The following is a 72089-nucleotide window of genomic DNA, read 5'->3' on the forward strand; positions in this document are numbered from 1 at the left end:
AAGTATTAACGTCCTCAGATCCATAAGTGTACTTGACTTCCTGACTTTATATGTTGAGTGACTAGTTACCTTAAGGTTCAGCAATTCATTAAACTAGACTCTTACACTAGTACAATTTGTGAACTACATTGTAAAAATATAGTTTAGTGCAGTTTTTTTATATAAACAGTTTAGTTATTAATGGTTTAGGCCTTGTTTGGCAGAGAAAAAATTGGAAAGAAACAAGGTGAAGAGAGTGAAAATAAAATAGATTGTCTAGTTGAGAAGAAACAGAGTAGAGAAAAATTAAAAGGTGGTAGATCTCACCTTTTTATTTAGTTTTATCTTCTCTTTCTTATATATATTTTATTTTTTACATATTTCTCTTCACTTTTTATTTCTCTTTACTCTATTTCTCACTTGTTTTTTTCCTCTTCAGTAACACAAACTTAGTGTAATTCAGTCATAGTTAGATTCATAAACGTTACGATCCTGGATTTGCCGCCTAGGATAATTGTTGAAAAGTAATTACTATTCCGTCTATTCGGTGTATGTTTTTTAAAATCCTACACTGTTTTTCATACATCTATAGGTTATAACATTGGATAAAGAAAAAAGTAAATTATGACACTAATAATAACTCTTGATTTAATAACTAAAATTTTGAATCAAATCAGACCAATTAATCATTAAGTAAAAAATAGTATTTTATTTAAAAATCTCTAAAATATCATTAATTTTATGCTTAATAGTCATGAGAGTGTGTCTATTTACTATTTTTAAATGATAAAAATAAAACAGTTATTGTATTATCATTTGTTCATGTGCGGAAATGTATGAGTGTTAAACTCTAATTTGATGAATTTTGTTTTGACGAAATTGATGAGAAACAAAGTTCACATTGAAAACGTGCAGGCTCAGGCGAGGTAAGAACATGAAATAAAAAGTCTTCCCAACATTGATTGCAGCAGAAGATAGAGTTTCTGTGTTTCAATCTGAACTCCCAAGTGCCCAGCTATTTGCATCCCAGCCCACTGATGTCGGCAACCGATTAACTAAAAAACAACATGGTAATTAAGAGAGAGATGATAGACATTAAATATATTTGTTCTTATTTAATCTTTTACTATGATTGATGAGCATTTATCACAACAAAAACATCCAAATGGGATGAGAGAAACATCATCAGAATATGGAACGTTTGAAGGCCAGGGGGAGGGAATTCCACTTTGTTCATTTTTTATTTTTATTTTTTCTGATTTGATGATCATGGTTGTAACATCATTCACTTCACTTTGCCAGTGTACGTAATTGCTGCACCTGACCACCTTTCCAAATTCAAATCCCTTTCCCTTAATTTATCACCACCTTACTGTGTTTGAGTTTTGCTTATAGCACCACATTGTTGTCGATTCTCAATTTATAATTCCTAAAATAGTATTGCTTTTCAATTAGAATTACATTTTCCCTATAAAAGTTATGTCTAAATGTAAATATAGTTATTATGCACGTTATTATAGGGGAACTCTAATTTTAAACACAGAACAACAACAACAAAAACATTTAAAAACATATAGATTTTATCTAATTTTAAAGTAGAGAGAGTACTATAACCACATTTAAAATAGCTAATGAAATTTGATAATCCTAACGAAACATAACAGGAAGAATTCTTTTCCTGAAGTTCAATAATTCAAGAACTCTTAATCATGGAATGCAAAAGCACTGAACATGATTGGGACATGCAATTTATCCTTTTGTTTGTCATTGATATTGATTGATTTATTTTAATAATAAAATATTTTATGAGTACCGGAAGAGTATTGATTAAACAATCATTAAGTTCTTCGCTACAAAAACTTATAAATGATTTATCGGTACTTATATTATATCATATTTGTTAAAAATCATACATCTTTAATAAAAATAAATACAATTATTATGTGTTTAATTTATAAAAGAATTAGAATAAAATAAAAAAAGATGAAGAAGAATAGAACAAAAATCTTATATTTTATTATTCAATACATCATACAAGTACAAAATATTCATTATCATAATATTGTAATAACAATTCTTTCAATCTTACTGTCTAACATCACTAACACAACTACTTGCCACCAATGTAACTAATTAATTATTATTACTATCATCATTATTTAATATTATTTTATTTTTATTATTGTTGGTGTCACTATTACTACCAGTACCATTACCAATGTTATTGTCGTTATCATAATTTTAGTCACTATCATCCCTATTTAGATAATAATGATTCATTATAATAATTAATATTAAAAATGTTTTGTAATAAAATTTAACATTATTTTGTTTGTGTTATCTATTATTCACAAAAGGATGTACAAACCAAAAAGCATAACTTGAGCATTTGTCTAGTGTTATTCTTTTTGTTTGAACTTAATGTATATCAAATACGTCTTTAATATGTGTACCATAATGTAAATTTTATTTGACAGATTTATTAATGGCTTTTGAGTAGAGAGACTAAAATGATAACTTATATATATATATATGGGACAAAATTTCAAATTTAAAATTTAAAGGACAAAAGAAAATAGAAAGAGACTAAAACAATATTTTAAAATTACATAGATTAAAAATATATACTCAATATTTGAAAGACTAAAAATATAATTAAGTCATTCAATTCTCAAAATATTGAATACTAATTTTTTAATAAAAATATTAACTTAAATATGTTTTTAAATCTTATACGAAGAATAAATTTAAATTTTGGTCACAAATTTTTAATTTCTTCTTCATTTTCTCTAAATTTTGAAATCACTGATTTTTTTTCCTATAAACAAGAAATTTGTTTTATTCCCAATAGTATATGTTCTTACCGGAAATCTGCTGTAGAGCTGATCTGCCAGGTAAGATCGGTGAGCCTCCTTCGCGGGTACGCTGGTGCTCCAAGATGGGGGTGGTACCTGCAAAAGAGACTCTGAGGCTAAAGTTAGTGTTTGTGGGAGTATGAATCTCGTATAAGTAATGCACGTACCTTAGTATGAATTAGGGTTGCTTTGGGCCTTGGGCCTGAGATAAGATGTAATATGATTAGATAACAGACCTCGTTTGGGGCGAGATCCTCGGGAATCGGTTATGATTCACTTAAATGCCGAGCTGATGTCATGCGGTGCGCGTCCGAGGTCGGCTTGCGTTGTGGTGCCGAGCTCAGAGCTCGGTTACGCGGTACGGATAGTACACTAGCCCCCCGAGCTCTAAAGACCGTAGGTTGAGGAGTTAAGACCGAGCTCGCTGGGGGGAGGTGACCTCTCGCGTACGCTTGCTCGTTGTGGTGCCATGTGTCGCGACTGTTCCTTTCCCGGGAATGTGCAAGTGGCGCGTTATGGGAAATGACGGTTATGTAATGATGGTCTTGTAGTTAATTTTGTTGTCAGGCGTGTCCCCTGACCGACACGTGACGTGGTGGTTTTGAAATGTGGGAAGGAGCCCCTTTTCTCTTCCTTTCTCGCATCTCTTCCCATTCACTCCACTTTCTTCTACTTTTTGGCTTCTTGGGTACGGTAGCCCTCTGTGCCTTCTCGTTCCTGGCTTTCTTGCTTTCGTCTTCGTTTTTATAGTCTTTCTTCAAGTCTTCTTGATGGTTGGTGGTCGTGGCGTCGGTTCTTCTACGTCTGCCAGGGGCAAGGCGCGCGGCAAGGCGGTGGCTACTGGGAGGGGTGCCGCCGAGAGAAAAGACCCGCCCCCGTCTAAGGATCTGGAGTCGGGTGTTCCTGGTTACGACTGGGTCAAGTGCGAGATGGGGGGCATCCAAAGTGTGTTCAGGTCGCGCCTGGAGGTTGATGCGGTCTGGGAGACGCACCGGATTTGTGACCCCACCCTTTCCCGGAAGATTCGGCTCGAGCCCTGTCCGGCTGGTGAGGGTGTGTTCATAGGGAAGTCAACCGATCCCCCTCACTTGGTATTTTGTTGAGGTTTGTGTAATTCTTTTTTGCTGATGTGCCTTATTTTCTGTCTGTAGGCCTTATAGGAAAAGACTTGTGGCTTGAGCTGAAGCTTTCCTTTAACGTGACCGAGCTCAAGATTTCCGAGCCTCCGGAGGAGGAGGTTTCCCCTCTGAAAATCAACCGAAAACGAAAGAGGGGTGGGAGAGAGGTCGGGGGGACCTCTGCCCCTCATGAGATAGGGGAGGTGGCCTCCGAGGTTATTGAAACTGGGGAGGTGGACCTTGCTGGGATTCCGCCGCCGGAGGGGGTCGATCGTGTGGCTGCCGAAGAGGTGGCGTCGGCTGTTGAGCCAGTCGTCCAACCCGACAAGGCGCCGGCTCAAGTTGTTGAGCGGGTTCACTACAAGAAAATGACGATTTTGCGACGGTTATATGGCCTACATTGCGACGGTTAGAACTGCCGCAAAGACAACATTGCGACGGTTTGGGAACCGTCGCAGAATTGTCCGTCACCAGGCAATTTTGCGACGGTTATCAAAACCGTTGCACAAACCGTCGCAAAATTGGAATTGCGACCGTTTCATCAACTGTCGCACCAAATGCCTCTATATTAACATTGCGACCCTTTCATCAACTGTCGCACCAACTGCCTCTAAATTAATATTACAACCCTTTTTTTACCCGTCGAAAATTATAATTTTTTTTTATTTTAATAAATTTATTAATGTAACAATCCTCATATTTGGCCTTTCAAGGATTTTATTTCACGATATTTCACTGTTTAGCATGTTTTATCCTTACTTGTGCAATTTCTGGGAAACTTCCCAGAAGGTCACCCATCCTTGTACTACTCCAGGTCAAGCACGCTTAACTGTGAACTTCTGATGAGTAAGCTACCGAAATGTATATGTATGTTGTCAGTATAACTTGTACAAATTAATTCATTTAAGTCATCCTCAAATATACAATCTCATATTTGTACTATAATAATAATATATAATAATTTTATATGACAAATAATAATAATATATTTAGTTATTCTTTATTTATATGTACTTACTTTTATAATTAACATCTACTTATTTCGATTTAAAATTATAATTTAAATTATTTAAATTTTTTAATTTATAATGATAATATAATTTATAAAATTATAAATATTTATTTATTACATACTTATAAATTAAATTTTAATATTTTAAATAAATTATTAATTAATTTAATATATTTATTTACCTTAAATCAAACATATAAAATTCAAAAAAAAAATGTATTTATCCTTGTTTAATTTTCTAATTATCAACTATTAATAAAATACTAACTTAAAATCTTATCTAATTATATATAATATTCTCATATCAAATTTAAAACCAGATATTAGTTATACAAAAATATTAAGATCATATAGTAAATTGTCAATAAGATTTTAGTTAAATAATTTAAAATGATTAATGTTTCAATTATATTGTTAATTAGCAAATAATTTATTCCAAAACTAATTAATTTTTATATATTAATTATTAGTAAAATTTAATAATTTTTAAATTAACAATTAATTGGATCGATGAAATTTAATACACACGATGAGTTATTGAGCGGAATAACTTTACCAAGAGTTATTTTGTAAGTTATCTTAAATCAAACATATAAAATTCAAAAAATGTATTTATCCTTGTTTTATTTTTTAATTATCAACCATTAATAAAATACTTACTTAAAATCTTATCTAATTATATCATAATATTTTCATATCAAATTTAAAAACAGTTCTTACATTTTCGACAAATATAAATTTTTCTGAAATATTCCATCAATAATATAGCTTTTCCTACAAAAAAATTTTCATCGAAAATATAAATTTTCCGACAGATTTAATTTTGTTTTTATAAGAAATCATCTTCGATTAATATAACATTTTGTATATATGATTTAACAGTAAAAGATTTTCAATTTAACGGTTAAATTTACAAAATTCACATTTAATATAAAGTTATTGAGTGGTGTAACACTTAGTAAAATTTACACTGATGTAATTATAAACCCCCTCATATATATATATATATATATATATATATATATATATATATATATATATATATATATATATTAAATGTGACTTTTACTAAGTATTACACCGCTCAATAACTTTATATTAAATGTGAATTTGGTAAATTCAACTGTTAGATTGAAAGTTCATATCTCTCATAGATTATATATACAAAACTTTATATTAACCCAAGATGATTTGATACTTCATTTTTATAAAACAAAATTGATGTAATATATTCATTTCAAAATACACTAAAATATAAACAATTTGATTACCTTCTAGTTGTTGTTCAATTTTAACAAAATTTGATATACACTTATAAAGTGATATGAACTTTCAATTTAACGGTTAGATTTACAAAATACACATTTAATATAAAGTTATTGAGCAGCATAATACTTAATAAAAGTTACATTGGTATAATTATAACCCCCTATATTATATATATATATATATATATATATATATATATATATATATATATATACAGGGACGGATGCACGTTTGGAATAGTGGGCACTTGCCCCACTACTATTTGATATACATAATTTTTTATCTAAAAAAATAATATATTTTAAAAAATAAAAATTATATTCTAATAAAATAAAAATATAGATTCAGAAAAAATGTTTATTTATTTTATATCTGTCAAATTTTTTAAAGAAATTAATTCTCATGTAATAAAAAAATTTCTTAATAATGAATTAATTTTTAAAAAAAGTTTAATTATAATATATATATGTATATATATATATAATATATATATATGTCTTAATATTCACATATATAATGTAATATATTAAAATAAAAAGTTTTTTGATAAAATAAAATTTTTACCATGCATGTTTATCTTTTGTGTTTTTTATTTATTGTATACGTGGATTGAAAAAATCAAAATAGTAAAATTGTATATATTGATTAAAAAAATCAAAATAAGAAAAATCAGAAGATTTATGTTCCATTTAGAATTGTTATTATAAGATATATTTTAAAATAAATTATCATCTAAAAATATATATTAGATATTAAAAACATATTTATATAATAAATAAATTAAACTGGATTTTTATAAAATTTAACATATTTATTTTTATATTTTTAATAGTGTTAAAAAGATGGACATTTAAAATAAAATTTATAAAATTTAACATTGTAAATTATTCAATAATATGTGATGTGATAACTCAAAAATTAAGTTATAAAATGATAATTATATTTATTTATATACTCTAACACATCTTACATACAAGATAAATTCATAAGTTTGTTGAAAGATAAATTTATATTCTAGTAACGATTTAGAAATTATATAAAGAAAAAAAAATCGTGTACCTCATGTTAAAGAAAGTATATATAAAATTGTTAATAAAATATAAGTTCATTAAGATAATATACATAATACTTCAAAAAAACTTTTAAATTCTAATAAAAAAAAATGCTGAAAATTTTGCGACGGTTTATGACTAACTGTCGCAATGTTAAATTTGCGACGGTTTATGATTAACTGTCGCAATGTTGAACAATTTTGCGACGGTTTATCATAAACCGTCGCAATGTTAAACAAATTTTGCGACGGTTTACGATAAACCGTCGCAATGTTGAACAATTTTGCGACGGTTTTGAAAAACTGTCGTATGAAGGGTCGCAATATCAAAGCGACGACGGTTTCTAGATAACCGTCGCAATTTGTCCGTCGCAATTTATCATTTTTCTTGTAGTGGTTGCCGTGGTGAGTAATTTTCTTCTCTTAGTCCTGTTTCTATTTTTTGGCGTTTTGACTTGAGGTTGTTTTCTATAGGCGGTGGATGCTGCCGAGGAAGTGGTCCTTGTTGCCGGGCGGGCCATCTCAGCCGCCGAGGAAGTGGTCCGGGGTGCAGTACCTGCTGCCCCGGTTGGTGAGGTGAGTCGCTGGCCCTTCTGTGGTATTCAGCGTTTTACCCTTCTGGTTACTTTTATTTTTAGGGGAGTGTCCTTGTTTTTTGCAGGCAGGAAGCGACACTAGGGTATCTGCGCCTACTTCTGCCGAGGTCCGTAGGGAGGTGTCGAGCTCCGGGCTCCCTACCCCTGGTCCGGTGCCGAAGCCGAAGCGGCCGTACCTTGCGTATCGCTATGCGCAAGAGGGCGCGCCCATGTGGCTGGAGCACTTGAGTGCGTCGGAGGAGGTCGACTCTCTGTGGAGCGCCGCGGTGACTCCGGAGAAGTTTTTCCCGAAGGGGTCGTTGAGTACGGCTGATCAGGCGATGATCGAGTCGGCCAGGCCAATGGGAAGTTTTGATGCCGCCCAGATCTTCCTTCAGCGAGGAACGACCATTATGGATTACTGGAAACACAAGTGGTCGAGGCAGCAGGAGGACATGGCGAAGTTGAGGAGCCTTATTCAGCCTCTGAAGGATGAGAATAAAGTCCTGAAGGAGGAGAACGGGGTTCTGACCGCCGCCCTTGGTGAAGCGAAGATCCAGGGGGCCGAGCTCCAGACGGCGAGGGGGGGCCTCGCCAGGGCCCAGAAGTCCTTGGAGATCGCCCTTCGCTCCAACGAAGAGTATGCTTCTCGGGTGGGTGAGTTGCAGGGGCTGGTTACCTCGACCCGGGGCGAGGTGATGTCTTCTCGGGAACAGGTTCGCTCTCTGGAAGATGAAGTTGCATTTTTGAAGGGCGAGCTGGTGTCGGTGACCGAGGAGCGTCTCCGCGATGAGGTCATTATTGGTAGCAAAGAGCAGGAGATTGTTGCCCAAAGAGTAGACCTTTCGTCGCTGGAGGCCGACAAGGCGGCGTTGCAGAGGAGACTTGAGGATGTTGAGCGCTCCATCGTGGTGGAGCATAAGAGGGGCTTCCTCAAGGTTGCTCGTCAGGCCAGGCTTCTTGCGCCAGGGTTTGACTTCTCCGGCATGCATGCGGAGAAGGTCGTTCGCTTTGGGAAGCTGAGGATGACGACGTTGAGGATAGCTCCAGCGATAATGCCTCTGTGTAGGCTGATTTTGTAATCGTAATTTATTTCTGTTTTGGATTCAAGTGTTGAATCCTGAGAACTTTGCTTGTATATATATATGTGTATATATCTTTTACGTGAAGGTTTAAATTTTGCCGTAATAAAGCCGAGGTTCGAACTCGACTTTAGCTTTTCGTGAGGGTTCAAACTGGGCCGTAGATTGAGGATTCAAATTTGACCTTAATCCTGCCGATGTTCGAATTTGACCTCGGACTTGGAGTGATACATTTCATTAAGGTTCGAACTTGACCTCGGATAAATGGGCGGATTCGACCTTAATTTTACGTGAAGGTTCAAACTTGACCTTTTATTTTTGTGAAGGTTCAAACTTGACCTTAATGAACCGAGGTTCGAACTCGACCTTAAATTTACGTGGAGGTTCAAACTTGACCTTAAATTTTTGTGAAGGTTCAAACTTGACCTTGATGAACCGAGGTTCGAACTCGACCTTAACTTTACGTGAAGGTTCAAACTTAACCTTAGGTTTTTGTGAAGGTTCACTCTTGACCTTAATGAACCGAGGTTCGAACTCGACCTTAAATTTACGTGAAGGTTCAAACTTGACCCTAAATTTTTGTGAAGGTTCAAACTTGACCTTAATGAACAGAGGTTTGAACTCGACCTTAAGTTTACGTGAAGGTTCAAACTTGACCTTAGGTTTTTGTGAAGGTTCAAACTTGACCTTAATGAACCGAGGTTCGAACTCGACCTTAAATTTTCGTGAGGGATTTTCGTGAGGGTTCAAACTTGACCTTTTTTTTTCGTGAAGGTTCAAACTTGACCTTAGCCAACCGAGGTTCGAATTCGACCTCCATTTGAGGTTAAACGTAAAGTTATGCGAACAGGATGTCAGTTGGACGGAATGAGTCATTTTATTGATTATGTAAATGTGCCTCGTTAAAAACTCTCTCAGCCAAAACCCATCTTTCTATTTTTTGGGGTAAAAGACTGAGGCGGGAAAAGAGTGTACGGCTCATTCATACAAAGTTTAACTAAAATAAAACTTGAGATGCGTAGCATTCCAAGTTCGCGGTATGGGTTTGCCGCTGAGTTCCTCCAGTCTGTATGCTCCATTTTCCAAGTCTTCTGTAACTCGGAAAAGGCCACCCCAAGTGGGTGCGAGTTTCCCATCTGACGTGTCCTTTCTCGCTTCGCCTAGTAATCGCCATACCAAGTCACCTACTCGGAACGAGCGAGGTTTTACTCGGGTGTTGTATCTTCGGGAAGCTCGGAGCATGTAGGCTTCTTCGTAGATTTGAGCTTCGTCTCTAAGCTCGTCTACTAAGTCGAGGTCGGCTGCCAGTTCTTGGGCATTCTGTTCGCCGTTGAAGACTTGGCGTCTGTGGGATGCTTCGCCGACTTCTACTGGGATCATTGCGTCAGCTCCGTAGGTTAGCCTATAAGGCGTCTCTTGTGTGGTTGACTGGGGGGTGCAATGATACGCCCATTGGATGCTGGGGAGTTCATCGGGCCACTGCCCTTTGGCGCTTCCTAGTCGCTTTTTGAGTTCCCGGAGGATGACCTTGTTGGCAGCTTCGGCCTGGCCGTTGGTTTGAGGGTGTTCCACCGAGGTCGAAAGGTGTTTGATTCCGAGTTCGCGGAGGAAGTCCTCGAATTCCTGTGCGATGAACTGTCGGTCGTTGTCAGTGATGAGGGCGTGAGGGATTCCGAACCCGCAGACGATGTTCTTCCAGGTGAACTTCCGCACGTTCTCGGTGGTGATTTTGGCGAGTGGACATGCTTCGATCCCCTTGGTGAAGTAGTCGATTGCTACTAGGAGGAATTTTAGTTGGCCTTTCGCAGGGGGGAATGGCCCGAGGATGTCCATTCCCCACTGGGAGAAAGGCCACGCTGACATCATGTGGTGGAGGGTTTCGGGTGGTTGTCGGTGTGCGTTGCCGAACTGCTGACATTCTTTGCATTTTTGGATGTGGCTTTGGTAATCCGACTTCAGAGTGGGCCAGTAATAGCCAGCTCGGAGTATCTTGGTTGCCATTGAACGCGTCCCGGAATGCATGCCGCATATCCCTTGATGAATTTCCTTGATGACATAGGCTGCCTGGGACGCCGTCAGGCATTTGAGCAGCGGAGAGGAGACGCCACGCTTGAATAATTCATTTCCGACGATGACGAACTTGGTCGATCTCATCCTTATCTTCCGAGCTTTGTCTTTATCCTTGGGCAGGATTCCCTCTTTCAAGTAGCCCCAGATGCCTACCATCCATCCCAGGTCTTCATTGTCATTGACGTTGAAGACCTTGTCGTCTAGGCTGGGTGAGTGCAAGGTTTCCTGTATGATGGTTCGGTGTTGTTCGGGCCTTTTGGTGCTGGCGAGCTTCGATAGGAAGTCGGCTCGGGCGTTTTGTTCTCGCGGCACATGCTTTATGATGAATTCATCAAAAGACGAGATTTGGTGGGACGCAGCGTGAAAGTACCGTTGTAGCAGAGTATCCTTTGCCTGGTACGTCCCGCTGAGCTGCTCCACCATGAGTTTTGAGTCACTGTTGCAACTCACTCTTCGAGCCCCGAGGTCGTGGGCCAGCCTCAGTCCTGCTAGAAGTGCCTCGTACTCCGCCTGGTTATTAGTCACCTTGAAGCCAAACTTGAGGGATTGCTCTAAGGTGACTTGGTTTGGCCCTTCCAGAATTATGCCTGCATCACCGCCTTTAGAGTTGGAGGACCCGTCAACATGCCAAGTCCATACCTAGGGTTCCTCGGCAGTAGTCAGCGTGAGCTCGGCTACGAAGTCGGCTAAGCATTGGGCCTTCAGGGGTCCGCGGCCTTCGTACTGGATGTCGAATTCGGATAATTCTACCGACCAAGCGATCATGCGTCCGGCGAGCTCATGCTTTCGCAGAATTTGCTTGACAAGATAATCGGTTTTGACTATCACCTGGTGGCCCTGGAAGTAGGGTCTGAGCCGCCGAGCTGCGGTGACGAGCGCTAATGCTAGTTTCTCGATCATTTGGTATCTCCTTTCCGCGTCTTGGAGGACCCGGCTGATGAAGTATATAGGTGTCTGTACCTTTTGGTGTTCTTGTACGATAACTGCGCTGATGGCGTTCTCTGCTACGACCAAGTAAAGGAGGAGGTTGGTGTTGTGATCCAGCCTTTGTAGGATTGGTGGAGTTGTGAGGAAGGTTTTGAAGCTTTGGAAAGCTTCTTCGCACTGATCTGTCCACAGGAAATCCTTTGGCTTTTTTAGTAGGGTGAAGATTGGTCCCGCCTTTTCCGGGAGTTTGGGAATGAAGCGAGACAGTGAGACTAACCATCCGGCCAGGCGCTGGACTTTTTTCACCGTTTGTGGGCTTTGCATCTGGATGATGGCCTTGCATTTCTCGGGGTTGGCCTCGATTCCTCTGCTGGTAATCATGAAGCCGAGGAACTTACCCCCCTGGACACCGAAGACACATTTCTCCGGGTTGAGGCGCATGTTATGCTTCCTGACCTGGGCAAATATTTCGGCAAGGTCGGCAGCGTGGTCTACCGCCGAGGTAGTTTTGACTACCATGTCATCGACGTAAACTTCCATGTTTCTCCCGATATGTTGTCGGAAAACCTTATCCATCAGCCACTGGTAGGTTGCCCCTGCATTTTTGAGGCCGAAGGGCATCACCCGGTAGCAGTAGTTGGCGTGGTCGGTGATGAAAGACGTGTGCACTTCATCGGATGGGTACATCATTATCTGGTTGTACCCAGAGTAAGCGTCGAGGAAACTGAGGAGGGTGTGTCCGGAGGCTCCGTCGACTAACCTGTCAATGCTCGGCAAAGGGTATGAGTCCTTGGGGCACGCTTTGTTTAGGTCGGTATAGTCGACGTACATGCACCACTTCCCCGAGTTCTTCTTTACCAGGACCACGTTCGCCAGCCATGTGGTGTATCTGACTTCACGGATGAAGCCAGCGTTGAGCAATTTCTGTGTTTCAGCGACGATGGCTTCCCGCCTTTCGCCGCCGACCTTCCTCTTCCTCTGGGCGACTGGTTTTGCCTCTTTGTGTAATGCTAGCTTGTGGCAGATGAAATCGGCGTCTATGCCTGGCATGTCAGCGCTAGACCAGGCGAAGAGGTTGGCATTCTTGAGGATTTCCGCTTCAAGTTGTTGTCGCAACTTTGGAGTCAACTGTCTGCTGATCTTTGTGGTTTGCTTGGGGAGTTTCCCGATCTGGAGGTCATCGAGCTCGTCAATGGGGGTAGGCCGCTCGTCGCGAGCGTCAGATCTTGGATCGAGGTCGGTGATTTCTTCGTGGTTGATGCGAGCCACGGTGGTAAGGTTGCTCTTGCACTGTTCGCCAGGTGAGGCGATTTTCAGGCTTTCGGTGTAGCATTGTCGTGCCGTCTTCTGGTTTGCTATGACGAAGATAATCCTCCCATCATGCCCTGGGAATTTCATGGTGAGGTGTGGGGTGGACACTACCGCTCCGAGCTGATTCAAGGTTGGCCTGCCGATGATGATGTTATAGGAGGTGTCGGCTTCCACGAGGAGGTACCGAACCATGATCCGCCTTGAATCCGGAGGTGCTCCGAAAGCCGTCAGTAGGTCCACGTATCCCCGAGTGTAAACGCTCCTTCCTGCAAAACCGACCAAGGGTTCTGCGTGAGGTTGTATGAGAGAGTGGGGGACGTCTAACCTGAGGAATGTTGACCAATATAGGATATCGGCTGAGCTCCCTTTGGTCGACTAGAGTCTTGTGAACCTCCCAATTGGCTAGCGCTACAGCTATGACCATGGGATCGTCCTGGTTGGGATTGATCACGGCATAGTCGTCGTCGGTGAAAGTGATCGTCTGCGAGCTCTGGTGCGAAGCAGAGGTGGTGAAGTGTACGCAGTTGACGTTGCGCAGGTGTTTTTTCCGGGCCGAGCTGCTGGCTCCCCCTCCTGCGAAGCCTCCTGCAATTGTGCTGATCACTCCCTGTGGGGGAGTTGATCCTGGCTCCTGGTTTAAATCGGCTCGCATTGCTCCGTCGGGGTTGGGTTGAGAGCCGGAGGGATGATCATAATATCGCTGCTGGGGTTGAGCGCGAATCCTCTTGTTTTTCGCGCGCAGAGTCTCTTGGTCAGTTTCACTAGCGGTACGTATTGCGGCTAGGTCAGTTTCGTGCTTGGCACGCATGCTTTGTAGATCTGCGGCGTGTTGCTGCCGCAGCTGCTTGACCTGCTCGATCAGTCGTCTTACTGCTACTTCGTTATTCATGTTAGTTGTGTGATCTAGGTCGTCTGTTACGCGTCTGCTATGGCTTCTGGTGAAAACCATAAGCGTGGCCGATAAGAGCTGTCTTGATCGGCCCCACGGTGGGCGCCAAATGTTCTTACCGGAAATCTGCTGTAGAGCTGATCCGCCAGGTAAGATCGGTGAGCCTCCTTCGCGGGTACGTTGGTGCTCCAAGATGGGGGTGGTACCTGCAAAAGAGACTCTGATGCTAAAGTTAGTGTTTGTGTGAGTATGAATCTCGTATAAGTAATGCACGTACCTTAGTGTGAATTAGGGTTGCTTTGGGCCTTGGGCCTGAGATAAGATGTAATATGATTAGATAACAGACCTCGTTTGGAGCGAGATCCTCGGGAATCGGTTATGATTCACTTAAATGCCGAGCTGATGTCATGCGGTGCGCGTCCGAGGTCGGCTTGCGTTGTGATGCCGAGCTCGGGACTCGGTTACGCGGTACGGATAGTACAATATATATTTTCATTTTCATCCTTCAAAATATGAAATAACTAATTTTATTCCCTAACATATATTCTAAACTAAATAAATAGCATTTATTTGAAAAGTTTAAATTTTTTTGAGATATATTGACACAGTAAAATAAACACTATAAAGTTTCAAGTAAATGATTATTTAACCCTTTATTAAACACATAAATAGTTAAATAGTGCAAGAAAAATGGTAGAACAGGGGAAGTTGCTCTCAAGATTGATATTAGCAAGGCGTTTGATCGTGTAGACTGGTTCTACCTACACAGCCTGCTACTGAAGCTTGGTTTTCATCATAAATGGGTTAGTTGGCTGAAACTATGCATGAAATCGGTCAAATTCCAAGTCCTTATGAATGGAGAGGAGGTGGGACCTATTACTCCAGGAAGGGGACTTCGCCAAGGCGATCCACTATCACCTTATCTATTCATCATATGTGCTGAAGGTCTCTCTTCATTACTACAACAAGCTGAAGCAAGAGGAGACATTCATGGTATCAAAATTTGTAGAGGTGCCCCACAACTCACTCACCTCTTATTTGCAGATGATTGTTTTCTCTTTTGTAGGGCTACTAATAGAGAATGTACCACACTTAAGAACATCCTCAACCAGTACGAGAAAGCTTCGGGTCAAGCCATCAACATGCAAAAGTCAGAAATCTTTTACAGCAGTAACACAACACCTGCTGCTAAAGCATCAATCGCTACTATCTTAGGTGTTTCGGAATGCATAGGCACCGGCAAGTACTTGGGACTGCCTTCAATGATTGGTAGGAAGAAAAAGGCACTGTTTAACAACATCAAGGACCGCATATGGAAGAAAATCCAGCATTGGTCTGGTAAGCACTTATCTAAAGCAGGAAGAGAAACACTCCTAAAATCAGTAGCTCAATCCATTCCATCCTATTATATGAGTGTCTTCCTCATTCCTTCATCACTTGGCGATGAGATTCAACGCATGTTAAACTCTTTCTGGTGGGGTTCAAACAGACACTCTGGGAAAGGCATCCATTGGCTTAGCTGGGAAAAATTATCCATGAGGAAAGAACACGGAGGCATGGGCTTTCGCAACCTCTATGGCTTCAACTTAGCCATGCTAGGGAAGCAAGGTTGGAAATTCTTGACCAACCAAGATGCTATAGTTACTTGTGTTTTCAAAGCTAAATACTTCCCGCGAGGGGATTTTCTGGGGGCCAATCATGGCCACAACCCGAGTTTCACATGGCGTAGCATCCACGCTTCACAGGTAGTGGTAAGGAGGGGCATGCGGTGGTGTATTGGTAATGGTCTTCGCATCAAGCCATGGATTGATCCCTGGCTACGTCAACAAGGTAAACCCTATGTGACATCATTGCCTCCAGCAGGGTATGAGGAGATCAGGATAGCTGACCTAATTGACTTTGATAATGGCACTTGGAAGTTTGATCTTATCAACAGGATTTTCAACCAACGTGACGTTGCTGCAATAAAAGATATCCCACTCCTCCAACTTGATGAAGCAGATACACTCACGTGGAATCTCAACAGGAAAGGCTCGTACTCTGTTAAATCTGCTTATTATCTTATTATGGAGTCCTTGTTATGCAACTCTATCTCAAGGCTCCCTGGTGATTGGAAAAAGTTATGGGCTTTACCTATTTCACATAACATGAAAATCTTTCTTTGGAGACTTCTTAGAGACTGTCTTCCTTCACGCCAACGCCTTCAGCAAAAGGGAGTCCCTTGTACCTCCCTTTGTCCCCACTGTGATGCTGCACAAGAAAATAATTGGCACATTTTCTTTGGTTGTCAAGAAGCACAGACCGTATGGCAAGCAACTGGCATATGGCAACACATTAAATCCTTAGTAGATGTAGGTGAAGGAATTTTCGAGGTCATCTTTTCCTTACTTGGCAGCATATCTCAAAGCCATATTGTTGAAGTCGTGGTCACGCTTGGCTGTATCTGGAGGCGTCGGAATGCTAAGGTTTGGGATCAGGGCACCCCACCTTCAGGAGTAGCCATCTCACAAGCAAAGCAACATTTTCGGGATTGGCAAGCGGCACAAGCAAGATCGTCGACACAACGGATCCCTCCTGTACACGATTTACAGTGGAAAAAGCCCCATGTAGGGACGTTTACGTGCAATATTGACGCTGCTCTCTTTCACGACTCATCCTACTTTGGGTATAGCATGTGCATTCGAAATGATCATGGACAGTTTCTCACAGCCAAAACTGGTTGGGCTCATGGCCTTCCACCTGTTCATGAGGCTGAAGCTACAGCTTTACTTACAGCCATCCAATGGATAGTAACTTTGAGCCTCACCCACGTTACCATTGAGTCGGATTGTAAATCTGTCCTTGATGCTCTATCTAGGACTCAATCACACCACTCAGAATATGGGTCTCTTCTTAATAAGTGTAGAGGATTGCTACACAATCATCCGAACTTATCACTAAAGTTCATCCCGAGGCAAGCCAATCGGGTCGCTCACTGTTTAGCTAGGGTGTCACGATGTTATGCTAGCTCTCACACTTTTGAATTTATTCCCTCATGTATTGTTCCAATTATTTTGAAAGAAATGACATAATCTTATTTCCCTCAAAAAAAAAAAAAATAATGACAAAAAATAAATGATTTCAAAATTTTGAAAGATAAACCTAAAAAAAAATAATTAAGGACGAGAAATAAAAATCATTTACTTTAAAAGGAGTAAAACCATTTATAAGCTAAAATTATTTTAACTTTTTAAAAACTTTTAAAGATGATTTTAAAAGGAGAGTATTAACAAAATATTCTTAAAATATTAGTTGAAGAATCAAAAGTGAACAGCTATAAAAATATGATTTGAAGACGTATTCTCTGTTATTTTTAACTAGTATTTAAAATAAATTTTCATTTTATATAATCAAATATTATAACGAATAAATATATAATGAAATATAATAAATAATTATTATATAAATAAATAAATAAATTATATTTTAGATTTATGATAAATAATTTATATTATAATAAAAAATCAATGGTAAATTTTTTAAAAACTGTTAAAATTCAACTTAAAATAAAAGTACAATATTAATTAAAAGATATAAAATATTTATTTACTTTTAAATAAAAATATCTTCATTAAATAAAAATTTCTAAATCTGTCTTGTTAAAAAATAAATCTTAAAAACACTTTCATTTGTATAATTAATTTTTTTACTTTAGAAATAGTTTAGTATATTTTAATATCTGAAATTATTTAATTTACTATGTAAACTAATTTATTGACAATTGTATTTAGTATGTGTACTTAAAACTTGAAATTATCATCTATACCTATTATAAAAAAAATACCTTTTAGTAACTGTCTTTTTCTATTTTTACTTTTGATCAAACAATTTTACTTGTAAATAGGGTATTTTTAAAATTATTCACTCTATAATAATATAAAAAAATCACTCACTCACTAATTTATATAATTACCTATTTTTATATCTTATTTTATTATTATAACTATTTTAATACGTAAAAATAAAAAATTGAGAGAGACGAAATGCCTATTATCTTACTTGTAAAGGATAATGTGGCTTTAATTCGTCTAAGTTAGGTTACATGAGTCAATTCCTATATAATGTTCTAGATGAACCGTTGTTGTTCTTCTTTTTTTTTTTTCGTACTCAGTTAACTTTGTCCAGTTGGGTATATAACTATAATTTTTATTCATTCGGGTTGAATTTGTCTGCAAGAGATTTCAAAAAGCATGGTTCACATTCGCACCAGATACATTATCTTTTATTAATTTATACGAGGCAATAGAGTCCGAGTTAATCAACTACGTAGAACAAAATTATTTTAATTTAATTAGTTGTTTCAAGTCAAGTCTTAAATATGTAATTATCTTTTTACTAAAAAATAAAATAATATATATATATATATATATATATATATATAACTATGTAAAAATATTTAAAAGGAGAGCCGTCTATGTTAGTCTTACTTAATTTAAATTATCTACAATAAAAGGCACATTTAATATATATATATATATATATATATAAGAATAGAGTAATTATAATTTTATTTTAGGAATTTTAGATAGCTTTTAATATAAAAAAATTCTCCAAGGATATTCAACTATATACTAATTATATTGATCTTTTTATTTAGTTTTTAATCATTTGTCACTTTAAAAATAAGGAAACTATAAATTATTACTTTTTAATTTTATCATTATTATCTCTTAATATTTCTTTTTGAAATCATAAGTAGAATGAGAATAATTAATGCAATGGAAAAATAATTTAATTTAGTTGTATTTTCTTGTATTTAAGATATTTTTTAATTAACTTTTGTGAATTTATTTTATATATATATCAAACTAAAACATTTTTTTGTAGAAAAAAAATCTCAATATCTTTATACAATCATTCAATAAAAATTCATCTTATTACTACACATATATATATAAAAGAATTTATTCGTTTACTTAAGGAGTAAGTGAAGTAAGTCTACTTAAATTTATTCCGTTCAATAACTCATATTCTACATTAAATTTTAATGATATAACTGTTGAATTTAATGTTCTTAATGCATAGATAAAGTCTACAAATTTTTAGAAAATTTGAAAATCATTTGATACTTCATTTCATTAATTAAAATTGACGGATAATCATAAAATCATTTATACATTGATTTGAATTAATGAAACAAAGTATCAAATGATTTTTAAATTTTTAAAAAATTTGTAGATTTGATCTATGCATCAAGAACTTTAAATTCAATGATAGGATCGTTGAAATTTGATGTAAAACATGAGTTATTGAACGGAATAAATCTAGGTAAATTTACTCCTATAATAAATGGATCCCCTCTCTCTCTCTCTCTCTCTCTCTCTCTCTCTCTCTCTCTCTCTCTCTCTCTCTCTCTCTCTCTCTCTCTCTCTCTCTCTCTCTCTCTCTCTCTCTCTCTCTCTCTCTCTCTCTCTCTCTCTCTCTCTCTCTCTCTCTCTCTCTCTCTCTCTCTCTCTCTCTCTCTCTCTATATATATATATATATATATATATATATATATATATATATTAGTATTTTAGTATGTGAAATGCATAAGTTAAATGTTTATGAAATATAATCAGTGGGATCAAGACATTACGTATATCTATTTATTATTCGTGAAAAAAATAATGACTTTGAGAATAATTTTGTAATTTATAATTATTTAATAAAAAAATTTATTTGTAATAGAAATGTAGTACACACCTATTTAACAAAAAATTTCATTAGAAAGATAAAATAGTCCATTAGAAATAGAGACTAAAAATAGTTGAGGGAAAGATATCTCCTTTATCTATTATTATAGATTAAAATTTAAAATAAATTATTTATATAAATAAATACAATGTTTGAATATATAAATTATATTTAAATTTTAAATAAATAAATCTTATACATATTAATTATATTTTAAGTTTATAATAAATAATTTATATTGTAGCATGAATATTTATTTATTTGTTGAAAGTTTATTTTAAAAGAATTAAATCTTAATTCGTAAATAATTATGATAAATAAAAATCAAATTATATATGAAGTTAAAAAAAATTCTAAATAGTCAGTCATCAAAGAATTTTTTTTTTAAAAGTGTTCTTGTATAAAATAATCATTTGTGTATTATATATAAGGATTGATAAACTAATTTCACTCAAAAAATCATGTTCTTACTAAAATTTAACAAAATTCAATTGTTAAATTAGTAGTTTTTAATGTATAAAATAAGTCTATAAATTTTTTAAAAAATTTTAAAATTATATGACACTTTATTATATAAATTTAAATTAACATATAAAATTTATTATTATTACCTGTTAATTAAATTAATAAAATAAAATATCAAATAGTTTTCAAATTTTTAAAGAATTTGTAAACTAGATTTATACATTAAAAAAAAATTAATTTAACAATTGAATCATTAAAAATTTGATGTAAAACATGAACTATTGAAAAGAATAAATCTATTAAAATTTATTTTTAAAGTAAATAAATTTCTTTTTATATATATATATATATTATTTCTACTAAAAAAGCATAACAATTTTGAAACTAATGGAATATTATAAAGTGACGTGTATGAGCAGGGATAGTATTATATTATTGTTCACAAGTCACCATAATTTAGCTTTTTCATGTATTGCTATTTGTCCTATTGATATTCCCTGTCGTGTATGAGTGTCTAAAATCTCACTTTTCTTCATCCAAATAATTTGGTCAAAAACACATAACAAAGATAAATGTGCTACAGAGGACTAACCAGCACAATGAGTGTCCTATTGAAAGGACGTGAATTGTAAATTCATTTGAACACTCGATTAGATGATACGCCAACTTTGGTCTGCTACGTGCACCTCGCACTCATTGTTTTTTTTCCACCAAGCATATCCTCATCAAACATATCTCCGATTCCAAGTCCAACACTAATTAAGAACGTGTTAAAATATTTTAAAAAGTTTTAGTTATCTTTTAATTATATTAGCCTTTGTTAAGTAATTGGTTTAAGTTATATTATATTCAATTTTGTTAGTTAAAATCATAGGTTGAAGTTTTATAGATATAGTTAGGAAGTGAATCTTAATTAATAAAAGTGATAAATTAAGTTCTTGACAGATTAAGCATCAAGAAATCATGATGATTATTAAAAAGAATATTGGATGATTTGGATCACTTGACACCCAAGTGCATAGTCAAAGCAGAAGTGGTCTAATGAATGATACCTTGTGAGTGGCGAACCCTAAACATTGAGACCGGAATTGGTAAGCCAATAGAGAGAGGAAAAGATGAGGTGAGAATTTGAAAAATATGCGCTTTTGTTGGAACACGGGTTTTTCCCATTTTAAGCAGGTACATTGTAATCAATTAAATGCAGTCAAATGAATAAAGTTGCGTTATTGGAAAAACGATAAGGATTTGTGGTCCTTGTGCTTTGTACGTGAAATTTAAACATAAAGACAAAAGGTACGTCAAATATCTAATAGGCTGCGATACATTTGGAGAGCATTTTACATACAGTTTCATTTTGCTTTTGTTTTTTATTCTTTAATGAGAAAATGAGTGATGATCTTTTTTTTTAAGTGAACAAATTATAAATAAAAAAATTGAGTTTCATTTCTTTTGACAATGTTTTTTCTTTCCATGCATACACAACTAAAAAAATTAAACTTCTATTAATATATTTAAAAATCCAGTTATATTAATTATGTTTAATTTTATTGGATTAAAATGTATTCTTAATACTTTGTTTTAGATAAGCACCGTACTTCTCAGGCATAAGTGCTTCTTAATCACCACATTGATGTTCTAATAAAAGTACTAACAATGAATAATATTAATATTATCATCTTATAATTTTTCATAATTCACTAAAATGCTTTAAATATAGAAAGTATTAAATAAAATATAAATATATTTCAATTAAGAAAAAACATTTTTAATATAAAAGAAGAAGAAAATACACTATAAGAAAATTTTAACATTATTCACTTAAAATAATAATAAGCAACCTTGGTAGCAATTGAACCAGTTATCCAAGATTGCAGGGAGATTATGGAATAGTTTGAGACTTTGAGGATCGTCGTCAAGTATGCCATACTAGTAGTAAACTCAACAACTACGTAGCTCATTGTTGGTGTGGATGTTGAAACTTGTTGATTCGAAAGCTTGAATAAGAATGCTCTAAGTAAGGGTAGAAATAGGTTAAATGACTTAAGAATTCGTTGTTTAACCTATTGATTAATTAAAAATGTCAAATTTAAACTCTTTAAAAAGTCTTTTTAATTCAAGTGATTAGATTTTAAATTTTAAAAAATATAATAAACATGATAGATCGATACATTTAAAATATAAAATGATATTTTATATTTTAAATTTGCTACTAATATATATTTATATTATACATATAATTATTATTAATAACATATTTAATACTTAGACTTATTAATTTACTTACTATATATTTATAGACCTTGTATAATATTGGTCACGTAAACAAATATTCAAGTTAGACTAAGCTTTAAAAAAGACTTGTAACAAATAAGTAGGCAAGATTTAAAGTTAGCAATTTTGTTATGAACCATATTCAGTTCTATTAAAATTTGACTTGATTTAATTTATTTTTGGAGTCCAATTGATCTCTTATCTATTTTAAAAGTAATATTTGGAAAATAAATTAATTAGTTAGTAGCATAAAACTATTTACATTAATAAAATGCATGAAAGTTAAACTAAAAAATAACCTGAGAAACACATTGTAAATATTAATTTTTCAAGTATTTTTTTTTATCATCATGATATTATTATTATTATTATTATTATTATTTATCTTTACTTACTTCAGAGAATTTATTTTATTATTATACAAATTAATATTAATATCAACCACAAAAACGACAAAAGGATGTATCCAGACACAAAATCAGAAATAATTGAGATCATGGAGATCCAATATAGACATCACTCATCAATCCATTTGTTGAAATTCGCACGTTGATAAGATCATGTGTTGGAACGAGCAGGAAGTTCGTGGAGATATACTTGAGAACAGCTTTAGAATTCTTATTAGAGATGGAATAAATTAATCTTGAATATTTAATAAGATTAAATTGTAACTACGTAATAATCTAGCCTACACATACTTTTCAAATATGGCTAATATAACTAATACAACTTGAACTATTTTATATTACCCAATATCTAACAGTATCTGCTAGTTAAAATAGTTTCCACCCCGAAACAGTATGCATTATATTCGTAATTTTAAAATTTAAATTATTGGATGTATTCGAGTTCGATTCAAAGAAAGACATGTTGGAGTCGTGGAAAGAGTTGAATTGGTAGGAAGATATCTTGCTTTTATGCATTGATGCATTGCATTTGGCTGTGCTTAAACATACTTCAATCCATTGAAGTAATTTATCGAGAAATTTTGTTGCAAGCAAACCATTCTACAGAAAATCACTATGAATTAAATTTTGCCTCAGTAGCTCCTAATTAGTGAACGCCAAAAACACAGTTAACCGTAGCACTCATGCAGAGCAAGGGCAATCCAATAGCCATATATATTGACATAATGAAAGAATAAACAATACAAAAATAACTTTTTTGGTTGTTGGGTACATGATTTTTCCACCCCAAATTTTTATTTCTGTTATTGTGACATATGCGAAGCAACAAACCTTAGGGATATTGAATTGGAGACAGTGCAAAAAATTTGTTTAAGTACAACCTAATAATTTTACACATAGATGCTGCTGATAGAAAATGAAGGATAAATAATAGTGTGCTTCTGAAAGAAACAAGGCAGAAAAGTTATGTGATTGAGTTTCTTTATATACAAGTTTGAGAGTTTTTCTATTAAAAACTATTCTTTATTTTTAATAAAGAAATTTTTAAAGGCATTTCTAATTCGTATTTAAACAGATTTTTAGTGAGATAAGAGTCGTAAGTAAGATGCAATATTAGCCATCTATACAAGCTATATTGGTTCCATATTTCTTCTCTAATTTTTTACTCTAAATTTTCATAAGTGCAATTTAACAATAGTGCAATACATTCACAATTTCTGATTATGAACATTAAAAAGTGTATATTGCTATTTTCTCCGACTGATATACTTTAAATATGATTTGGTCATACATAATAAATAAAGCAACAATGCAACATAGAAGAATATGATGCACCAGGCTACGGTTAATATTAAACTACAAATTCTACAATAAATATTCAAGAAGTATACTTCCATATTGCATCGCAATGTTATTTGATGAAAATGCAGTATAACCTAATCCACTGACGATTACTTTCATCATACAGACGCAACCTATGTTTGTGCTTGTCAATATCTACTTATAATGGTTCAAGAGCAATCACTACACTACTCTAACTCTTCAGGTAGATCTATAATAAGCCACTCACTCGTGTGCATCTGTATGTATATTTTCAAACTTTCTCAACATTTAATAGACCAATAAGAATATTTTGGAGCAAGAAAAATTGTCAGAAATACTCTCTAATAAACTCTTTTGAGCACACATCTCTTAATATATTGTTAAATTTGATTGAAAATCACTAAATTTTATCAATTATATATACATCTTATTTAATGAATCTTTATCTTGATTTTGTAATTTTCAATAAATTTTTAAAATAGAATGTGTTAAATAGTGTGTTATTAGCAACTTTTTAAAGAGAAATTTATTAGAAAAAACAATAATAACAATATCCTAATAGTTAAAGGGTGTGTTTAAAAATCAATTCAAATTAACTAAATATGAATTCATTCTTAAAGTTCCTTCTATGTTTGTACATCAAAATTCACAATTCAAAATTCTCCATTCAATGTGTTCTAGTTTCAAAACACAATAAAGGCAAGATATACTTTAATCTGGCATTCTAAAATGACAAGTCAAGGATATATATAGACAAACCAACATAAGAGGATCAATGTTGTGCTTTTAAGAGTAGAAATGCCATGCTTACATGTGACAATGAATACTCTTGAATGGTTGAGAATAATTACTTTGCAACTTATCAGAAGGTTACCAACAATATTTTTTGTTAGTTATATGAGGTGCTCTATGGATTATTATTACGAGCATATGGAAGAGCTTCTCTCAATTAGATCTCAAACGGTACCAATGGTTGTATTTAGGTCTCTACAACCGCATCAAGATTGCAATGTCAATTATATGTATCAGCCACATTTATTGTTATAATAAGGTTTTCAAGGTACACTAAGCGCAATACCGCATGAATCAACTAGTATATTAATTGTTAGTTTAATTAGTGTCTTGAAATTAATATACAACTGGATTAAATATTTAAAAATAAAACTTTTCTTCCTATATTGTTATTCAACCAGAATTGTCTGTGAATAAAAATAAGGTTTTTATGGTAACCATAGGCACAAAAGCTTTCGAATGAATGACAATATATAATTGATTTTTTTACAAAGTCAATTTATTCTAACAAATTCTAACTTTTTTTTTCTTATTTTTTATAAATATTTTAAAATATTTTTTATTTAAATTTTATTTTTTGAAAAACAAATTTGATTTTTGTTAAAAATTGATTTAATTTTATAAAATATTTTAACTTTTTAAAAAAATGATTTTTTATACAAAATTTGTTAAATATTGAATTGGTTAATGATAATTTGTTGTTGTTATTATTATCATATGTATTTTAATCACTATATCACTACTGAAAAGATACTTTGAAAATAAAATATTAAATTGTATTTTTTTGTTTCATTTAAAAATTAAAAATCCCTCAATAAGAAAATATACACAGCCTAATTTAAGTTTTATTCAAAGTTAAGTTTAATTCTTCGGATAAATAAAAGCATGCTCAACTACAAGCCTTCTTCGTATAGCCCAATTAATTACAAATGGATCCATTTGAAAAACAAAAGCCCATTAAAGAAAGTTACTTTTTGTCATCATTTCTAAGGCCCATTAATAATGCTAGTCTGTTAGCTATTGTCTGATTCTAATTTCTAGGCTATTCGCTGTGAGAATTTTTTAGCGTATTTTCGTGATTAATCGATCCTTATATTTTTAATTTTAAGAACTTTTATTTCACAAGAAGGTTTGTAGATATTTTTTTTAATTTTTATTTATCATAATTATTATGTAATATTTTAGTATGTATAATGTCTAGACATTTTAATTATATATAATATAATTAAAATTTATAATAAATTATATATAAAATATTATATTTAAATATAAATTTAAAGTAAGTATATATAAATATTTTTAAATGTATAAATTATATTTTAGATTTATGATAAATAACTAATTTTTTATTTATTGAAGATTTATTTTAAAATATTAATATTTAATTAATAAATAATTATAATAAATAAAAAACAAATTAGATTGAAAGTTAAAAAAAATTACGAACCCTCTAGTTAAAAAAAGTTTTTTTTTAAATATTATCGCATAAGATAAAAGTTCATGTTTAATATATAAAAGTTAATTAAATATTAACATTTTTAAAATAAATTATTTATAAATAAAAATAATTCTTTTATTAAGATAAAAAATTATTTATTATAAATTTAAAATATAATTTATATATTTCAAAATATTTATGTATATTAATTTTTAATATAGTTTATGTATTTAAATATTATATATATATATTATAGATTTTAATTATATATAATAAATATATATATATGTACATTAAATAGACTTAAAATACTAGTATACTAAATTTTGCATCATTTATATAAGAGATGATGTGAAAATAATTTGAAAAGTTATTTGATAGATAGATCATAATTATAACATTTTCCTATTATCAAATACTATAATTTTTAGTTTCCGTCTAGATGATGCCTTATATAAAAGTGTAGTCACATATTTAACCGATTTTACAAATAAAAGGAGAAGTAATAAATAAATTTTTATTTTGTTAATGATTAAGAATTTATTTAGATATAAGTTTAGAAGTCTTGTTAATTACAGTTTCTATACTAAAATATATTTTTTATTTTTAGTAAAAAAAACTCATAAAAAACTTATAATTTATATTTAAATAGATTTTAATATTTTTTATAAAAAAAATCTGACCACTTTTGAGAAAGTGTTTTTTGTCGATCACAATTTTTTATTTATTTATAAAGTTATATAAGTTCTTACGTTCAATACGTATAATTTAAAGAGTTAATCACATATACACTGCCAGTGTAAAGTTTTTTTACACTAGCAACCAATTATATTTTTTAATTATATCATATCATTATTAAAAGTAAATGTGTTTACAGTGATATGACACAATTAAGAGATATAATTAGTTAATCGTGTAAAAAAAATTTACACTGACAATGTATAAGTAATTAACTTTAACATAAAATCGTTTTGAAAATATAGTAAAATGGTTTTGAAACTGTTGTTTTGAAAAATAAGATTTGAAAATGAAAAATTCAATATCACCTGAACCGGTGAATTATTCAATTTGGTAATATTGTATATCAAAATAATTTATAATATATGTTAATAAAAAAAATGATAGGGTCAATGTCAGGAATTAAATTGATTCTAATTAAATTTGTTTCATAAGAATAATCTCGACTGTGATTTTTAAGGATTGGAGAAATGATTTACTCAATAAAAATAAAAAATAAAATTAATAACACATTTTTTAAATGCATTTAATATTATTCACTAAAATCATTGATAGTTATGAAATCATGCAAGCCTTATTTTCTATGAATTTAAATATATTTCAATTATGAATTGTAACATAAATAAATAAATAAAACATTGACTTTTTTAAAAGTCACGTATAGAATGACGGTTTATTAATTGATATAGTAGATTTTAGTGCATCGAAATTAAAATCTAATAGAAAATTATTAATTTCTATAATAATAACTTTAAAAGTAATAATTCTGTAAAAAAAAAAAACTTTAAGCGTAATAATCACCATGTTTTCTAGTGGTTAATAACGTAAAATAAATTTTATTATCTTGCAATTCAACTGTTAAAATTTAATAAATTGACAATTTTTTTTTATTATCTTGCATTTTTGTGGCACTAAATTCAGAAGAAACTGCGTTTTTATAACATGTCTGAATACTGAATGTGAGATACTGATGTGTGATTAGTAAGAGTATTTTTTAAATTTTAAAATAAATAAATAAATAAATAAATAAGTAAATTGGGTGAGATTGCACATTACGCAGTGTGTGTGACAGTAGAGTTGAATAAAAAGGGTTGAAAAGCCAATTTAAGGTTTGTTGATTGTTGGGTCAATTGAAGTCTAAGCAAAGAGATCAGAAAATGGCGTCCAAAGCTCCAAAGAAGGCGAATCTGTTAGATCACCACTCCATCAAGCACATCCTCGACGAGTCTGTCTCCGAGGTGACTAAAACCCTAACCCCTTTTCGATCTCTCCCACCTTCAAGCCCCTTTTTTTAATTTCGTTAATTGGTGGTGTAGGTCGTAACCACTCGCGGCTATGTGGAAGACGTCAGATTGAGCAATGTCAGGCTTTTCATTGGGGCCATTATCATCGTCATTGCTCTCTTCGCCCAGTTCTACAAGAAGAAGTTCCCTGAAAATAAGGATTTTCTCATTGCCTGCATCGCCTTATATCCTTTCATTACATTGTCCTTTCTTTGCTTGTTTCAATTTTGGTTTGCATGAGGTAATTGGATGTGGATACATCTACAATTAAGCCTATTTGGAAATGGAAACTGCTGTTTTGTTTTTTTGGGGGAAAAGGAGGGGAATTAGGGTTTAAGTTTTTTATAAGGGGATTAGGATGCATGAATTATTCGAGTGAATGTTATCAAGGTTTGTAGTTAAATGGATCTGGTGTTTGTGTGAAAAGGGAAAATGTTGCTGCTGATGTTTAAAATTTTTATTCATTCTGCTTCAGTGTTGTTTGATCCTTAATTCTTTCGCACGTACGTGATCTTCAATGGGCTGTTGCAGCTGATCATATACACTAAGGAGAAAAATGCCATTCTGTTTACTTATCCTCCTGTTGTAAGTTTCTTTTAAGTGTGCTGAGGCTCTTTACTCTAATGCTAGAGTTTTTATTTATGTATGGAGAATATATGCTGTGTTTCACTTGCATAATTGCATTGTTTTAGATGATTGATAGTTGAAGTTTATTCTACCACATTCCTTGGGTCAGTATTCGGTAAATTACAAAATATCAGTCCTATGGTGTTGGATTTGGAGATTGTAGAATATTGAAACACATATATATATGATCTATACATATTACTCACTACTTTGTGTAATGTTTAACATGATCTATTAGAATATTTGGTGATCTATTAGAATATGTGGTGATGTTTTATGACAGGTTTGTTTCAATTAATGAAGGTTGTAGATTTATTGGGTATATAGAATTTGACAATTTTTTCTTCATCTTTAGTTGTATATCAAAATTAGGAAAATTTTTAGACATTCTGTGGCTCCTTGTTCTGTGTACTGATTAATTTTTTGTTTCATCTAACCATTTTTAACTCACTTTCTGATATAGAGACATAACATTTAAGAAATTTATGATATCTATTTTGTGTTTGTGAAAGAGAGAGAGTTTTTGTGAGTGTGTGTGAGAGGGAGAGAGAGAGAGAGAGGAATATGCCATTTTATTATTGTTTAAATTGGCAATCCTTTTTGTTCTATCCTAAGAGAGCAGTAGCACCGAAATTTTAGTCTGGTTAGTTTGTTATAATTGTGGCATGCGTGAACTTAAAATCCATCCAATAATTTTAACATAATTCATAGACACTAAGCAGACTCTAGTGTATAAAACGGGCCATACATCAAGCACAATTATCAATAGTGCAATATAACAGTGCGGTGCAGCCATGGCAGCTGCAATTGTGACCAAAATGGTGACCATCATAGTGGTAGGTAGAGTGAGGTTTTTCATAAACACTTCTTTTTGGGTGGGTTGGGGGAGCAGGGGGGTTAAAGGTGAAGTTGAGGTTGATGGATACATGAAATTAATATCAGTTTGGTATTTCGTCAATATTTATTTGATTTAGTAGTTTGTGAAATGGTTGCAGTAAATGAACTTTAACTTGTACTGGTATAGTTATATTCTATTCCCCTTTTCCTTCTGTTATTGAATTTCAATTTAAGTTGCATGAAAGTTGCGACAGGATAATTTTTCACATCTGTTCGGTTAAACAAGACTAACTTAGTACCTAGACTATGACACATCTTCATTTAGGTTGGAATGTAATCCAGATAGTACCTAAATCTTTGTTATTTTAACTTTTATACAGTATCATCTGGAATTTGAATTGATCCGAACATACTAAAATTCATTAGGTTTTAGTTGCTTTCAGTCTTAAATTGGATTTAATTCTTTTTTCACAAATGATTTAGAGGGGTTAAGCCGTGATATCTGGCTAGTTGGTTGCTTGGTTTATTATAGTTATAGGTTTTTCATGAACTAAGGGTATTGATATTTTATTTATTTATTAATGGAATATGTTATGTTTCATTCATCTAAATAAATTCAAGTTTTTCTCTGAAATCTGTTATCAAATCAAATAATGATATTTTATATTAGCCTTTCAGCAGAAACCCAAGACATAATAAAATTACGATTATCATATTCCAACTTAGACTTTCCCCCTTTTTTCTACAGGGATCCTTCACAAGCACTGGTTTGGTGGTTTCCTCCAAATTGCCTAGATTTTCTGACATGTACACACTCACTATAGCAAGTGCAGATCCAAAATCAATTTCTGCAAATGAACCCGTACATCTTACCAAAAGTGTTACCCAGTGGTATCTCTCTCTCCATTCTTTTACTTATGTATGCTAATACAATGACAATGGACATATGGATCAATATGCATTTGTCTCTTCCCGCTGCCTTTTGAAGATCTAAGTGCATCAGTCCGTTTTTGTTTGGGTTGCAGGTTCACTAAGGACGGAATCTTAGTTGAGGGCCTGTTCTGGAAGGATGTTGAAGCTTTGATAGTTCAATATACGAAAGAACCAAAGAAGAGCAAGTAATATGGAGACATGAACTTAGTTTTGCAGAGAACTTTTTTTGGTTGAAAACATATCTGGACATGGTTTATAATTCTATACTTAGACATTCAAAATAGAAGCCGGGGAATCAAGCTTTCACCAGCTTTAGGGCCCAATTTATTCCCATATTTCGTCGTTGAAAAAAAGGCTCGAAACTTTATTCTAACAAATGATGTGTTTAGTTTATTTTTTGCTTTGTCTTCTGTTAGTATGTTTTATCAATGATTATTATTACAAGTAGGTCACTATTTTACTTTAGAACGTTTTTAAGATATTTTTTAAAATATAAAAATATTTTATTTTTACAATTTACGTCACAACTTCATTTTTCATAATTAAGTTATATAGTTATAGCATATAAAAATATTTTTACTTATAATTTTTCTAAATGTTTAAAAGGTACAAAATGCAGCTATTGGAATATGGTGATACTACGAACGAAGAATATAATGCGGGATTTTACTCGTTTCACAGAGGCTCGTCAATATCAACTTTGAAATTACAACTGAAAAAGAAGGAATTATAATAATTTTTAAAAAATATCCTCTCAGATAATTAATTCACATAAGGTAAATAATTGATATTTTTATACATTAGTGTACATTTAAATCTAAAATTTATCAACCACACGATAAAAGATTTAGAGCAATTGACAATGACTCCCCTCTGATTGTGAAAATGAAACCCAACTACTCAACCCTTGAGTGCGAGAAAATGAAACTCAACTTGTCGCGTTTTACTAATCGAGTTAACAACGATTGTTAACATGTTTTGACGGAATATTCTACATTAGCCAAAATTAAATAATGTTATTGGGGAAAAAATATGATTCGTGACCATTCAGTAAACTACTATTGGAAAGAGGAAAATATTTTTCTTGGAGCATAAATGAGAAGATAGTTCGTAAAACACAGTTACTTCTGTGACACCATCACTTACAATGAGTTTAGTATGTAAGAAATTGATAGGAAAAATTTATTTAAAAAAAGGTGTTTAGTTATAAAGGAATAAAGCAAGGAAAATAAAATGATGTGAAACATGCAAACCTTTTTCTCACACCCTTTGTGGCAGAATTTTTTTTCCTAATGGTTCGAAATCTCCAGCTATTGCCTATTTATTGGGATCTTTTTTTTGGCATCTTAAACCCGCCGCAAATGTTGATTATTTTAAAAAGACATTGGCAGATTTTAAAAGCCATCTTGTAAGAATCGATTAAAAAAAGGACAATCAATTATAAATTGCCGGAACTCATAAAAATTACCTTTGAAAGAGCATATAATATACTTGGTAAGTTCGTTTCTCAACTGTGATGATAAAAATTTGATCAATTTTTTTATTGTATTTTCTATTTTTCTCATATATAATTTTTTCTCTATGCATGCCTTTATTATTATTTTTTAAATAGTAGGTAAGTTGGATTTATTAGACAAGTCTTAAATCTCAAAGAACACCTATAAGTAGGGAAACAGATATTTCGTATCTCTTCATTAAAAAAAAAAATAATGAGTGATTAGTTAAAGATTGATAGATTTAAAGATTAAATATTGTTGAAATAGAAAAAAAAAAATAAAAGATAATAAAAGATAAAGTAACTTGGATTTTAAAGGTAGTTATAGGAGTAAATAAGTTCAAAATTTGTATAAACCAAAATTTGTACTTTTATTTTATTTAATAAAAATGTTTAAGAATTAATAATGTTTGTTAAATGAACTAGTGTTTCATTTGCTTTTCAAACATCACGATCTTAAGTTTGAGTCTTATATTTATAAGAGTGGTTATTTTTTAATATTATTTTTTATTATTAGAAAATTTAAGGATAAGATCATCTAAATAAATGTGGACACCAAATCAAGTTATTGTCTTTATATATACTAGTAATGAAAAAGGCACTCCATGCCTCTATGAAAATAAATAATTTTTTTTTAAAAAGGTAGTTATTATTTTTAAACAAGTAGTTAAATTCACACATAAATAACCAAAGAAGGAACCTAAAATGGAGAACCAATCACCATCGGAGCCGCCGGATGGGGGCGTTGGGGGTCGTAAGATAAGCCAGAAAATGACTTTCAAGGAGAAGGTTTTGGGTGCCCTGGTTGAGCGGCCGGCCGTTCGTGATCTTATTAAGGAAGGGGCCATGACGTTGGAGTTTGAAGGTGGAGATCGGCTTCTACCTAAGTTCAACATAACGGCATCCACCTTTAAGCAGTTGTGTGAACCGTGGGAACAATGTCTAGTGATCAAGTTGCTAGGGAAGGATGTGGGGTTCTTAACCTTACGAGACAGACTACCTGCATTGTGGAAGGTTCAAGGAGGTCTCGAGTTGCTGGACGTCTCACATGGCTACTTCATGGTAAAGTTTGACTTGGAGGCGGATAGAGAACGGGTCATGCACGGGGGTCCATGGATGCTCTTTGACCATTACCTGATTGTTAGACCATGGTCTCCAGAGTTCGTAGCTTCAGCAACGAAGGTGGATAGTACGCTCGTCTGGGTCAGATTTCCAGGTCTTGGTGTTATGTTCTATGATGAGAGTGTTCTCCTAACAATTGCATCAGCCATAGGGAAACCAGTCAAGGTGGATCTTAATACACTGAACATGACACGGGGCAGGTTTGCACGGGTCTGTGTGGAGATTAACCTAAATGAACCCGTCGTAGGGAGATTTTTTCTCAATGGTGTTTGGTATACCGTGGAGTACGAGGGCTTACATCTGTTGTGCGCGTTGTGTGGCTGTTACGGGCATGTACTGAGGAACTGTCAACATGCAGCTCAGTCGGCGTCAGTGGTGAATGGCGTGGGGGAGAAGGAGACAATGGTGCAGTCGTCTGGAGATCCACCGCGCAGGGTAGGTTCAGGTGATGAACATGGAGATCAATCAATACCGCATAGTCAGGGAGGAATCACGCCAGACCCGCACGGGGATTGGCTGATCGTGAAACGAAAGAATCGCAAGCCAAATCTTGGGAGACCGTTGAGTAAGGGAAGATCTCCCTCTCATAATGGAACCGCGGAAGCTACTGCGAAGAATCAGAATGTGCCGAGATACTCTACGGGGGAATATATGATGCGGATGAGTTAATTGAGGATGTTACAAAATCACGTGGGGGGTTAGTGAATCCACGTGAACAGGAGCATGTCGTAGGGCCGAGCCATGCAGAGGTGGGCCATGTACTGCACGCAAATCCGAATTTAGTTCCACACGTACAGGAAAAGGTAGCAGGACCGAGTCATGTAGTGGTGGGCCCTGTAATCCATGAGCATTCGACGTGAGAAAAAGAAACGTAACAGAGTGGAAGACTTAGGTGCCATTTCACGGTCCAATACCATGGGTGGTGTTAACGGTGGTACGCCTCATGCTTGTAGTGCGCCAGTCAACTCCTCTCTAGGGGACTCACGAGATGGGAACACGGGGATGACGGGGGTCTCGAAGGATTGTTGGGTCTCTAGTGTGCTTCACACAGGTGGCACGTCTAATCTCGTCCAGGAGCCCGAGGAGAGTGGATTAGAGTTACCAGGGATGGCGGACGTCATGCACTTGGATCAACCATTGGAAGAGGAGGCCATGTTAGCGTGAGTTTGTCGTATCTTGTGTTAATTAATGAATACAAGTTTTAATATTTTGAGTTGGAATATTAGAGGGGCTGTTAATGCCAAAGGTAAAAGGAGGGTTTCGGAGTTAGTAAGGCTTCATCACCCGTCTATTTTTATTGTATTGGAAACTCACTGTCAATTTTCTTCGGTGGAATCCTTTTGGAAGAAGTTGGATTATAAGTTGTGCTATAGTACTGAGGCTACGGGGCACTCCGGGGGTATTTGGGTCTTGATGACGACGTCTTGCTCGGCTACTACCTCGGATTTTGCCTCTCACTCTCAGGCCATCTCGTTTACGGTTGTTGAAGGAAACAAGAGCTGGGTTTGTACTGCCGTTTATGTTAATCCTCGGGTGGAACTCAGACAGCAGGATTGGTCTCATCTTCGGGAGTTGAGGGGACGGATTACGCTTCCATGGTTAGTGCTTGGGGACTTCAATGAGATTATGTTGTCAACAGAGTGTCGCGGGGGTCGTTTCTCGACAGCACGGGCATCACAGTTCCTAGAAGTTTTGAATGATTGCAATCTTCTTGACATGGGGGCAAAGGGCCTTCGTTTTACGTGGTATCGAAACCGACAAGGGGTTGTGCTTGCTAAGCGGTTAGACCGTGCGGTGTGTACTGTTGAGTGGCAAAATATGTTTCCGGAAGCATATGTTGAGAATCTGTGCCGGGTCTATTCTGATCACTGTCCACTTTTACTACGGCGGGACGGCTCAAGGGACAAGTCTCTAGATCGCCCCTTTCGGTTCCAAGCAGCATGGGCCACCCACAGAGATTTTGAACGTCTTGTTAGGGATGCGTGGCGTCGTAGCACACCGACCCTTGCTAATGGGCTACAAGTCGTTCGAGTAGATGCCATCAAGTTCAACAAAGAAGTGTTTGGAAATATCCTTACTAGGAAGAAGGCTCTCCAAAGTCGTCTTAAAGGGGTACAACTTCAACTAGAGAGAGGGGATTCAGAGAGCCTGTCGCGTTTGGAGAAGGCTATACAAATGGAGTTGGATGAAACTTGTCTTCAGGAGGAATATCTATGGTTTCATAAATCTAGAGAGAAGTGGGTGAAGTTTGGGGACCGCAACACGTCTTTCTTCCATGCTCAAACACTCGCGAGAAGATGGCGGAACAAAATACAAGGGTTATTTCTACCAGATGGAACTTGGCACACTGATCATGTGGTTATGAAGACTGAGGCAGTCAGGTTCTATAAGGAGCTTTTTTCAGCGGATACAGATCAAGGGTCTCTAGACATGCCTACTGGGATTTCACCTACCTTGGGAGCTGAGGCCCGATCTACTTTAACTGCACCAGTCACGAAGGAGGAGGTCCGTCGGGCAGTGATGAGCATGAAGTCTTTCAAGGCTCCAGGGCCGGATGGGTTTCAACCGTTCTTTTTCAAGCAATATTGGCCTATTGTGGGTGATGAGTTATGGCGTACAGTGAGGGAGGCCTTTCGGTTGGGGTACTCGGACCTATCACTCTTGGAGACACAAATGGTGTTGATTCCGAAGGTGAACCACCCGGTTAGCCTTAAAGAATTTCGTCCTATTAGCTTATGCAACGTCGCTTGGAAGGTTATTTCCAAAGTACTTGTCGCTCGTCTTCGACCGTTCTTGCAGGGCGTCATTGGTCCTTTCCAGGGTAGTTTTATCCCTGGGAGGGGGACTCGTGACCACAGTATTATTGCTCAGGAGGCCTTTCATTTCGTTCGGAAAGACGGTTCAGGGGTGGGTTCCTTGGCTTTAAAAATTGACCTTGAAAAGGCATACGATAGGGTCAGGTGGGAGTTCTTGGAGGCTACGCTGGTGCAGTATGGGTTTCCTTCAATCATAGTTCAACTTATTATGTGGGGGTTAAAGAATTCGTCGATTTCACTCCTTTGGAATGGAAGCGCACTACCGTCCTTTGCCCCATCTCGAGGACTTCGGCAGGGAGACCCATTATCTCCGTATCTGTTTGTGTTTTGCATGGAGCGCCTAGCCCTTCGGATATCTGAACTGCTTCAGGAGGGTCTTTGGAAACCGATTCAGCTATCTCCTGGGGGGCTACCACTTTCACATCTTTTCTTTGCTGATGATATCTTACTGTTTTGTCAAGCCTTAGAGGACCAGGCTCGTTTGGTGGCATCAATCTTGGAGGAGTTTTCGCGTTTATCAGGCTTAAGAGTCAACTTGACTAAGTCTAAGTTTGTGAGCTCCAGGAAAGTTTCACAGAGGAGGATTGAAACATTGGAAGGACTGCTAGGGATTAGCTTTACAGCTCGGATCAGGACGTATTTAGGTGTTCCCTTGACTCATGGTCAGCCGAGGTGTGCAGATTTCTATGATGTGATGGATAAGATTCAGGGTCGACTGGCGGCTTGGAAGGCCAAGCTTCTCAATAAGGCTGGGAAATTGTGTCTGGTGAAGTCTACCATCTCCTCAATTCCCGTATATAGCATGCAATCATTGTGGCTTCCCCAAGGAGTGTGTAATCGAATAGATCAGGCTTGTCGTCGCATGCTCTGGGCTAAGTCTGACAATACTCGGTTTTGGTCTCCAGTGAGTTGGGATGTTGTCACTCAAGCTAAAGAGTTAGGTGGGCTTGGGGTTAGAGAGGCGCGCAGGGTGAATGTATCACTCTTGGGGAAGCTAGCTTGGGACCTGCTTTCGGCTCCACAGAAGCCTTGGGTTCAACTCCTCAGCAACCTCTACCTACATGGAGCTTCTGTCCTGAGTGCTCAACACAAGCGGGGTGTTTCTTCAGTCTGGTCGAGTATTCTTAAGGCCCTTCCCTCACTCCGGGAGGGATTCAAGCCTCATCTAGGATCGGGAGACTCATCACTTTGGTACAAGGACTGGTCAGGTAATGGGCTTTGGTGCGGGAAAGTCCCCTTTGTTCATATCGCGGATACCAACAAAACGGTTGCCGACTGCTGGGTTAGTGGAGATTGGAGCTTCAATGCCTTGTATACGGTTCTTCCAACTGAACTGATAAATTCTGTCCAACAGTTGAGTGTTGGCAATTCCCCTTTTGGGAGGGATCATTTTGCTTGGAGGGGTGATATCTCGGGTTGCTACACAGCGGCATCTGGGTATCGTTTTCTAACCCGGGGGCTGGCAGCGGAGGGGGATGCTGTTTGGAAGAAGCTTTGGAGGATTATGATTCCTGAGAAGGTTAAGTTCTTTCTATGGCAATGCCTTCACTCAGCTCTCCCAACGAATCAGGTTCGGGTTGACAGGAGGTTGGCAGAGTCAGGTGCATGCTCGCGTTGCTCTTGCCCTCATGAGACCATTCTACATGCTCTTCGGGATTGCCCATATTCGCGAGAGGTGCTGATGTCTGGTGGGTGTAGTGTGGGTTGGTCATTTTCTGAAATGGATTGTTTTCAGTGGCTGAAGGGGATCATCTTGCACAAGGATGCTATTACGTTATCCATCACCTTGTGGTGGGTCTGGTGTTTTAGGAATAACATGGTATTTAACGATGACCTCTGGCCAATTTCGGTGGTCCGTCGGAAGGTGATATTATCCATGGTGGAGCACAGTGTGTATAACGTTAAGAGGCGCCAATGGGAGGACCAAGCCCTTTGGAGGCCTCCGGAGCACCCGTGGGTCAAGCTTAACACGGACGGAAGTTGGTTGAGGGAGACGTCTGCTATGGGAATGGGTGGAGTCATCCGTGATTGGGCAGGTATGTGGCGGGGGGGCTTTTCGCGTGGAGTCTTACATAGGGATGCGTTACGTGCTGAGTTGTTGGCCTTGGAGGAGGGCCTAGTGTTTTGTTGGGATGGTGGTTTTCGGATGGTGACTTGTGAAAGTGATTGCCTGGGAGCTGTAAAGTTGTTTCAAGATCGGCCAACGGACAGAGATTACCTGCACAAGCATTATGATGTTATTTGTCGTGTTCAGCAACTTCTTGCTCGGGATTGGGTAGTTTACGTAAGTCATATTCCTCGAGAGATTAATTTAGTAGCTCATACGCTTGCTACTTGGGGTGTAGGGAACTTAGGTTCCAATGTATTTTGGAGGAGTCCTCCAGACTTTATTTTACTTCCTTTAGGGAGAGACTCTATGTCTTGAGTTGTTTGCTTTGTTTATCTTTCATATTTTACCAAAAAAAAAAAAACAAGTAGTTATTATTTTGTATATATATTTTTTCCTATTTTATCCCTAGATATATATTGGTGAAAAGAAATTAGAATACAAACATAGAAGTAAAATGGTCTTTGAAAAATTGGACACCAAAAGGAGATATCCCCTATATATATTGTTATAGATGATAGATGTAAAATAAAAAATAGAAATAATAGAAGTTACGTATAAATCAAGTGATATAATGTATAATTAGGAGAAAAAAAATGATAAACAAAAGTGGTTACAAAATAAGATGATAGTTATTATTAATAAAGTGGACGATAATTAATTTTTTGTATACATAATTTTTTTATTTTACCTTTAAAAGATATGATGGTGGAAAAAAAAACTAGTATATAATAAAAGAGTATAAATGTCTAAAAAATGTGAAAAACAAAGAGAGGTATCCTCTTTATATATTACTAGTGGGGTCAAAGCATTTCATGCCTCTATATTTTATTTAATAAAAAATATTTAACAATCACTAATGTTTGTTAGATGAACTGGTATTAAATTTGGTCCTCAAATCTCAAGGCCTTGTGTCTATAAGAGTAGTTATTTTTTAATATTATTTTTATTGTTTGAAATTTAAGGGTAAAATTGTTAAAAAAAATGTGTATACTAAATCAAATTATCGTTTTTATATATGTTATAGATATATAAATAGTAAAGTCAAAATACTTCGTATTTTAATTTTTATTTAAAAATAAAATACATTAATCAAGGTTAAGTAATAAAATAGGTGGTTAACAATTTGAATGTTTGATCAGTTATGAGTGGTTAACTTATTTGAGTGATGAGAATAGAAGCAGCTTACGATATTAATTTTTATTATTTAAATATTTATGTAACATCGTACTTCTTTTTGTTAATTATTGTTATTTTTATCAATGGCTATGAGTTGTGATGATTTGGGGTTTGTTGTTAAGTGACTCTAAGAATTAAGGAATTCTTAATGAATTTTTAGGTGTTTAGGGGGGTTCTTTGAGCAAAGGTTCAATTTGCTCATAAGGGAAGGGTATATAAGATTTTTTTTAAGATTTGAGCCTCATAAGTTCATTTCTTAAAGAACTTTAAGGAGAAGTTAGAGAAATAAACTCTAGGATTTTGAAATCTTCCTTCTTGCTTTCTATCCTTCCTAAGCGCGTAGAAGATCATTAATGATCAGCTAAGTTGAGATTCAAGGTCAGTAGAATTGAGAATCTGAGTTGGTGCAAAGCTTTTGAGGATAACTTGGAGTTTTTTCTTCTTTTTTCTTCTTCCTCGTTCTCTTCGAATCTAAGGTAAGAGAAGTTAGAACCTAAATTATTGTTGAGTGTTAAGTTGTTGTGTATGAATATTTATAATTATGTTGCTGAATATGCATGATTGATACTTGGTTGTTGAGCTTTGTTGTTCTTCATTTTCAAAGAGGAGAAATTGGCGAACATGAATGATTTTGGTTGCATGTTGATTTTGATGTTGGATTTGAGTTATTTGAGGTGCCTATGTATGTTATTTTATGATGCATGATTGGTATTTTATGGATTTCAAGTAGTTTAGGCCAAATTCATGAATTTGCTATGTGCAAGATTCCACCACTGCATCGGGCATGGCTCAAATCAAAGGTTCTCTATCTCACTTGCGGCAAGTGCAAAACTAGTGGCATTGGGCATGAAGAAAAAGAAAAGCCTTTGTATTGGTCACATTAAGCGTGGGTTGAATGGCATTGAGCGAGAGGTGAGAGAATTGTCTTTGACTTGGTAATGTTGGGCCCCAAGTTGTGTGGCGCCTAACATGACCAAGACAGAAGCTCTCTGCCTAAGTGATGTTGGGCATGAAGAGAGAGAATCGTCTTTGTCTAAAATGAAGTCGAGTGTGGATTTAGCCACACTAGATGTGATCCACCTAAGGGTTCTTTGACCTCATCCATGTTTGATACGGGTTGAGTGGCGTCGAGCATAGACGGGACAAAAAGTTTCTTGTCTCAATGATGTCGGACACAAGGTGAATGGCTTTAGGCATGATGTGTCTTGTAAAAATATGTTGTTTGGTTAAGAAAATGGTGAACATGTGTAAGTTAGTTTAATCTATTAAATGTTGAATGTTGATATATGTTGTTAGTTCTTTATACATTAATTTGGGATAATGTATATTGATGATTAAACTATTGAAGGTGTTGAATGGTGTTGACTTTATATACATTGATTGGGGATAATGTATATAGATGATTAACTATTGAATTATTGAGACGATGGTGCTGAGAATGTTTGAGGCATTAAGGCATCAGGGTATGTTGTGTTGATTGACTTAGAATTAGAAGAAAATGTATTTTCAAAAGTTGGATATCTCATTGAGAGGATATTGGTGGGGTGCTCTACAAGTCTAGTTATTGAAAATTCTTCTTGAATAGTTGACTCTTGAAGTGGATAGTTAAGTCTCTTCTAGGACCTTAGTTGATGCGAAATGTGGGCAAAGTCGAGGCATACCAACTATAAGTGACCACAATATAAGGGTCAAGTCAAACTATATTGATTACAAGTGACCAATGTTGATTTGTATGTGAACTGGGTCGAGATATACGTGTATAAAATGACCAACCGAGTAAAATACAAAGTTAGGGCCAAAATCCATAACTGAATACTAGAAGGGCATAATATCTGGAGAGTAGTCAAAAAACTAATTCTATAGGAGACCTAGTTATGTAGGCTAGTGTTAAAGTATGTTCACACTCGAGTTGTTTTACCCTAACAAGAGTACTAAACTTACTAGTTTAAATGACAAAATCTGAGAAATTATTTTGTTATGGATTGGTATCCAAATTAATTATTGATCTAGCTTGCATAAAAAGGTTGTGTTAGTTCGGTAGGTTCAAGCCGCTTAAACTAATCACCTTTGTTGTAGAAGATCTTCATAGGTGAATGCATAATGAAACATGTAGTTGCGGTGCTATTCATATGATGTGTTGATTGTGGTGTGGTTAATATGTTATGTGGAATTGTTGTTGAATGACATGATTGTGGTGTAAGTTTGAAATGATTAAGTTGTTTATCTTTCAAAGTTGTTGATACCATGTTGAAGTGTTGTTTGTAGAGTTACTTAACCGATAACCTAGGCTTACATTACAATTGTTTTGGATTATTATATATACATATATGTGTACATGATATATGGTTGTTCAGTTGAGAAACATTTACATTTTTGGTTGGTTTATCCTTATACATATATTTATATTGTTCTACATGTACTTTGCATGAACTACTTGCATGTTAACTTTAGGTAATTTTGAATGTTTTTTGCCGCTAGTAGTTGAACCGTTAAGTGTAAGGACCATATTGGGGTGTTACAATTTGGGAATAAAATCATCTTAAAATGTGAAGACGAAAAAGAGTTACAAACTAATATATCCTCTTTACATTATATTAGTGGGGTCGAGACACTTCGTGCCTCTATTAAAAACAAAATAAAAATAAAAATAAAATAATAAAAGTATATTGATCTAATTGGTATTATAATTAATCTATTATTTTTAAGTTATTAAATTTGATAAAATAATTTTTTTTTAATTTTTAAAAAATAAAAAGGGTAGAATGGTCAAAAAAGTGGAAACCAGGATGATTACTGAAAAGTGTATCTCCTTTATATATTAGTATAAATATGTGTGTAGATATAAACTAGTAATTTAAATAAAAAGTAGTTAAAATATAAAAAGAAAAAAATAAATTTAAAATAAGAGAAATAGTGATTATACACACTACGGTAGTTATGATAGAAAAAGAGTGTGCTCAATTTTTGTGTTTACATATTATTGGTGATTTTATTTAAAGGAGAATATACAAATAACAAATAAGTAAAAAACAATTTTTTAAAAGAAATATAAATAAATTAGCTACACAAAAGACGTCTTCTCTCTCCTCTCATGCTATTTAAAGTCCTAAAAGCTAATCCTAAAAGATAAGAAAATACAATATAAAAAATTTAAAAGTTACAAAATAAAAAAGAAATAGCAAATGCTTGCAGGGGGCATGCAACCCACAATTGTTGTCTTGGTGGCTTCAGTGAATGTGAGGCTTCCTTAGTGAATGGCACAAGTATGTCATTTTGTGTGCAAACATGTCATTTATTGTCTAGTGATTTGTCATTTGGTAAAGGGTTGAAACTTGAAACCTCTCAAATTTGTTCCTCTACGGATTATCATGCTCTGATGATTCACGTAATTATATAATTCCTCTTTTTGGCATCGGATCTAAACACTTTTGACCACTGAATTTATAAAAATTACCTCATCGTAATAGGTTCAACAAATAAAAATAAACATTATATATATATATATATATAGGAATGATTCACTTACTCTAAAAATAAATTTTTATAGATTTATTTTATTTAATAACTTGTATTTTATATTAAATTTTAACGATTCAATCGTTAAATTAAAATTTTTTAATATATAAATCAAACCAATAAATTTTTTAAAAAAAATATTTGATATTTTATTTTATCGATTCTAATTAACAGATAATTATAAAAATATTTTATACGTTAATTTAAATTAATAAAATAAAATAAATAATTTACGATATTGATCTATGTATTAAAATTTTTTAATTCAACAGTTAGATTATTAAAATTTGATATAGAACATAAATTATTAAATATGACAAATATATATATATATATATATATATATATATATATATATATATATATATATATATATATATATATATATATATATATATATATATATATATATATATATACGTGTGAAAAATTGATAGCGAAAATCCTTATAAAATATGAGCTTCCGATGCATGCCTTGCTCATGTAGACAAAATATTTGTTGGCCACTAAACTAAATATTCTAGTACTGATGTATTAATTTGCAAAGAATTAAAGTGTTAACTATAAAATAATATTGGAATATTTTAAGTTGTATTTTACTTAAATAAAATAAAAACAATACAAGTGTATAAAAAAAATTAGATAGACACATTCAAGTATTATTTTAAAAAATATTTTACCATTCTACTTTATAACGTCTGCGATCATTCCGATGTAGCACGATGCAGAATTTGGTGTTCATGTCATAATCAATTGTTTTGAAATCATAAAAAAATAAACCTTTTATGTTGTTTGTGTTTTCATTTGACATAAAATAATGCATGTCAATTCATGCCTGAGTCGTCGGTCTTAATTTGACAGATGCTTGTAGATCATATGTGGTTGTTTTTTTTCCCATACTCATAAAATAAGTGTGTTTTTGTGGTTTATAGAGAGCTAGCAAGGAGAAGCAATGACTCTCATTTGTTATAGAGGTAATTGTTGCAGGTACAAGTTAGTTAACATATATGTATAAATAATAACAAATAATGCACAAAATTTAACCATAGTTGAAACAATGGTCAAGCCAACACCCACCACCGATTCAGTTAATAGAGTGTGATGAAATGTCAATTTGACACAAATAAAATTGAGTGTCATTTTCCAAAACCTAAAAGTGGTCATTATTTTATTTATTCTCCTAAAATTGATATGGATGTGCCATTATTAATACTATATATTTGATATTTGATTTCTGCCTTCTTCTTTGCCCATAACATATGGGTGTTTTTGCTTTTAATAATGCATAAGCTGAGGTAATTTTGTAACATATTATCAAACTATTTTATAAATTATAAAGTGTGAGTTTACTCATCCACTGAGGTAAAACTCTTATATCTATTAATCATTAGTAAAAATAATACTTATTTTGATTCTATTAGAGGGAAACTAAATGTTTGACCAAATGATTGCTTCCAAAAGATTTCTCTCAATCATAACACCTAGAGATAGAGAATATAATGGCAAAGAAATGATAACCGAATGAAAAACTAAAGTTATTAGCATCCATACAACGTATAATGCAGCATCTCCTTTTCAAGTGTTTATTCAGATTGAGACTTGAGCCCACCAACAAACTATCAAAATTTTATTTTTTTTTGTATAAAATGAAAATACTAAAATACTAAATCTTTGTCATTTGATTGATCCGAGTAATAAGAAGGAAAGTTTTTTTTTTTTTTTTTTGTATGACTTACAAAAAAAATATCCTAATTTGGTGTGGACGTGGGGAAATAGGTCTCTTTTTTCATTTTGTAAATTAAGTAAATACTTTTTTTATTGTATAAAATATTAAAATAATAAATAATTTTAAGTATAAAAATATTTTATATAATTTTTTTGTAATATGAAAATTGTTTGTCACTTATAAATTTTTTTAATTTATCTTAATACATCTTTATATGATTAATATTATCAGTTTTGATGCGACTATAAATGATCGTTAATCATTTTTTACATATTTAAAATAATTTTGATATTATCTTAAAAATGAGTTTAAATTTAATTCAACTCTAAAATATTTATAATAAAAAAATATTTCATATTTATCGTTATTTTACTTTATCAATAAATTTTTATTTACATTAATTTTTTTTACAATAAACAAGTACTAGTGTATTTTATAATATAATTTATTTTTCATTAAAAAAATTGGAGAGAATATTAAATATTTTTTATTATATTTTTAACTATTTATTGTGAAATAAAAAATATAAATGGAGTATTAATGAGAGTGAACCTAATTGATATGGAAGATAAAGATACATTAAAAAGATTATATATTTTTTTAATGAAATTTAAGATATTAATCATGTTTTCATTATCATGTAAAAAAATGAAATGAAGCAAAAACTGATAATATATTTTTTATTATTTGATAACTATTTTTTTAATCTTATTAGGAGTGTTGCTCGATCTATCGGACAAAGAATACATGTTTGTTTCGACGTGATTTTTATAATGAATTGTGTTACATAGATTTTCAAACATCCGTTAAAAATGCAATTGTTGTCCGTTAATAAAATATAACACACCTCACAATGGAGCTGTTATTTTTTAATAGGAGTTGATATGGTACTCTCAAAGATTGAGGGGTTTTCTTTTTGGAAATTACTACGGTATCCTCAAAGATCGAAGGATTTCAATACATTCTTTATATAAATTTATAAAAATTAAAAAAAAACTAATTTACTTATAAAATGAACAATTTAAATTATATTTATAAAATGAAAAGTAAGATAAAATTATAGAGATTAAAATTATAAGATTTCAATAATATTATAAAATATTAAAAAAAAGAAAAAAATAATAAATAGTAGAAATAAAAAATTATTAAAATTAAAAATATAGAAATTCAAAAAATTAGGATAAAAAGACAAAAAATATACTTAAAAAATTATTAAAATTAAAATATAAAAATTCAAAAATTTTAAGTAAAAAGAGTAAAATATGCTTAAAAAATTATTAAAATTAAACTATTTAAATATATAATAATATTATTACAAATAAAATAGAATATATAAAATAAAAATAAAATGACTAAATAATTTAAAAAATTTTAAAAATAAAATATCATAAATATTTAAATAAATTATTAAAAATATAAAATATAAAAAACTGTACCGGTACCCTCTCAAATAAGATGGGTACCATAGAATTTTTCTTTTTTAATTATTTTATCGATATGAAATATTTATATATAATAATTTTTTTAAAAATTTAGTTAATCATTTTTATGAATTTTTTTCTTTCCAATCACATATTTTAAAATATGTGTAGAACAATATAATAAATTCTCATCAATAATAAAAATCACGTTAAATATATTAAATTCGTGGAAAAATTACTTATAATTTTTATTGGATGAAGAGAAGGTAACACACCTAAAATCTTGATTAGTGAGGGTAATTTATTTATTTTTTTTAGAGGAAGAGGGTAATTTATTTAAAAAGTGAAGAAATATTATATGTATATATGACATAAATATTACATGAAAAGTAAAAGTTATACATTTAAAATGAAAAGTGAGCTAAAAAATCAAAATATAAGAAATAAATTAGCTAATAAAAAATTGAAGTTAACAAATATTGATAAATTAAGAGTAGTTGTTTCAATATATAGATTTAGAGAAGGTAAAGAATTTATGATTCAAGACATACACATATATATTTTGTATTGTTTTTTTTTTCTAATATAAATTGTCAGTTGTGACCCAAACACTTAATTAATTATCTAGTTGTAACGAGGTTGACAGTTGGGACATGATAAATTTGGTTTTTCAAAACCATATGATATTTGAGACAAATCAATCATGGACTATAAACTATGTTGTGAAACAAATAACATTAAATATATCATATAATACACTCTTTGATAGCAGGGTAATAAATGGAGTCCACCAGATTATCCCTTTATTAAGTTGAATGTTTATGAAAGTTAGTTAGAGAATTATCAAGTAATGGGAATTGGTGGAATAGTGAGAGATGTTGTTAGCATATAAAAAAGAGGATTTGTGAAATCGTTCAAAAGAGGAGTTATGTGTAGAATTTCTTACTTTAAAGGTAGTGTTGCGTTTATGTTGAAAAGATAGATTTAAATTTAATTTTTGTGAGTTAAATTATATAATTATTATTCTCATCATTTATCAATATCCGTAATATGATTTTTTTATATATAAACATACAAATATTATTATTAATATTAAAGAGTTATTGACTCATAATTTATAAATATATTGTGACAATATTCTTAAGATAATAATATTGTTATTCATGGATTAATCGATGATGAATTAGATTTAATATGACATTTGTTAAATTGAAAAGTTCTTGAAATTTCATTTTATACGAAGATAATTTAGATTTTATGTAAATCTCTTAATTTATTTCTATTCGTTAATATATATATAAACTCATTAATATCATGCGACTCCTTGGATTGAAAATGTGTACCCATTTTCAAAACACACGGATACTGTAAATGTAATACAGTCCAACAGCCGTCCACAAAAAAAAAAAGAATAAAAAGAAGGCAGAAATGAATAAATTAAAGATGAGGCAGTTCACCTCGTCCAACCATTTTTCTTCAGTTTTGATGTACTTGCTTATGTCCTTTTCTGCAATAAAATAACCTCCTTGTTTTTATTAATAAATAATTTTAGAGCATCTGTCACATAATCATGATTAATTATTATATTCTCAATGAAAAAAGTTGTTCACAATTGTGCTTTATTTATTTTATATTTTTATATAGTTTACACATTTTTTAAATTTGATAATAAAAATTACTTTATACTTGAAGAATGTAAATTTTGTTAGTCCAAAATTTATTTTAATAGGTAAGAATCGATCTTTTATATAATCGTTAAATGAAATAATATTATAATTTTTAATTATTTCTATTTATTTTTTAAATAAATAAAAATTTGAAGATTATGATTAAAAAAGTTAACAGATGATTTTCTTACAATTTTTTTCCTCATTTTATTATCGACAATGATTATTTTAAATATAAATTAATTATTATAAATAATTTTAAACTTAATTTTTATTGTTATAAAAATATTTTTAAACAGCTTAAGTCAAACATATAATTTTAAAGTTATTTTTTATATATTAAATATAAAATTTATTTCATATCATCATTTATAACATTTTTTTTATACTTATAACATTTATTTTAAACTTAGTTACCGATACAGATTTTCTTAACTGTGAAACATTTTCAATTTATTGTGTTTTTATTTTTATTCTTGAATTAATCCTTAAATTTGTTTATAGAACTAAGGTGTTTTATATTTGGTTTCATATACAAAAAACTTTGATTTTTATTTAATAAAATATGAAATTATTATTTTTAATCTCAATGTAACACTCATTAATTTATGTATAATTGAAATTTATTTATTTTTCATCAATTTAATTGAAAGTTAATTGATAATATCAAATATCATCCACGATAATGTCTATACTATTATATTAATATGCGATACTCTAAAGTATTTTCTTATTAATATTATTTATTTATTTTAACCGATTATCAAGAACAAATGATGATTTAATATTTTAGATAAATAAAAAAAAATTATAGAAGCTAAAACTAAACTTCATTCAAAATAATTGTTTCAAATTAAAGAAGATGAAAAATATTTTTTATGGACTAAAATAAAAAAAAATTACCTATCTTACAAATAAAAAAAATATTTAAACCTTAAATTAAATTCCGATATATTTTCTTGTAGAAATGTAAATAGTTAAAAATAATCCAACATGAAATTTAAATTGTTAAATGATAAATTTAAAATATTTATTTATTATAATTATTAATTTTATGTTATCCGATATACAAGTTAAAATAAAGACATTGTAAATTAAATTTTTCAGATAAAAATAGGAAATATTATAAAGATGATTATAACGAAGATTGAATCTAGGTCTCCATATTTCTAACTATCTCAATCCTTCTCTATCAAATTACTAGGTTAACATAGTGATTTATTGTAAATTAGATTACATAATTTAGATAATTTTCCCTTAATTAAATGTTCTTAATAGAACCCAAAACTTTGTTGATACTAAATTCAATACACTTACATACCAATAATTAGTTGTAGTAGAAAGAAAAAGAATTTGTACAAAAAAAAGTTTGTTTAACTCTGGTGGACTTGTGGCCCTGCACACGTGGGCATCATTATCACCGTCCGTATGCGAGAGAGGGTCGGCCATAGCTCCGACGTGGCACCGCCTAACGTTGATAAGCGGGACCCACAGAAAGCTGACCTGGGCTCAGGACCCCACCAACCAGTGCTCCTGGATTTCAAACGAGTGCCAAACTTCATTCCATAATCCGTTTCATGTCCGCCACGTCACCCTGGCCCGCCTACTATTTATAGCACAACTTGGCATTTCATATCTTCTCTATTTCAAGGGTTGCCACCACCTGTTCAAGATATTATTTCTCTCTCTAAAACCGTTCCCCTTTTCTCTCTCTCTAAAATTCTTCAAATCCTTCTCAACCATTTTGCGTGATTGCTCCACTCGAATTACGGTCTCTCCTAACGGAACCTAGGGTTTTCAATTTTTTTCGCCTGCAATCTGATTTCCTATGGCTAACGGGAGAGAACGAGATTTGTTCCACGGCGACGCGATTGATCCTGCGGACGCCTCCAACAGTGAGGGTTTCGACGATTCGTCTTCGGTGGACAGCGACGGTGCTTCGAGGAGGCAGGTCGGGCTCACGGAGCGGTTGACGGATATTCTCGTCGACGAAAGCGACGGCGATCTGTTGATTCAGCAGACCAATAGGGAGGACCGGTTCCTGCAGTGGCTTCAGGCTCTCGATATGCAAGTCATGGGAGCGTGTCGCGCTGACGAGAGGTTGAAACCCTTGCTCAAGATGAACACTGCTTGTGGCGTCGCCGAAGATCCTCTCCTCGCTCAATTGACTCAGGTGAGAGACTCGTTCTTGATGGTCCGGTTTTGTCGTCCTGTAACCTTCTTTCTTCTTCTTGCCGCATTATTTTCTGAAGGAGTGTTTGTTTATTTCGTTATACAGCATTTCGAGCCATCTGAAGTTGGGATGCTAGCGAGATGCTTCTGCGTGCCTCTTGTTTCGATCCGCGTTGGAAAGATCAACAAGGAAGGGACTCGCCTCTGCCCTACACCGAACAGGTAATGCCATTTTAATTTTTGAATCTGTTAGTTCTTCCCCACCCATGCAGATGCGATAAATCTTTGAGATTCTTTGAATGCCTTTCGATTAGTCTACTTATTTTCATTGAGATTTCTATTACTTTTTATTCCTTGGTCCTGTTTTTTTTTTTTTTTTTTTTTTTCATTTCTTCATTTCTTCGACCACCAACTTCTATTAAAATCTTTCACGGTGTCTGTTGACGCGATCGATTATTTTATTACAAGGCAGTCGAATTATCGACTGTATAACTAACTATTATTCATACTGCTTTAGCTATCTACGGGAAATTCATTGTGTGTTTGAATTATGTATTTCGTGGTGTTAGATAAGTTCTGTTGTTTAGCAGTATGTTCAGATGTAAATATATATGATAGTTTGTTCTAGTGAGGGAAGTAGTGTGGGTGCAGCTCATCATCACTGCATATATGAGAAGCTAAGATGTGATGCATTGCATAGGGAAGAATAAGGAGTTTACTGCATCTAAGGTAATGCAGAATCCCTCAGTCAATTCAGCTTGGGAAAGGCTGATGGGGCCAATGATGGGTCTTCTGGTTGTGGAAGAATAAATTAGGGTCAGAATTAGGCCTAGTTTTTGTGAGGTGAGGTCTGTAAATTGCCTGGGTCAATTATTATTTTTGACCAAACAATCGACCTGACAAAGGAAGGCCTTAGTTGATAAGTCCTTTGTTGTTATTGTTGTTCTTGTTGTTTATTTGTTTTTTCTTAAATAGTTCGGTCCTATGAGTACATTTATACTGGTTTCCAGTGGTCCAGCAGCTGTTTAAGTACTTGCAAGTTTTAGAACCTAAGATTTAAGGGTTTGAGTTTCCATGTGGAATTGTTTCCTATCATTGGAATTTATTGTATTTGCATAATTGTGTTTATAGTTGTAATTCAATTACTTGTGCGTTTTGTTTTGCTACATGGCTGTTTTAAAGATTTATGTATGAACTAACATTTAGTATTTTGCAATTTGCCTTCCATAACTTCTGTTTATCTGTATGCAGCAATGTGATAATCCTTAGATTGTCGGATGATCGGTAGTAATTACTGGAGTCTTTAGTTTAGTTTAGTTTATTGATGGTAATATGTTCATTCTTCCAAGTAAAAATGTCTTTTGACTTGTAGGTAACTGGGCGTATTCTATTATGATCTCTGAATTAAGAGGAAGTAAAGGTAGTTTCATGATCCTATATTATATATATCACTGCTGCTTAGATTTTCAGATCACTATAGGTTTGAAGCTTTTATGTGGGGGGGAAACAGCAAATTGACTAGGGTACACAATTTTAGCAATATAACATTTATTTGCTTATCTGTATGGTTGTATTTTTCTATTTAATATTGTAAGTTATATATGTTTGTGTTGATATGCCAAGCATGGTATTTTCTTGACCTCCCCTTTCAGAAAGAAAAAAAAATCTATTTGATCACATATTCAAAGAATGTCTTTTGTTAATCATCTGAATTAGTGAGATTTAATGTGAATTTCATTTAGTATTTGATCCTGGTTTTATATGTTCTAAACTATTCACAAAGCAACACAAACATGTTGAAGAAAGCAGTTAGAATTATTTTTTTGTTCTTTTTGAAGCCAGATTATCCATCTGTATTTAAAATGATGGAGAGGGTTCAATATGTTGGTTTACGTGATTTAGATTGCTTTTTTGTTATTGAATGGCTGTACTTGTGTCTTTAATGTGTTTTAGTCATCAATGATCATTTTCCATTGGAAGCAATGGCTTTGTGCCCAGATAACTAACAAATATTATATTTCTACTTAGTAACACATTCCCTGAAAGACAAGAATGTTTTTCAACTTATAGGAATTTCAAAACCTGATTGGGAAAACAATGTTGACAAAAAAAACTTGATAGATTCATTTGGTGTCACTATTTCCTGATGATTTAGCTACATACCCTAAAAGACACATTTATATTTATGTTTCTAGTAAAGAAAACACGGTTTATACTCGTGTGTTATGAGCACTGACTTTTGTCATGTTTTGTTTTAGTTAGTAATTATAAAATTATTACTAAAACTGAAATATTTGATGCCTATTTTGTTGCTTGGCTAAGGTTTTGAAGGTTCAGGGTTACAATTTCATTATACTAATTTGATACAATGTTTGTCTTTTTGATTTGTTACTGTCTTCTTAATTATCGCTTGCTAAGGTCTCACTTCATCTTGACTTGTGTACAGGGGTAACTTGACACTTGTACTACTGCCAAGTTCCGATCTCCGTCTCTCATTCATTGGGGATGATGGTAGAACAGAGAGATTATTTACTTTTACCAGCAAATCCCAATGCTCAGCTGTTGTGGTTGATGAAATTCCAACCGATAGTTCTGGCCGATCCTTCCTTGTAAGGACTCCAGATAGCAGAACCTTTTACTTTTGGTGCTCTGAAAAGTCTAAGCTTTTGGGAATTGAATTACTTGAAAAGGTAATTTTATCTATTTTTCCTTCTTGAACTCATTTGCTTAATTTTTAATTTTGTAGCATTAGATATGAATTCGTTTTGCATTATTTGAACTTTCTCATCTATTTTGTGTTCTGAATGAATTTAATGATTTATATATTTGCTATCAAACTCCTTTTTGTATGAATCAGATGAAGGATTTGCTCAAGAGGAAGCCTTCCATTGTTGAGTTGAGTGGCATTAGCAAGTCACGACTTGACTGCTTTGCAACTCAGCTTCGTGCTTTTCTTGTGGGGTCAGTGGGGGGCAGTGGTCATGATGGTTCAGTTTGTGCAACATCCACTAATTCCATTGCTTGCTGTAATGTTGCTTCCGATACTTCACACCCTTCATCTTCAAAATTTCCCCGATCTCGAAATGTTGGAGGTCAAACAGCAAAAGGAGACACAGCACTTTACCAGAGTATTCTTAGTCCAAGATCAAGTTCTTTTAAAGAAGTTCCCCCAAGAAACTTGTCTTCTCTCAGGATTGCAGCCAGGGAGAAAATTAAACGCCGTGGTGAAAATCATCAGCCAACAGTTGATAACTTGACAAATGATTCAACAAACATTATGGATTTATCGTCAACTTCTGATCATGACAAAGCATCAGAAGTTTCCAAAACTCTTGCCTTTTCTCCTAGTTTTCTGGGATCACTAGGAAGGCTTGCTGTTCCATCAACCCTTGGACTGGGTGGGGAGGCCCCTCCTGTGGTGGCACCTCTTTTTTCCCCCTACTATTGTTGGTGTCCCCCTGGGATTTCTACCTGTCCATCCATTGCAGCAGTTACACAGTCTCCCGAATCCCCTATTGGAACACTGCCTTTTCCATCAGGTGCCCCTTTATTACCAAACCCTCTATCAGCTACCCTGTTGGATCCGGTACAGCCTCTTAGTACTTCCATGGACTTTCCTCCATTTCTGCCTGATCCATTGGTCAGAATGTCATTGCCGTCTTCTCAGCAGATTCCCACTTTCATACCATTAATGTGTGATCCAATAGTTCACGTGCCAGTGATTGACGTGTGCTCTTCAGGTCAGGGCTATCTGGTGAGTGCTGGTCCTGCATTGCCAACTAACATTGCACCGTTGCATCCAAATCTTGTGAAGCCACTGATTCCTGAATCTGATGCTGTGGTGAAGGGTGCGAGAGAGACTCTAAGATTGCTGATTAGTGGTTCAAGCCAGGGTAACCAACAGATGATGAGGGACACTCTGCCAGCGGTTTTAACTAATCCGGATGAAAAACAAAACATCCTTGTGGCTGGCAGCCGTGGTCTTTATACGGGAAGCCATGATATTAATGCTATTGCAAACAGCATTGCTGCCATGGGATTAGTATCACTATCTGGGGTATCCAATAGAGACACTGGAGGCTATTCGGAGGCATGTGACAACTATGGGATTCTGGGAAAAACAGTGAAAAATTCCAATGATTCAGGTGGTTCCATGTTGGAAGATGAGGGCGGGTCTTCAGTGGATTCTAAGCAGTAGTGATGAATGCGATTATGTTTTTCTTTTTGATGTAGATCTCTTTTGTCCAGCAAATGTAGATATATGCTGTAGCATTTTGAATGGTTTTAAAGTTCAAATTTCACCATTCAAGTCTTGGTCCCACGTAGGATGCGTTGATTCTTTCTTGATTAGAAATATGGAATGCGGCTGAATCGGATTTTGGCTAGTTGTATATTCGTTTTGGGTGCATGTAGTGATAAATTGGTATGCAACAATATCATATTGCCGCCTGGTATCCTTTTCATACTGTGTTTTTTACTTTTGAGCGATGCTGTGCTGTAGTGCTAGTGCAACCCTTTTTTAACTTAACATGCAATACATTTGTAGTTCTGACTCCTATGTATAATTACACTCTGGTAATGAAATAGAAAAGAAAGAAATTAGAAAGTGAATAATTTAAATTAAAATAGGAGGAATTAAATAATAAAATGAAATTACATGTAACAGTTTATTTACTATTGTTTATTAATTTATATATTATGTCAATTAAAGTGTAGTTAATGATATATATGAATTATTTAAAATTAAAATTGCATGACAAAATTGATTTTTATAAAAAGGTAGATCAGTTTCTCAACAAAGATGACGTTGAGTTTTAGTTTTATCTCTCTAGAGTAAATAGAGAAGAAGAGGAAAAACGAGAAGGCAAAAAGTGTAAGAAAGTTTCAAAATTGGTGTTTGACAAAAGACAATTTTGAGAAATTGTAAAGAAAATGGGATGAGATTAAAAAAACCAAAACTTTTTCTCTAAAATGAAAAAAAGTGTTAGGAAGTTTACTTTATAAAAATAAGGAGGGAGATGGATTGTATTATATATATATTGAAATTAATTATATATTTTTAAATATATTTATTATAAATAATTAAGTTCTTAATAATTATAAACAAATATAATAATAATAATACTTATTTATTTATTATTTTTAGATAAAATTATTTATAAAAAATAAACCCCAATAATAGTAATAAATATGATAATAATAATAACAACAAAAATAATTTGTATTTATTATTTTTAAACAAAATTATTTATAAAATTTGAAACTTATAATAATAATTATTATTTACAAATAAAGTTATTAATAAAAAAAATTACTCTATTTCTCAATTATTTTTTCTTTATCAAATAACCTTAATTTTTACTTTATTTCTTATCTATTTTCTTACATTTCTTCACACCTCTCTCTGTCTTTTTTCCCTTCATTTATTTCATCTTTATCAAACAAAAACTAAATCATTCATAAACCCACTTTAATGGGAGCATGAATGATAATAATTAAACTTAATGATGGAATATTTAAGAAAAATCCATTACAAATTAAAATAAACAATTTAATGAATACCAGATAATCGATGAGGTGAGGGTAAATATTTTGAATTTTTTTAAGTACTTCTAGTTATATATAAAATGATTTGTTCTAATTTATTTTTAAAATTTTATTAGGAATTTTATATTTAATATAAGTATATTTGAAAAGTTTTATTTTATTTAATTTAAAAATTTATATTTTAATAAATATTCACATAAATTGTAAATATCCACGTAAAACTAACCAGATGTGATATAGCTGGTAAATATATTTTTTTTTCCTTGCACAATTATAGATTCAGAATTTGGTTTTTGTACTTTGAAAATTATTTTTTAGGAGAAGTATTTGAATTGATGATACTTTTTTCGGTAACATAAGAAAATAAAAGAAATAAGGATAAAACTAAATAGAGTCGATGCCCACCGCATGTAACAGTAATACGAAGATCGGATCTCACATTACTTACAACGTTTGTTGCTTCCCACCCTAATGTGATGCCAATCTCTTTTCATGAGCTCTCTAGTTTTGCTTATGACATCTTCATGATGATGGTGTCAATCATCCCTACCAAAATTAGTTTAACAAAAAAGAAGTTTATAAGTGATAATTTTATAATTTTTTTAATAAATTTTAGATCAATGAAAAAAAGAGCGTATGAAAATAAATATATGGAAGAATGTAAAAATACAGGTGTAAATGAAGTTGTGATTGGTTCAACTATTTTTTTTCTTATTGCAGTATTTGAAGATTCCAAATAGGAATGAAAAAGAAAATATATATATTTTTTTGGTAAAAATAGGAAAAATTATAAAAATAATCTCAACGAGGATTGAATCCAAGCTTTCATGTTTCAAATTACCAAGCTCTCCCCACCGAACCACTAGACTAACCCTAATGGTTTATATATATATATATATGGATATTAACGAATAAAACTTGCTATAAATTTTAAATAAAATTAAATAAGTGCTCACTTAATAATGGTTGGAGACTGATGATAAATACACGTACTTGTGAGTTTTTACACTTGAAAAATATTTTTAATTATATAAGGTGATTTGTTTTAATTTATTTTTAAGTTAAATATATATAACATAATTATATACTTTTAGCACAAAAAATGTATATTAAAAAATTATTTAATATAAATGTTTAATTTTAAAATTATTTTATTTTTTACTTTTTATTTAAAATTTTATCAAATATCTATGAATATTTACAAATACTTACGACCTGCCTCCACCGGAACCGACCCCTTGAAATCCCGATAACAAACTTTGAAGGCTAATGATATATATACTTTTTTTTTTTTTTTATAAGTACACTTCCTTTATTTTTTTTAATTTTTTTTTTAATTTTAATTTTATATCTCTAACTTTTAATTTACTATTTTTTCTTTTCACACACCTCCTTTTCCAATTTTCACATGTACCATATTTTCTTCCTCTAATTTCTCATCTATTACAGTGTGTAGTTTTAGTTCTCTCAATTTTTATATTACTCTCTTATTTTCTCACTTCTTTCACTTTTTTACATGCACCCAAATCATAGACCTTGTAGGCGACAACATTATAGATACGTATAACTTCCTTGATAGTTTCTATCAAATTAGACACACATTTTTTCTTTCAACACTTCATTTTCTTTCACCCCTCCAAAAACCTTAACATTAAGTTTAGTGTTATGAAGAAGACATTTTCACTATTCTAGAGTAGTGTGCGGAGAGTGAAATCAGCGAGAAATTTGAAATTGGAAGGAAAAAAATAATGTAAAACTAATTAAAATTATCTACTAAAATAAGTGGAGGTGAAGAAAAATTAAGGAGGTGCATGTGAAAATAAGAAAAAGAAATATGTAAAAAAAGTGTTAAATTAAATATTAAGAATGTAAAATAAAAATAAAATATTTTAAGAATTTAATTATTTTTTTTTTAAAAAAGAAGGTGTACTTATATAAAAAAAGGAAGTGTATATATCATGATCCAACTTTAAAAAATAGTTGTTTAATTTAATTGTTTTCACCACATACGTGTTAATTTAAAAATTATCCACTAGAAACTTAGAGATTGGATTGGCTTGCTGGCAACTATTGGGCCGAACGTAATCTATAACCACAGTCCAAAGTAATTATTGCTCTTAACAATTTAAATGTATGAGTCTTAAATATAATAAGATTCACTTAAATATGTTTTCAATTTATTAAATTTGAGGTATATATATACTTTTTTCTCTTAAATTTAAAATTTTTATTTTTAATTATTGTAATTATTACTTTTAATAATTTAAGTAATTTGACTGTAAGAGGTTAGATAAAAGATTGTTTTAAACAATTTAAGTAATATGATTGTATAAGCTTAGATAAGAGATTGATTTAAATATCTATTTAGTTTCTCAAATTTAATATATATATATATATATATATATATATATATATATGTATAAAGATATATATAAATTAAAAATTTGTATTTTTGGTCTTTATAATTTTAAAAATATTATTTTAATATCTCAAATTAAAAATTCATGTTTTTAGTTTCAAAATATTAAAAATTATTATTTTAATTTCTATTAATTTGTCACTTATGATATTAGTAATTAAAATAATATTTTTTAAATTATAAGAATAAAAAAGATAATTCTTAAATTTTAAAAAATAAAATAATATTTTTTGCATATGTTTAGAGACTAAGAACACAAATTTTGAATTTGATATATATATATATATATATATATATATATATATATATATATCAAATACTTAGGGTTTATAGTATAAAACATAATTACAAGGATTTATAGTATAAAAAATATAAAAAAAGATATAAATGATTTAAAACAAGTCAAAAATCCACGTCTTGCAATACTTAGGATTTATTTATACCTAACTTATTTATCTTTTTATTTGAAAGTTACTTTAAAAATTAGAAATTCCTTTTAAATTAAAATTTTAAATTAGAAATTACTTTAAAAATCTACGTCACATAAAAGTATAAATTTTTTATTATTTTTTTTTTCAAATTAAAAATTCCTTTTAAACTAAAATATGTTTGGTAAAATGTTTCAAACTGTTAGATTTATTTTAAAAAAATTATCTTGTGAAGTAAAAGTATATTTATTAAATAAAAAATAATTTATAAATTATTTAATTTACATAAAATTATTTGATTATTAAAAATAAATAAAAATAACAAAATATAAAAATTATACTTTTAATTTATAAAAGTTTCAAAAGTTGTTTTATTTAATAATATTTTATTGTAATAAGAAATTACAAATATACAATGAATGAACAAAATAGCACAAAACTTATTTAATATTAATATGATTACATTATTTTTATGTCTTTTAAAAAAAATAAGTCTAAACTTACTTTTAGTCCTGAGTAATATGTAATTCATAATTATTATTATTTTTTTTTACAAACATTACAATCTTGTTTGAGACACATTTGAACACTAACACTACGAATACCTCTCCTAATGGGATTTGAACCTTGATTTACCATGTTGTGGGGGAACTAGCCTATTATGCTAAACTCAACCTTCATTAGTCAACAATCCAACCCACAATTTTGATCGCTTAACTTTAATTCTATGATTTTAGTTACATAAATTTATAAAATCTATAATTTTAATAGTTAACAAGGCATTGATTCAAGTGGTACTAAACTTAGTCTCTTAAACAAGATTTCGAGTTCAGCTTTGTGTATAAAAAATAACATTGTTGAGAGAAAAGATTTTATTAAAAGTAGTCAAATAAGTTCTCTAATAGACATTAATCATCGACGAAACTAATAAATACTTCATACCAATAACATTGTTATAAAAAAAAAAGTGTGACTATTTTAGAGGGTCAATCCCAATTCACACTTGAACTTAGCACTACTACATTTGTGTTAAACACAAAATTAAAGACATGACACAAAATAAAGACAAAGAATAAGGGATGCAACTTTAGCATTGCTCAACCTAATTTTTATCGTATTGCATAATGCAAAGGGGGTTGGAGCTCTCCCGTAACTTTTTCATCATACTTTTTTCATTTAATCATGTATGTTTGGCCTACACATGTCAATGAGTAGTTAAACTTTCCATTGTTAAGGTTAGATTCAACTAAACCGACTTTTAAATATCTATTTTGACTCATTTATTCACATTTATGATTTTTATCAAGTAGTCTACTTCTTTTAATGTTGTTGAATGGTTTTGTCATCCATAACTCAACTTTTGGTTTGATTTATGATTGAAAAATGGTTTTTTAATCTCTATAAAATGTTTTGTTTGTTTGTTTGTTTTTTTATTTATCAATTTGAACTTTAAGTTTAATGAATCAAAAAATGAACTTAAGTGAATATGTTTATTTCTTACTTTTATAAATTAATTGAGAATTAATAATCAATCAACCTTAATTTTGAGAAGATGACTTTACTCATCACTTTTATAAGTTGACTTTAGTATGCTTACGATAGGATCAACATCAACTATAACTCAATTTTTGGTTTGATTTATGATTGAAAAATACCTTTTAAATCTTAGAAAATGCTTGGTTTATTAATCATCTTGTGATCCTTAACCTTAAAACAAGGTTCTTTATTAAGCTATGTAAAAGATTAAGATTTTAACCAAAGAACTTTGGCTCTTATCATTGAAAGAATTCAAATTTGAATAATTTTGTGAATTGGTAATAATATTTGAAGTATAAAATGGATAAAAAGATCTTTATAATGCATATGAAGGAAGTTTAGTAAACTCTAACCAATTTTTCAAATCAATATTTATTAAAATTTTCTAGTTTGTAATTAATGGGCTATGTTAGTATTGATGAGAATGATATTGTACTTTTCGGTTGACTAGGTGCACAATTTGATATATTCAACTAATGAAAAATATATTTAATGTAATCCAACTATTTTTTAAAGCAAATAGGTTAAGTTGAATTGAGTTAGTTTTATTTTTTACAGCTTTTATTGTTATTAGAACTATATATGTGGTATGATTCAGCAACAACTCCCATTTAGTTATTTTGACAGCCTTACTTATTACACTTCAACACCAAACACTGCAGTTTAATGATAATATCTCAGATAATATGCAACGAAATCAAAGCTAATTACAGTAAATTTTCTCTTATCCCCAAAAGCTGAAAACCTGAGCAGAAAGAATGAGAGGAGAGTCTCAACAGCCAAACTAAGAAGTGTTGTTGGTCCTCACCTCAGCCCTAACCTGTTGGATATTTCTACATTATATTCCAAATTTGATGATAAGGTCACCACTCACCACTCACCAGGTAGAGGTCATAGAAAGAAAATGTCGACAACGCACGCATATGCCAATTGTGGATCCCAGATAGAGCTATATGGTTATGTCATGTCTTAATCTAACAACACCATTTATATTTTGTGTCCACTCAATGTATCCCTGCAGTGAGAAAGAACTGAGAATTTCATAACTTTTTTACTCAGCACAACCTAAGCTTTGGACTATTCATTGTCAAACCTCGTGGCCAGCTGGATTTTTGGGCAAAAAGTTTCATCCATGATAATTTTTTTTAAAGTCTAATAAAGAGATATAACTTTTTTTTATTGAATTAATTCTATTAAAATAAAGTTGTCCTTCCCATTATTATTTCATGTTCAAATCAAAGAACAAATTCTAGCTTTTAGTAAAAATAAATAAAATAAATATTCCATCACTTATATTAACCACTTTTGATATCTATCTCACTTTCTTTCTGCATCATTTTTCACATCACAGAAAATCAAGTAACAATAAAAAAGTTGGGATTAATTGCGTTTGCGTTATACAGAAGGAAGTGAAGTACCTAGAAAACTACATGGCTGTTTAAGAATTCACTCTTTTGAAGACAATTCATCTCATAAAAGTATATAATATAGATTATGCAGGTGTGTGTGGGTCCAGAATAATTTTATAAGTCAAAGCGGATCCATCATTGGGCAAAATGGAAAAGGAAAATGCCCTGAAAGGGAAGGCTATCAATGTCCAGGGCGTTGGGATGTTTGAGAAAGAATCATGATGATGATTCCTAATAAAATTTGATGATGGACCCAATAAATTCTAAATCTTTTTAACTCGTTAATCTCCTTGACAACATTTAGTATCAAACCTTGAATCATGAGCTTGTATAAAGAAGAGTTACAAAATGATTGTGATAGATTTTGTAAATTATTATTTTAAACAGCAACACAAAATAGAACTGTGGTAGTAGAAATACCCCACGACCTACCAATCAAGTTTCTCCGTAGCGGTGAGAAAGTTAGGTTTTTCCCCCCTTTTTTTTCCCTTTCAAGTATTGAGAAAGTTAGGTTTCTCTTTCTTTTTAAGTATTAAGAAAGTTAGTTTTTTTTTTTTTGGTAATTTAGTTCGAATAAATTTAGAAAAATATTTATAAAAGAAAAATGAATTATTTTTAAAATTAAAATTAATTTGTATATTTTAAATATTTAAATAGAAAATAAAAATATGAGAATTTTAAATGCAAATAATTGGCCTAAGTATCAAATTTCTTCATACTAGTAAAAAAAAAAATCAATTGTATTGGGAAAATTCAAGTTCCACATCGACTAGAGATTAGGCAATTCAATAGTATATAAGTGAAAAATAACCCTCACCTTACAAGCCGGTTTTGTAGGATTAAGTTAGGCTTCAATCCACTATTCTAAGATGGTATCAGAGCTATCCTAAATTCTTAAAAATGGGTCACCCACCATACATACATGCACCATGGACACGAGATGGTATATTCAAGTCCCGCCAATCCTAGATCTTTTAAAAAAGATTGTGGGAAAATGCCTCCTATAACCATTGAAGAAAGAGGAGTTAGGGCTTACTATTCAAATATAGAATAGAAGACGAGCGAGAGCAGCTCGAACGAGGATCGAAGACTGAGTTGGAGAGGTTAGAGCTCGAGCGAGGGAGAGATGTGTTGAGTCATATGCTCGGTATAGGTTTTATATAATATGCTCGACCAAAGGGTTCAAGAGCTTAATACTTGTGCTAAGGGAAAGGATAAGGGGGTAAGATATCTTAATCTTTTTTTTAGTTCCAACCATCCAAATATGAATGGTTTCTTTCTCACATAGGATGCATTGATAGAGGGTTAGAGACCTAGTGGGTAATATGTTGCAGGCTAGCTAGTCAGATTGACTTTCTTTAAAGAAAGACCCCTAAAGAGCCCACCTAGTCAAAATCTCAAAAGAACCGGCCCACCTAATATAATATTTAATAATAATTAAAATATTATAATAGTATTTATATATCTAACTTTTCCATATGTTTAGTTTTAAAATATACTATTAATATTAATTTATTATATATAGTTATCAAATTTTAAAATAAATTTTTTAACAATATTTTTAAAATACATTTAATAAATATACGAACTTTGTATTTTAATTAAATATTTAATAAATATATTAAATATAATATATAATAATATTTGTAATACATGCAAAAATTCATTGAATTAATGATAATTATACTATTATAAATGAAATTAATCTCTATCTCCGTTGGATAGAAGATACTCATGGTAGGGTCAAAAAAATATATTAAATGTAATATAAGTGTAATAATTTGGCAAGTTCTTACACTTTACAACTCATTATACTAAGTAACGAAAAATATAAATTTAATTATCTAAGATTAACACGTAAACAAGTCTTGGATGTACATGCATTAATATATATATATATATATATATATATATATATATATATATATATATATATATATATAATTCATCAACTAAAACTATAAACATAAAATCTGTAGTTAGATTATAATTCAAAACTATACACACCTAGAGACATATATACACTAATTCAGACTGAAAACATAAATTCAAGGTTACTGGTCAAACAACTATTATACAAAGTTGTTTCAAAGTCGCCAAAATAGACACCGCCATCTCCAACATGACCCTTAAAAGCCAGCTCAACCTTTAGCTTTATCTTGCTCTACTCTCGTATAAATGTGATTATTGCAATCCAACACACTACAAGAAAAATGTCATATAGTGACATACGTCTTATAGTGACACAATACGTGTCACTAAAAAGTATTTTTACCTACACACTAAATACAATATATGTTGATATATTGTTAAAAAGTGTTAGTATAAGTTATAGTGACACATAAAATATGTTGTTAAATTACATTTAAAATCAACACTTAAATTATGTGTAACTATATGTCAAATAGATACATACTTACGTATATTATACCTATAGTAATAGTTTTTATGTCATTGTATGTAATATTTTTTGTAGTGACAATAAGGAAATGCAAGTGTAAGCTTAAATACAACAAAACAACAAGTGATATATAGTAGTGAAATACAACTATACTATCAATATCATCATATCAACACTACACCACATAACATCATTTCAACATAGAGATGGTTCAATGCCCAACTTAGCAACACGTATCCACTTACAACATAGATCTATCATCATTCAACTTTACAATAGAACATGAGATCAACAACTAATAGTACAACTACTTAAACAATATTGCAACACATGATGCATCACACATTTCAAGTAAGAGATCTCCTACAATGAGGTAAACAGTTTAAGTGACTTGATCCTACCGAATAAACTTAACAATGCGATCTTTTTGAGCTTGTTAGATTAATAACAAATTTTGGATATCAATCTACAATACAACATGATTTCATGAATTTCGTCACTTAGACTAGAAAATTTTAGTATCCTTATTAATAATAGAACAACTTGAGTGTAAGTCCACCATGATCTCAACATGCATAATTGAGCTTATATGGAATCAGTCTGCTAACTACCCTCCAAATATTGTGCCATTTCTAATATTTAGTTATGGATTTTGGCTATCGACCTTGTAACTTACTTGATTGGTCACTTCTAAATCAGTATGGTTTGACCTTGCCCCCATACAATATCAACTAAGAACCTAGAAGAGACTCAACACTTCATTTCAAGAGACAATTATACTCAAGAAGAGTTTTTCAACAATTGAGTTCTCAGAGCACCAAAACACATATCCTCACAATGAAATATTCATCTTTTTAAAACGTTTCTCCTTTAGTCCTAAGTCAATAACACAACACAACCATATGCATCCAACATTCTCAACCATTTTCTTTTAACTCTATCAACATACTACTCTACAACATACAACTTTAGCTTTCAACTTTAACAACTTAACAAATCATCATATATATTATCATAGATCAATACACAATGAATTGAGTTAAATCATCATGTTTCATGTAATCAGTCATTCATCAAAATATGTTAAGAAGATTACAAGATTACCCCAAGCTAGCTTTCAACAAACTAAATTCGCTTTGAGCACCCTGAAATTCACTTTGAGTAAGCTTTGATGGAGAGCACCCCTAAGAGTTTTGATTTGCTCGCTTAAGTGAGTAAACCCTTATTTTGAGCAAACAAAATTTGCTCAGAGCGTTCTAGAATTTGCTCCAAGTGAGTCAAATCAAAAAACACCTCTAAATGATCGCACTAATTCACTCTAAGCTACCAAAATTTGCTTTGAGTGCTAAGCAAACCAAGTCAAAGGCCACCCTTTAAATGGTCCACTCACTTGTTTAAGCGACCCTAAGGGTGCAAAAAATATGCATAAAATCATGAACAAATTAGCAATTTAATAAAACATCTAACAACTCAAAATCCTCTCATCCAGAACACCATCCTTGCATGCATCTCATAATCTAACGTATACTAACATCATATAACTCATAAGTTTAAGAAATTGCAACTTGCAACAACAAGGCTTCATAAATTTATCAAATCTCTTTTTCTTCATCAAGAACAAAAAGAACACCATAGATTTTACTTCAATTTCAACTTCAACACTTTCCAAAACATGAGTCAACAAGATAGAATCAACAATTTCAACATGTAAAGATTAAACTACAAGCTTTCTTTATGTCGAATCTTCCAAAGAAGAAAAAGGAACGAAAGAACTCGAGAATTCCAAACTTCTCATATGATGACTTCTCCCGTTGATTCTTAAGTCCAAAAGCTTTGAATCCAACACGACTACTCAAATTGACTCAAGGGAAGGGATCTGCACTCTTTACGAAATCAACAAAAGTAAAGAAGTCATTTTGGTTCAAAAGCTTCTCTCTCTAACCTCTCTATAAGTTTCTTAAAAGGAATGAGTTTATAAAGATCAAGTCTTAAGAAAACCTTATACACCTTTTCATAAATTTGTTTAATTTTGATATCAACTCAAAATAACTTTTAGACAACTAAACTCATAAGAATTCCTTAATTTTTTTAAAAGTTTACAAAAAATTAAACAACTAATCACATAATCATTTAAATTAATAAAATTAACAAACATCAATAAAATTTCACAAGATTATAATAATACTATTCATATGAATATATATATATATATATATATATATATATATATATATATATATATATATATATATATTACATTAGTATGTTGAGTGTTCACACACATGTATAAATCTCACTTATGTTTTTACATAAATACATGTTTTTATGTATCATTTGTTTTGCCATACTTTGTATTATTATGATTATTATTAATCAAATTTTAAATTTTAATATTATTATATATTTCCTTTAAAAGTTATTAACGATCATATTCTTCAATCTTATTTGTGTTTTTTTTAATATAAGTATAAACATAAATTGTTAGCGAAATTGTTTTTAAAATAATAAATTTGAATGTAAGTATTAATATAATATTTAATGATATTATTATAGCATTTATATATTTAAAATTTTCCATCTTTTGTCTTTTTAAAATATATACTATTAATATTAATATATGTATGTAGGTATCAAATTTTATAATATATACATTTTATTTAATAATAATTGTATATATAAATTTTGGTGAAAATTATACATAGAAAATTTATATTTTCTTTATTAAATTTAATAAGTATATTATATTTAATTTTAATGGGGTCGGGGTAGAATACATAGGATTTTTAGTTTGAATACTTGATGTTGTTATTATAATTTTGATAGATTAAAAAAATATATTTAATATTATCTTAATAAAAATATTTATTAATATATTTATACAAATAATTTATTAATAACATTAAATTCTACGTTAATATCTATATCATAAATATCATTAATGTGAATACTTTAATACTTCATTAAATATAATTGGACCTATTAAAGTTGATCACATCCAAATTCAAGTATAGATGGATAAAAATAAAATTATAAATACATATTTTTGGTTCGTTCCCGGAGTATCCACCATCGATAAATACATATTTGAATAGATTAATATATACATTTTTTTTTAATCCACCGGAATTGAACACATTATTAGAAGGTTTACGACAGCTCACACATTATTATGTATGTGTATGTAGAGCTTTTCCATGTATAATAATTTTATCTGATTTAAATATAATTTTTTCCGATAAATAAATATATATATATATATATATATATATATATATATATATATATATATATATATATATATATATATATGCAGTTTAGGAGTGTTTTTTTTTTTTTGCCACTAGAAGTGTATTTGACAAAAAATTAAATGAGTTTATCGGCTATAGTTAATCAAAATAAACTTATTTACACAAATTCGTACATATAGCTTCTAATTTATTTTTATAAATTATTTCAATTAACTTATAAAAATAAGTTAATTTATAAGTAATTTATTTTTATTTTTCTTTTATCTTCATTAATTATTTGAAAACTTTTTAAATGTATATCAAATAATTGAATATATCTTTTTATGTTATTTTAGGGTTATTAATTAACTTATGTGTTAATCTTATCAAACACTTTCAATTGAATATGTTAACTTTTAATTTTTTTTAATTTTTTTTAGCTCAATGCTTATAAAAGGAAATTGACTTTTACAAGATTCGGCTATAGTTCCAGCTTACAACTTGTTAGTTAATTTTCTCAACGCTTTTAGTTTTAAGGACACACTTAAGTTTTTTTTCCTATTGTTATTTTTTAATTACAAAATTGTCACTTTTATTTTCTGATTTATTTCAAAGTTTTTAAAGACTCATACATGAAACACTGAAAACAACAGTGGCATGAGCATATATTGTGTGTGACCTAAAGATAGACACACAAGTAAAATCCTGGACACTTTATCCACTGCATGCTATCGTCTTCGTCTTCGTAGGGCTCCTCTCAACGCTTCGTTACACCGTTCATCAACTCTCGGATTTAATTCTGAAATTTAAACGTTTGGATTAGATTAATCTTTTATTCATCGGATGACGATATTTTGATTATTTAAGAAAAATAGCACGACAAAAATAATTAAAATATAAAACATTGTTAATAGAGCTTCTGTTTGTGGGGAAAAGTAGGATGACATATAAATGACAAAAGAAGTTACGGGGACAAACAAAACATCAAGCGTATGATATATAGTTCACAAAGTTTTTTTTGGTAGATAAGTCTATGGTGCTCACTGCACTACTGCATGTGAGGAGACAACCAAAGTATTAAAGCTCCCAACATGTCGGGAAATTTCAGAGAAAATGCAAGGCCACCATAATTAATATATATATATGATATTTTTTTATTAGAAACAATTCTATTTGAATCAAATAGAATTATTGTAAATACAAAATTAAAATTCTCAAAGTATTTAATATATCATATTAAAAATTTGATCTCAAAACTTTAAAACTAAAGAGTCTTATATTAGTTGATGGACGTAATTGGTGATGATAGTGTTTCAGTAATCCCGAGGAAATGATGTTCCTGCACACAAAGTGTACATATGAACATATATGGTCAAAGAAATAGTAGACCCCTCTGAACAATGAAACAAAGACTTCGCGCGACCAGAATTTGGATAAGCACGAGCACAAGTTTAAATGTCTGAATCAGGTTAAAAGATATTTGCAATGTGTTAATAATGCAGCTTGGTGTCTTTTAAGTGGAGGACCACTTGGTGCATTTGTTAGAGACTCATATTTTGAGATAAATAACTCATTCAGAGTCTTATATTAAATACATATTTAATTATTATTAATTTATTTACTATCAGTGTTCAACAAATGTATAAAAATATGAAAATTTTCCTTTTTCTTTTTTGAATCATCGTTGATACGGTGTGAAGTATCCATAAATATTTTTGATAACTAATTTTCACCATAAAACATATAATTAAATATATGAGATTGAGTAATCATATTTTGAGTATATAATAACTTTGACAAATTGGCTTGGTATAGCATCATAGTTTGTTAATGTTACGCTGTTAGCCGAAGGGTGTCACAAGTTGAATGGACAGGCGTGGGGCCACTACAGTCGATTGTAGACATCGCAAACATATAGTGTGTTTGTTTCCGGCCGTCACAAAATCACCATGAACGAAAAAAATAGATGTTACTTCTTCATTTAATGATTTGAAATGTGTGTTTTTTCTATTCAACAAAACTTAATAATAAAATAAATATGTCCATAGAAGTTTGACACGAGAATCTTAATTCATTTTTTTAGATGGTTTAAGAAAATTATTAAAATTAGTTTGTAGACCGTGCATGTATGAGAATATGAATATATTAATTAATATAAATTTATTTAAAATATAGAAGTTAGTTTTTTAATTTGACAATAAATTATAATGAATAAATTAAAAATGATTTAAAAATTATATAGTTTGAAAAAAAAATAATGCACTTTTTGAAACTTATACAAAATATATAAAATTAGTCAAACAAATAGCTAATCAAATCAATTATTATAAAAGAAATTCTTAAAAAAAATGTCTTATATCTCAATATATTTTCTTGCAAGATGTGCTCTAATTATGGTACAAATAATATATTTACCTCTATTATTAACCATTAATTGTTTAAAAAGAGATATTGAATAAACATAATACAAATTCAAAGGAGAATAATATTATAACAAAAGAAGGGACTTAGATTGTAATTGCACAAAATTCAATGAAGTTCTCAAATTATATTTTTGAAATCAGTTATCAAATTATTACTATTACATTTATCTTTCAATGATGAAATATCATTCAAGACAAAAAGAGTGAAGCCTTGCTTGACAATTTTTCTCTTGGATTCTCCTTGTTATCTTCAATGGCAAAAGACATGTAACCAACACAACCCATTAAGTATAGATAACACAACAAATAACCCTTTCCCACAAAAATTGTTTTAAATTTCAATGTACATTTCACTACCCATAATCACCAATGTTATACATACATACACATAAAATTAAATTGTAAAAGTATTTTAATAACCTCAAATGTGATATTAGATCACTTAATTCATAAAAAACTCAATAACCTAATCAAACAAATTACAATATCAAATTCAACAAAAGGAAACCTCAAAAAATCTTTAAAATAATAATAATGAAATGCACTTTTTATATATAACAAAATGATTTAAATGGTCATCTTCCACTTTTTTACCATTATTTTCTTCGGCCTCTACCACTTATAATCTCACCCACAAATAAATAACTTCATTCCATTAGCATGTGGAGTTTAAGCAACAATGAGTTCTACAGTTGAAGTTAATGATATCTCATATTCTCTCATTTTTTAACGTAAATCTGCGCTCAAATAATATATAATGAAATACACTTAAAAATCTTAAATGAAGGTAATTTTTGTGTTCATAGTTGGAAAATATGTACAGTTTGATTGGAAAGAGAAAAAAGGTGAATGGGCAAAAAGTTTGAGAGCTAAAGATGAAGAATGTGAATGAGTGTTTTATTTGGAATATAGGCAGATGTAGAATGTCTCTCTCTCTCTTTTTGGTAATAGGTGCTTAACATAAACAACTGCATAATGTGAATGACTGTGAGTTAACATTAATGCATGTGAAAAATTTTAATGGACATAAATTAAATTTATATTTTAAATTCAATTAATGAAAATTGAGATATATTCGTATCTTCAAGTAATCGAGAGTCATGGACGGAGAGAGTCTTCGTGAGAGCCCTGCGCCCCACCCTCCTGAGCCGCCAGATGTAGGGGTGCATCGACATTCTAGTGTTTCCTTTAGGGATAAGCTCATTGGAAATAAGGAGGCAGCTCCTCGAGCTCTGGCAGTTGATCTTATACGGCACAACCTGTTCAGAATCGAATTCGAGGATGGAAATCGGTTAAAGCCAAAGTGTTTTATCAGTGATGAGGTATTGCAACCCCTCAGGGCAGTGTTTAAAAAACTGGACCGAACCGGCCGGTCGTACCGATTGGACCGGGAACCGGTGTGGTCCAGCCGGTCCGAACCTTAAGTTGGATCGGTTATGCAGTCGACCCGTTTCAAACCGGATTGAACCGGTCAATTTTCCGGTTCAACCGGTGAACCGGTGGGTCAAACCGGTTCAACCACTTTTTATTTATTTATTTATTTATTTTATTTTTTATTTTTTAAGGGACCATAAACCACAAAAATAATAATGAAAATTGAATCTTTTAATAGAAGAACAAAGATTCTTATTAAATATAACAATAACTACTTGTTCTAATGTATTTGTTTATATAATATACAACTTAAATAACTTTTATAGTATATTATTAATTTTATATTATATATTTAATAATATAATATATATGTAAATATTACATATATTATTTTGTGATATCAATTGCAAGCATATTATATATGTACATATTATTTATATTTTTAATATGTATTAATATACAGTTTAATATGTAATTTTTTATATATTTTTTACAAAATAAAAATAAAAATAATTTTAAATAAGATAGAAAAATTGAAATTTAAAATAAGATATAAATTTATTAAAATTTATAAGTATAAAATATATTTAATATGAATATTTTTTTAATAAAAATAAATAAAAACCGAGTCATGCGGTTCAACTAGTGACCCACCGGTTCAACCTTTGACCCACTGACCCAGTACCTTAACCGGTTCGATGACCGGTCCGGTTTTTAAAATTATGCCTCAGGGAACCTTGGCAGGAGGCGGTGGTCATAAAGTTGTTGGGGAAGTCAGTAGGTTTCTTTACTATGAAGGAGAAATTACGTGGCATTTGGAAATTGGCTGGAGGCTACGATGTATTGGATATTGGCCATGGCTTCTTCTTGGTCAAATTTGATATGCAGGAGGATAGAGATAAAGTCATTACCGGAGGGCCATGGATGTTGTTTGATCATTATCTAGCAGTTCGGGAATGGGTTCTAGATTTCGTAGCAGCTGAAGTGCATATTGATAAGGCGCTGGTATGGATTTGGTTCCCTAGTCTTGGCATGGAATACTATGACGAGAGTGTCTTGCTTGCGTTGGCGACTGCAGTTGGAAGGCCAGTGAAGGTTGACTTCATGACTATGAATGCGACACGGGGCAAGTTCGTG

General features: G+C 31.8%; 3 protein-coding genes across 3 annotated transcripts; all 3 read left to right on the forward strand.

The window, feature by feature from the left end:
• The first annotated feature begins 28348 nt into the window (after window positions 1–28348).
• On the forward strand, window positions 28349–31360 carry LOC109813877 (Microsomal signal peptidase 25 kDa subunit (SPC25)). Its single transcript, XM_020378145.3, has 5 exons — window positions 28349–28525; window positions 28604–28755; window positions 29074–29155; window positions 30783–30925; window positions 31060–31360. The coding sequence occupies exons 1-5, from the start codon at window positions 28445–28447 to the stop codon at window positions 31154–31156; spliced, it is 555 nt and encodes a 184-aa protein (XP_020233734.1). The 5' UTR covers window positions 28349–28444; the 3' UTR covers window positions 31157–31360.
• A 1807-nt stretch (window positions 31361–33167) lies between these two features.
• LOC145951906 (uncharacterized) lies at window positions 33168–34253 on the forward strand. The gene has a single exon (XM_083064094.1). The coding sequence runs from the start codon at window positions 33168–33170 to the stop codon at window positions 34251–34253; it is 1086 nt and encodes a 361-aa protein (XP_082920220.1).
• A 15396-nt stretch (window positions 34254–49649) lies between these two features.
• LOC109813871 (flocculation protein) lies at window positions 49650–54651 on the forward strand. The gene is made up of 4 exons (XM_020378139.3): window positions 49650–50189; window positions 50295–50410; window positions 52635–52878; window positions 53046–54651. The coding sequence occupies exons 1-4, from the start codon at window positions 49845–49847 to the stop codon at window positions 54384–54386; spliced, it is 2046 nt and encodes a 681-aa protein (XP_020233728.2). The 5' UTR covers window positions 49650–49844; the 3' UTR covers window positions 54387–54651.
• Window positions 54652–72089: the final 17438 nt, after the last annotated feature.

Source organism: Cajanus cajan, chromosome 9 (assembly GCF_000230855.2).
Source record: "Cajanus cajan strain Asha chromosome 9, NIPB_CcT2T_4, whole genome shotgun sequence".
NCBI classification, from domain to species: Eukaryota; Viridiplantae; Streptophyta; class Magnoliopsida; order Fabales; family Fabaceae; genus Cajanus; species Cajanus cajan.

Coding starts and splice junctions, on each gene's coding strand:
- LOC109813877 (XM_020378145.3), top strand. CDS start 28,445: ATGGCGTCCAAAGCTCCAAAGAAGGCGAATCTGTTAGATCACCACTCC. Junction 29,156..30,782: donor TGTTTACTTATCCTCCTGTT/GTAAGTTTCTTT, acceptor TTTTTTCTACAG/GGATCCTTCACAAGCACTGG. Junction 30,926..31,059: donor ACCAAAAGTGTTACCCAGTG/GTATCTCTCTCT, acceptor TTTGGGTTGCAG/GTTCACTAAGGACGGAATCT.
- LOC145951906 (XM_083064094.1), top strand. CDS start 33,168: ATGGAGAACCAATCACCATCGGAGCCGCCGGATGGGGGCGTTGGGGGT.
- LOC109813871 (XM_020378139.3), top strand. CDS start 49,845: ATGGCTAACGGGAGAGAACGAGATTTGTTCCACGGCGACGCGATTGAT. Junction 50,190..50,294: donor TCCTCGCTCAATTGACTCAG/GTGAGAGACTCG, acceptor TTCGTTATACAG/CATTTCGAGCCATCTGAAGT. Junction 52,879..53,045: donor GAATTGAATTACTTGAAAAG/GTAATTTTATCT, acceptor TGTATGAATCAG/ATGAAGGATTTGCTCAAGAG.